This window comes from Abramis brama (assembly GCF_963993115.1).
Source record: "Abramis brama genome assembly, chromosome: 16".
In the NCBI taxonomy this organism is placed as follows: domain Eukaryota; kingdom Metazoa; phylum Chordata; class Actinopteri; order Cypriniformes; family Leuciscidae; genus Abramis; species Abramis brama.
Genome location: NC_139978.1, coordinates 2,780,808 through 2,852,896, shown reverse-complemented (window position 1 = coordinate 2,852,896; position 72,089 = coordinate 2,780,808). Strand labels below are relative to the sequence as shown.

The 72,089-nt window shown below is 41.2% G+C and overlaps 3 protein-coding genes across 4 annotated transcripts in view; 1 reads left to right on the top strand and 2 right to left on the bottom strand.

The window, feature by feature from the left end:
* LOC311066059 (uncharacterized protein) overlaps nt 1-4,039 on the bottom strand; it is a 44,032-nt gene extending 39,993 nt beyond the window's left edge. The window contains exon 1 of one of the 2 annotated variants that reach the window (XM_084087029.1): nt 3,819-4,039. In XM_084087029.1, the coding sequence (XP_083943155.1) occupies nt 3,819-3,923 (105 nt within the window). In that variant the 5' untranslated portion in view covers nt 3,924-4,039. The remainder of the gene's footprint in view (nt 1-3,818) is intronic. The other variant, XM_084087030.1, reaches the window with a different exon arrangement.
* A 22,046-nt stretch (nt 4,040-26,085) lies between these two features.
* brpf1 (bromodomain and PHD finger containing, 1) lies at nt 26,086-67,087 on the bottom strand. Its single transcript, XM_084087066.1, has 16 exons — nt 66,856-67,087; nt 65,391-66,111; nt 61,844-62,033; nt 56,546-56,833; nt 54,071-54,606; nt 52,471-52,639; nt 50,778-50,909; nt 47,672-47,800; nt 46,311-46,674; nt 44,042-44,332; nt 42,627-42,896; nt 37,388-37,535; nt 36,142-36,275; nt 34,014-34,129; nt 32,770-32,924; nt 26,086-26,843 (listed from the first exon to the last, which is right to left on the bottom strand). Exons 2-16 carry the CDS (start codon nt 66,068-66,070, stop codon nt 26,660-26,662), a joined length of 3,786 nt encoding a protein of 1,261 aa, XP_083943192.1. The 5' UTR covers nt 66,071-66,111; nt 66,856-67,087; the 3' UTR covers nt 26,086-26,659.
* A 4,280-nt stretch (nt 67,088-71,367) lies between these two features.
* The window catches only part of fgd (faciogenital dysplasia), a 50,956-nt gene continuing 50,234 nt past the window's right edge, over nt 71,368-72,089 (top strand). Inside the window, exon 1 of the mRNA XM_084087071.1 lies at nt 71,368-71,759. Coding sequence (XP_083943197.1) covers nt 71,738-71,759 — 22 coding nt within the window. The 5' untranslated portion in view covers nt 71,368-71,737. The remainder of the gene's footprint in view (nt 71,760-72,089) is intronic.

Below are 72,089 nucleotides of genomic sequence, written 5' to 3'. Positions count from 1 at the left end.
GCTTCACACAGAGTGTTTGGGCCAGATCCGAGATCCAAGTGTGAAAAGATGAGCATGAGGAACTGAACTCGCGTTAGAAACATGCGATCCAACACTGAGAAACACTCTAGACTGTAGGGCTGGGTAAATATGGGCAGAACTGTGTGTGTGTCTGAGTGAGTTCACGTAGTGTAACAGCGCAGCGCTCCTGGGTTGTACGTCAGAACGGAGGCTCGCTATTGGCCGACGCTGGTCATGTGTGTGATGCGTGTGACGCTGGCCAATAGCGAGCCTCCGTTCTGACGTACAACCCAGAAGCGCTGCGCTCTTACACTATGTGAACTCACTCAGAGACACGCAGAAGAACATGAAGAGTTGAATAAAGTTGTTATCTTTTATGTTTTTTTGCGCACAAAAAGTATTCTCGTCGCTTGATAAACTTAAGGTTGAGTCACTGTAGTCACTCGGACTATTTTAACGATGTCTTTACTCACTTTCTGGGCCGGCAAGTTTCAATAACAGAGAAGCCGATGGAGGAGTGAGACAGCTCTCAGATTTACTCAGAAATATCTTCATTTGTGTTCCGAAGATGAACGAAAGTCTTACGGGGTTGAACATCATGATTACTGACAGAAGTTTCATTATTGGGTGAACTAACCCTTTAATAGAGATGTTGAAGTATCCTAATGTACGATCTAGGTAGTTTTGGTTAAACAAGCATTGAGTAGGGGTGTGACGGTTAGTATACCGAGAGACCGACGGTTATAGTTGAACACCGTCATTACAACTCTATAACCGCCAAAACCGTATTAAAATATTTTTTACAAACATTTTTTATCATAGAGAATGTTTAAAAAATACTAATTAAAAACAATTGTTAACAGTCTGTGTTATTAATGGTCTATGTCGTTTCCAACTGTAGGCTATTTGATTCTTTGCCAAGTACACCCTGACCGACCGCCAATCATTTGAGATAGAAATAAAAGCTATGATATAGTGATGTGCCATCATTATGAGATTTATTAAACAAATGAAAAACATTTGCAATAATAAACATTAGCAATTAACATTTGCAATCGGGAGACATGGTTTTTACCACTTAATGAAGTTTTGTTTTGTAGAAAGCGTTTCTTTAAAACGAATTTCGTTTTGTACAAATTGTATCTTAATTTTAATAAATGTTTAATCAACCAATTGCATGTATTTAATAAAAAGCAAATATAGGAGACAATATAATAACCGTTATGGAGGCTCCGATGCGCCGCGTTCACGCATTGCATTGTGAAGTTGAACTAGAGCGCATCTCATCGTAAATGAATCAAACTCAGCGTAGGCATATGCCTCATACATTAGCATTAAATATCTTTGCTGCATCCTTTCTAGAACAGACAAGGGCTTTCTTGCGGCTCGCATCAGCAGAGCATTGCATCGTCCATAGACCGCAAAACAATCAGCGGATGGCGGGCGGGTGCGGCTTTGAAATCTGGTCAAAAAACGTTGGTGCGGATGAGTTATGTCATGCGGTTGCGGATGAAATAATACCCCATCCGCGTATCTATTGATAACAACATTGAACACTACACAAATATTAATTTTATTTAAACTAAGTTGTCCTTTAACAGACGAAGTTGCCCCCCCCCCCCCCCCCCCCCCCCCCGACGGTTATGTTACGAACCGTCACATTTGACTCTCGTCATAACCGTCATCACCAATTCTGAAACCGGCACACCCCTAGCATTGAGGAGAAGATGTTAATGTTCTTCTCCCCCTCTGGATCTCCACACATCTGCCTCATCTTCTGGTTTGGTGTCGGTATTCCACTCATGTTCAACACTTCTTTGCTCAGGGAATAAGAAGGAAAGATCTGGGAGAAAGGCTTTAACCCCGTCACTCCCGCACACCGTTGCGTAACCTCGAACTACGAGAAAGGCTTTAACCCCGTCACTCCCGCACACCGTTGCGTAACCTCGAACTAGGAGAAAGGCTTGAACGGCCTCGCCTGCACAAGTTCTCTATACAGCATGTTGTTCCATTCCACTGTAATAATAAATAACTTCGCCTGCTTTAAACGCTTTGAGATGATGATGTTTAAAGATAAAGTGATTATAACTTTCGTTATCTAAACGTTCAGGTTAAATCCTTTTCCTGTCAGTTCTAAGAAAGACCTTTACCTTTAAAGAATAAGAGGTTAAAGAATAACAACAACTTTAATGGGGTCAGATTAAATATATTGGAGTCAGATGAATATTTGAATTATACACGTCATCCTTCAACGGCCTTTTGTTCCGATTTTTGGTGTAAATAGCATCTCAAGTTTCCAGACTTACAAAACACACGAATTAAACCTTAAAAAAAAGCATTAAAATCTCCAGAGCCGTTCAACATGATAAAACACTGAGACATCGCGTGTGTATTTACATACTTATATGTTGTTTTTGTATCAAGTGCTGTTTATGCATTGTGTTTTATTACTTGATGTGGATGTGTGTGTGTGTGTGTGTGTGTGTGTAAGACAGTAAATGCTTTTGGAAGAGATTCAGTGAAATTGAATTGAATACACTGGGCTAATCTAAAAACAACTAATAATCAATAACTAATTCATTATGGATTATTAGTTTGTACACCATGTTTCTGTTGTTTAACGCACTTGAGAGGTATTTTTACGGTAATATTATCATCTTTAAATGTTGTAAATTTAAGTTTGTGTTGTTCTTTAGTAAAAAGGCTGAGGCGAGGCGCTCTGAAACTGTGAAGACGAGCAGACGCAGCGCATGAAAATGTCCAACAATGTTTTAATCTTGACTTATTGAGTTGAATTCATGTAAATGAGAACAGTAGCTGTAACAGCTTTTTAACACGTAATACATGCAAGAGGTTTCTAACACTTACAGTGAACATAAATGACAGAAATGCGTTTATACTTTCAGACTGACTGTTCATTTATTTCGCTTCTTACAAAGTTCATATGGAGTACTGTGTGCGATTTCATTTCCCCATGTATGATATAGTGATTTACATGATCTCTCCGCTTTCAAACTATGGAAATTTTTGTTTGTTTTATGTAACATTCATATTTTAATGCATTTTGGACGTATTTTATAGCTCTATCCTCTACTAATTCAGCAATAATTAAAGGGGGAATTTGAAGAAAACCAAAACCTCCCCTTCATTTTCCTCTCTGAGTGACTGGAAACAGACACATGTCTGATAATATGAGATTATATCGTTGGTAAAATGCATTAATATGTGGAAAACACATTCAACAGCTTCAACAGGACTGACTCGAGTGCCTTAACGTATAGTTAAGCCCAGTATGGGATATTTGGGTCGGCGATGTGTAAAAAAAAAAGATATATTTCACAGTTTGGAATCTCAGCTGTCGAAATAATGCAAACATGGGATTTATCATTTTTCGTGACCAAAAATGTTTAATTAATCATAATTCTCAAGTAGCTTCCATGTTCGCTGATTTGCTAACACTGTGATTTAAGAAAAGCAGCCTAATTACATTTGCAAAAAGGAGTGTCAAATTTAGACTGAAAGTGTAAATAAATAGATAGATAGATAGATAGATAGATAGATAGATAGATAGATAGATAGATAGATAAGAATCGTTTCTATAGAAACAGGTTTGTGTAGGTACATAGGCGTTAGTTGTTCTTCTGATATTTTCTCATGACAAGTTATGAAGTTTAAGTAAATTAACAGTTTGATATGGAAGCAACAGTTTGATTTCCATGGATTCCCATTAAAACACACGGGAGAGAGTGACTATAATAACACTTTCAGAGTAAAATCAGTGTAAAACATTGGCAGTGAGTCAGAAGGAATCAGCTCACCTCTCTGAGTCTGAGAACATCTCGGCGGAGGATCTTTACACACATCGAGCAGTTCAACGACACAAGCAGCAGAACTACTCGAGTTATGAACGACGGTCCGCACATGCTGTCAGGTCAAAACATTAACCGGGTATTATGAATACATTGTCGAATAAAGAGAGTCCAGGCGCAGGAGAAGCCGGAGCACGTGAGATTAGAGTTGAGTGTGTGTGTGTGAGATCGCGTTGGGCGGACAGGATTTTAGTGACGCAAATCTCCGGAATTCCGGCGCCTCGTTCAAAAGGTCAAAGACTTCCGCATGAATTAACATTCATTAATTTACATGTTTATCTGATGACTTTACTACACGCACATCGCTGAACACCACTGCCTTCAACAGCCTGAAAACACTGACACACTGTAAAACACAATAACCATGGGGATATTTTAATTCTGCACCAGAGATGGAGTGAACTATTACACTGTCCTGAATGGGAATAATCTTATATCTTTAAAGGTGCTCTTGAATAACGCGCAATAAAATCACCATGAAATCAAATTAAACAGTAAAAAGTAACATTAGTATATGTCTAAAATAAATGAGGTGAAAAGTGTATTTGTGTTTGTAGTTGTGTTCTGTTTAATTGGTAACACTTTACAATAATGTTCATTAACATTAGTTAGTTAACATGAACTAAGAATGAACAATAATTCTACAGCATTTATTAATCTTAGTTAATATTAATTTCAACATTTAGCCTACTAATACATTATTAAAATCAAAGGTTGTATTTGTTAACATTAGTTAATGCACTGTGAACTAATGAACAAACAATGAACAGCTGTATATTTATTAACTAACATTAACAAAGATTAACCAATACAGTAACAAATGTATTGCTCATTGTTAGTTCATGTTAGTTAATACATTAACTAATGTTAACTAATGAACCTTACTGTAAAGTGTTACCGTTTAAATCATCTCAGGTATGAAGTGTAATCTGTAAAACACAATTATAATCATGGGGATTTCTGTCATGATGTTTTAATTCTGCTCCAGAGATGGAGTGAACTACACTGTCCTGAATGGGAATAATCTTATATCTTTAATGTTAAATGTGCTCTTGAATAACATGCAATAAAATCACCATGAAATCAAATTAAAAGAGTATATACACAGAGTAACACAGAGTATATGTCTAAAATCAAAGAGGGTTGTGGGTAATTCTGTTGAATTAATCTCAGGTATGAAGTGTGCAAGATGTGATTGTTACACTGACACATGCATACAGAAGGAGGCTTTCCTTACGGACACCACATCCCAGACAGCAACATAGTGTCGGCCCAGATCTGGCCCACATCTGGAACATGTGGATTCAACGCGTACCGAACCTGTGCCGGATCTGGGCCGACACTATGTTGCTGTCTGGGAGTTACACAGCAGTCGGACGCTTCCCAACAGTTTTGTGTTTCAAGCTCCACACAACAACGCCTCGATTCACACGTTCACAACATCGTGAGTTCAGTAAACGATCTTCTCATGGATTCTCCCATTCTGGGACGGGTTTTCCTAGTTGCTGCAGTTCATTTACATGCATGCATTTGGCAGAAGCTTTTATCCAGACTAAAGTGTCTTTCATTGCACTAATATGAGCAGTTCTTGATTTCCCTGCGGATCGAGCCCACGACCCCCTGATCTACTGACTGAGCTTCAGGACCAGGCACGTGCACACATAGGGCTCAACCTGTGCAGAGCACATGCCCTTTTTGCCCTTACACTCCGAAGTGGCCTTTTTTTTTTGGTGGTGGTGTTTTTTTTCTTCTTTTCTTCAATAAATCAATGCTATTGGTCACCCTTTACGTCTGTCTGTCAGTTTGTTTTACAAATATTTAGCCAATGAAAGTTCTTAAAAAGCGCTTGTGTAAATCTTGTTCGATCCTCAAACTGTCAGTAAACCTGATAACTCCACCCCCTCTATCTGATAACTCCGCCCCACCATCTGATAAATCCGCCCCCTCTAGCTGATAAATCCGCCCCCTCTAGCTGATAACTCCGCCCCCTCTATCTGATAACTCTGCCCCCTCTATCTGATAACTCCGCCCCTCTATCTGATAACTCCGCCCCCTCTATCTTGACTGAATGAACTAAAATGAGATTTTGGCCAAATGTATTTTACAACAGGAAAAACTGAGCGCCCATATAGCTACAACACACTACAGTAGTTTGTAACCAAATGTAATGTGATGCCGATTTAGCCCTGAAACCCTGTATATCTATATTATTATTATTATGGTTGTTATTAATAATGAATAAATCTGAAGCTTTTTAGACTATTATTTTGTGTTATTGAATTCGTCAAGAAGATGTGACCATTTTTTCCTTTTATGTAGGCTTACTAAATCATTTTAATATAAAAAGAAAAAGGAAAGAAAAGGAGAGGGGTGTTTCAACACATGCCCCTCGTGGCCCTGTTCAGGACGTCCTGCAACTAACAGAAGCACATCTGCAGAATTATCCAGATCCCTCATAATATCCCAGTCTTCCTCAATCTCCTCCTGCAGGTCTGAAGCCCTCAGTCTCTGTTCACTCCAGCAGAAACACACAGCAGTATTCGGTGGATGCCAAATTATTTGTTTGATTAATGTCTTTTATGAATTATTCCTCATTAATCTCTTCTTTATGATTTCTAGTCTATGTATTCATTATTATGTATTTATGATTTAATGCCACATCAGCAGCAATGGCTTATTCATGGCAATCAACAATATTTCAATTAAAAAAATAATTATGATTACAATCAATTCAATAAATTGTTTACAATAATTTAACAATTTTTCTTAAAAAACAATCAATATATCAATAATATATCTTCCCAATAGTGCAATCAACAGTAATAATAACATTTACATAGAATCTTTCAATTTAATATTTGTCAGAAATTCTAAAATGATTCCAGGAGAAACCCTTTTTAAAATGTCCATTAATATATTTTCTGAATAAAAACGGTCTAATATCATTTTAAAAAGGACATTCTATTAAAATATGTTTTACACTCATGAAATTCTATTCTATGTATTCATTTAATTCATTAATTGTTATGTTGCATTATTCTTCTTTTATATGTTGTTGAATTCTTTAATCATTTATATATTATATTCTCTGATATGTTTCCTCATCTTTGGTGTCTCTTCTGTGCTGTAAGATCGAGTGTGTGTGTGTGTGTGTGTGTGTGTGTGTGTGTGTGTGTGTGTGTGTGTGTGTGTGTGTGTGTGTGTGTGTGTGTGTGTGTGTGTGTGTTTTCCATCTCTGCAGACATGAGATGATGTAAGATCTGTGATATTCAAAACAACACCTCATATATCTATATTTCCTCTCCATCTGACGGCTCACGCTGACCGGCCGTTACACTGTGACATGGATAATTCTGTCTGACCTTTTCTTATCAGACCAAACACACGTTTAGGAGGATGAAAGTTCTGCATTTACTGTATATTCATGACTCTTCTTTTGCTCTTCACTTCTGCTTCTTCTCTTCTACCTCTCCTTTCATTCTGCGCATATCTTACTTTATTTTGACTCCTTATACTCTGATCTTCACAATCTTAGATACTGGATTTTATCATAACCTATAGAATAAGAAAGATCTTAAACTTATTTGCTATTATAATGTTCACGTTTACTTAATTCATTTGCTATCTTTATAATTGAATTTTTTTTCTTAATAAATGTGTTATTCTCTGATTGAATCATTTCTCGTCTGCCTGGATCAGTGTCTTCTTCTAGATAACATTTAAAAAAGAAAAAAGAAAAAACACACATCATTTTCATTTCTTTACTGGAGATCCGCATGTACTTCTCGTCCATTTCATAGATCAAACCATTTCAAAAATTGCAACTCCATTTCAAATTACTACATCGTTACACAATTTTATTACATGGCTTGGTTGAATTCTAATGTAGAATGCGGTGTTATGTAAGGAATAATGTAGAGCGAGGCGGTTGTTATAGCGAATACACCTCCGACAGGCTGATCGGGACCGCCTCGCTCTACATTATCCCTTACTTAACATAAAGTATTCAAATCATATAAAACAACAGTTAAATAGAATTTCCTCTCTGAGACAACACTAAATCCAAAATCCTACACTAATTCCTGAATGAATGTGTGACACCTGGAGACGACAAGCGGACACTGACCGCCGATAGGTGAGAACATGTAAACCAGATCATTAAAAGACAAGATCTGATTCTGATAACGTAATCATCTGGATTAATCATCAGACCAGTGTTCGTAATGGTTTTCATGGACTCTTATTTTGCTTTCCCTTGTTTCCAATGTTTTTGTTCCTGTTTCCTCACAACCATCAGCTTTAATTCGCTTTAATTCACGAATATCTCCATGTCATCCAGCTACTGTAAAGAGGACCCTGCAATTGTTTTTCCCTGATTTTTGTTCATTTAACCCAGAAAAAATAAGTTTGCTGGTATAAATGAATGTATTTAGGTTGATTCAGCAACATTAAGTAATATTTTTGACCAGGTAATTTAGGATACCATTTCCCAGTGTATGCAGCAGCAAACTCTCCACGGTCAATCAAAACAGAGAAATGCACTATATTCAAGCCTTAAATCTAGTGTGTTTCTCAGTCATCCTGCCAGGATTAGATCCCCATATATACAGTGGTGTGAAAAAGTGTTTGCCACCTTGGTAAATATGATCGAATATGGCTGTAAAAAATAAATCAGCATTTTTAATCCTTTTGATATTTTATTTAAAAAATGTGCAAAAATCTAACCTTTCATTGAAGTAAAATAATTGAAAGTGGGGGAAAATTACATTATGAAATAAATGTTTTTCTCCAAAACACGTTGGGAACAATTGTTTGCCCCCTTTTATTAAATACTTTTTGCAACCTCTTTTTTCCAAGATAACAGCTCTGAGTGTTCTCCTATAATGCCTGATGAGTTTGGAGAACACCTGACAAGAGATCAGAGACCATTCCTCCATACAGAACCTCTCCATCCTGTTCTCCGTTATAAGATTTCTAGCACAGGCTGTCAGGTTTAGATTTTTTATCTGTTGGTATTTGATCGAATCCGTGATGCCATGTATCTGAACAAGATGTCCAGGACCTCTGGCAGAAAATTAGGCCCACAGCATTAAAGATACAGCAGAGTATTTCATTTTACACATGGGGTACTTTTTATCCCTGTGTGCACCAAACCCATCTTAAGTGTTTGCTGCCAAAAAAGCTAATGTTTTTGTTTCATCTGACCATAGAACCCATCCCGTTTGAAGTTCCAGTCGTGTCAGCTACTTTTCAGATGTTCTATGGTCAGATGAAACAAAAACATTAGCTTTGACATCTTGTTCAGAGACATGGCATCACGGATTCACACCTTTTCCACCAAGGCAGTGCTGGTGCCGGTTCGGAGCCGGTGCCTACTCGCGAACCAGTTCTTTGTGTTTCGACAGCCAAAGAACCGGTTCTCTGCCAGGAAAATTGGTTCCAGAGCGGCACCAACTCTTTACTGGACTAGAACCGTTCTTTAACCACGTCATGCTGGGGGCGGGGTTATTGTCGAACTTCTTCTCGAACGTAACCTCCGTCCGAGCAGCACAAATGTGTTCTAAACGTCTTCTTCTGACCCCAATATAGGATCGCAAAGCAAGGAGAAACATTTGCAGAAAGACGGTGTAGTCCGCCATTGTAATTGTTATGTTTAAATTTGGCGCAAGCGTTTCTAGGGAAGCTAAAGGGGGTCGCACACCGGACGCGCAGCTCAGCTCAGCGCCGCGCCACGTCTTTTAAATTCAAACACATTATTCTCTAAAAGTGTACACACACCGGCGGCGCCGTTCGGCGTCTGTCCGCGGCGCCCAGCAACGGCTCAGGACCGTGTTCAAAATCCTGCCGCGCAACAGAGCGCCATTTAACCGACGTTACATAGTTTTATATTAAATTTGCATGTATGTGTCTCATATCGTAGTTAATGTATACTGACTTCACCCTGTGCTGCAATATACATTTAGTTTAATATTCATTTACAGAAATCAAAATTGCTGATGTTATCGGATTTTCAGGTGAGAGATGTAACGTTACTAGACGCGGCGCTGCGCGTCCAGTTTACGACCCCCTTTGTAGTAGCCTATGGCAACGTACACAGTGATGACGTCGTTCGCTGGGCTCTCTAGTCAGTGGAAAAACAAACAGGTTCTGAGAAGGTTCGCAAGTTGAACCAACTTTGAACCAGCACCAGTTCCGAACCAGTTCTTTTTTGGTGGAAAAGGGGTATAAATATATCATATCAGACATAGACTCAGTCAGACCCAAATGTATTCAGACATTCAACATTTCTCACATTATCACAGTTTATTCGTTATAGTTTATAAAATGGTGATAAAATATGAGCAGAACTCAATTGATATTTGACTGGTTTTGTCCGTCCTTCTGTTAGACTGTCTCACACATGAATTATGTTGAATATCTGTCAGCTGTTAAATTTAACTACACAATTAGATAATACCAGTTTAGCTCAACCAGTGACCAAGCAATGCTTCATTTTGTTCAGTCTGTGTGTCAAAGGTCGCATTAGCGATCGCTATAGTTATAGTAGTTGTGGTGAGATAATCACGACTGATGCCTGTTGGCTGCTCTGTTATCTGTGTTTGTGGAAAAAACACTTCAGCAAAACATCTGAATAATTTTTTATCCCAAATTTGTATTAATGTCACTGGTAGTCACTGTATGAAGAATTGTTGGGGTATAATATGTCACAGTTTACTTAATTCTGCTCTCCTCACGTGTGTCCTAGCCTATACACTAGTAAAACAATATCAAAAATGATATCTGGAGTCTGAATAATGTTTGGTTTGACTGTTTATACTTAGGACGTATCAATGATTGGCAAGACTCCCATGCATTTTCATGCATATTTCTACAGTATGTTTGTGCAGTTCGGAGTCTGTTCATCGGAAAGACTTTGAAGACGAGGCAGTCAGCAGATTTGCAGGTAAAGCGTAAAGCGTTGAGCTTCAAAGCGAGCGACAGGAAAGAGCCGCTCTGCAAACACAAGGTTTCCTGCAGGTTATCTCCAGATCTCTCTGAGGTGAACACGTGCACTTATTCACTCATATATATATACATATACATATAGATGAGAACCGGAAAACACAGATAACAGACCAGCCAACAAGGCATCAGTCGTGATTATCTCACCGCAACTACAGTGTGAAATATTCACTGTATGTTACAATCTTGGTTAGACCATTAGATTTTATCATCACTGACTTATAAAAATATCCTTCCTATTGTATTTGTACTATAGAAATAATTGGTTGTGCTTGAGGGAACGAGGCAACGAGCTGGTGTAGCAACACTATACCGGTCAAAAGTTTGTGGCAAGACCTTTTTTTATTTTTATTTTTTTTAAGGAAATGCATATTTTATTCAGCAAAGACGCATTCCTTTAATCAAACATGACATGCAAAATCACGCTAGATATGTGCTGGACACATGCTAAAAATGCAAACCTGTTTTTACTGTATTTTTGATTAAATATAATTATAAATATACACACACACACACACATAGACACACACAGACACACACACACATCATAGAAGACATGTACTTGTCATTATGTGTATGAATTACATTTATAAAAAGCATTTATGAATAAATTAATAGTTAACCACAATTATAGCGCACTACTTATCTATTCATTGTACGCTTAGTAGTGTAGAAAGTATAATGCATTAAAACACATGACAAAAAAACTATTTCAGAAGGAAGGTGTATGAAAATATTAGAATGCATTTTACCTTTGGTTACAATTATTTATGCAAAAAATACAATGTACATATGAATATGTTAATAATGCATTATATACAAAGGCTTTAAGTGAAGTGTTAGCAAAAAGGGTTACATCAGTGACCCAAAATCCATAATGAACATGTCTGCATATTCTCGCATGCATGCCTTTAAAGGAGAAGTTCACTTTAAAATGAAAATTCTGTCATCATTTACTCACCCTCATGTTGTTTCAAACCTGTATGAATTTCTTTCTTCTGCTGAACAGAAAGGAAGATATTTAGAAGAATATCAGTAACCAGTAGGGGTGTAACGGTACGCAAAAATCACGGTTCGGTACGTACCTCGGTTTTAAAGTCACGGTTCGGTTTATTTTCGGTACAGTAAGGGAAAGAAATGCAAACATTAAACTGCAGGTTGTTTATTACTATAAACTTTTTTTTAACAATTTGTTTACACTTTTTTAAACACTTTTTAATAAAATATAATAAAATATATATAAAATAAAAAAAAGAATAAGAAATAAAATACTGCTGCAAAGTTCTCCACTAAATAAAATACTCTCAGTCTCAAACCAATATCACATAATAAATTTAATGAAAAATATAAATAAATAACTATGATTACAGTGCAGCATTACCAATCCCAGCTTGTAGGCCTGCTCATATTTAAAAATTAAGGCTGGGAATCGATTAGAGATTAGCAGAAAGCGCAGCGCAAACACGGAGTCGAACACTGAACATTGAGCAGAGAGCGCAGCGCGCGCGCACACACACACGGAACGGAGAGTGCGGCGGCGCACACGGAGCGGAAAAGCTTTTTTTCCACCCTGCAGTCGATTTCATTGGTTTAGGCTACAGTGACGACGGGTAAAACCAGAGAATGTCTAATAAGGGGAGAAGTTTCACTCTCAGTAAACTTCCGGCTTCTGAACTGGTTGCAGTTCCACTCTGATTCCATATGAGGGCGCTCACAGGACGAGTGCAGAATGAATGGAGGTCTATGGCGCAATACACATCAAAATCCACTTTTCTCAGGATATAATTTTTTGTCTAGTAATTTGAATGTTGTATTCGAAAGGAGATGCAAAGAAATTACACATTGCTGGGTGTTCGATTTTTTGGAGTCACTTATTTGCTTTAAAAAGTCTTTTAAAATGTCAATGACGTCATACACATCGTACGACCAGAGATGCTGCTTTACGGCAATCCTTCAGTCACTCTGTTGCGTTCGCGCTCTGCACTTTCTTTTCACTCGAGGCATCGACAACACAGCTGACACAGGTAAATACACGTGCTAGAAGAGTTTTTGTTTTGTTTGTTTCTGGTCCCGCTTCGGACCCCACGATGCCATCAAGCGGTATCTCTGGTCGTAATCAGTCCTTCACTGACCAATCAGTGTTCATTAGCAGAATGCTAGCGTGTTATGGGCAACAACAACTCAACCTGTAAGAAATCTCTGTAAGAATTACTCGTTCATTCAACTTTCGACCTATAACCCATGTTGAACTTGCAAAACCTACAATCAAATCTGAGATTTCTCAACGGCAATCGGGTGAAAGAGACACATTTAGCCGTCTAGCCCCACAGACTCCCATTCATTCTGCACTCATGGACGATCGCCCCCAGTGGAGCTCTGGTGGAACTACAACCAAAACTCGGTACAATAGGACTTAATAGGGAGTGGGTAGGCTCTCCGTAGACGGGCTCTGGTAAAACTTTAGAATCAGCTGCAGGGCGGGATTTGCGCTGAACGCGGAGACTTCCGCCACTTAATATGTTCGTGTGGAAACACGAAAATGTACATATGTTCCGCACACAAAATATTGCATTCGGTCGTTCGGTAGGTACACACGTGCACTGAACCGAAAGCCCTGTACCGAAACGGTCCGTTACGAATACACGTACCGTTACACCCCTAGTAACCAGACAGTTTTTGGGTCCCATTGACTTCCATAGTAGGAAAAAATATACTATGGAAGTCAATGGGACCCAGAAACTGTCTGGTTACTGATATTCTTCTAAATATCTTCCTTTCTGTTCAGCAGAAGAAAGAAATTCATACAGGTTTGAAACAACATGAGCGTGAGTAAATGATGACAGAATTTTAATTTTAAAGTGAACTTCTCCTTTAAGAAATGTAACTAACACAAAGATTTGCATTAGATGAAGGAGCCAGCAGTGTTTGTGAAGTACGTCTTCAGGAAGTCCAGGTTTCAGGCTTTATTTGTGCATGAATTAAATGCTGCATCAGTTCATATCTTGTGCCCAGTCTGATACATTCAAGTATGAATGATTGATTTTTTTACAGAAAAATAAATAAAACAATTCTATAAAAAACAAAAACGTTTCAGTTTCCAAGTTGGTAACTGGACACCCTTCACTGAATTATAATGAGGTCAGTCTAGCAAACTACTGTGTGCACAGTGCATACTGTTTAATGTATTTCTGTTAATAGTTAAACATTTGCAGAGCATTCCCAGTTCAGTATGAGTCCGTGTCAGTGTGAAAGTGTTGGAGTCAACATCAGTTTAATACTCAGGGTTTGTGGTTTATAACAAACCCTTACCATAATGCTTGAAGTAAATAAACACACAAACCGATGGGAGACGTGATGGGGATTGTGTTTCACTGAGGTTGCCTGAGGGTTTCTGAGAAGAATATAGGGAAAGACAATCTAAACCTGTTTTACAGGTGTGAGTGTGTGTGTGTGTGTGAGTCAAAAACGAGTTCTGCTGCGTCTCCTATACATTAATGTCACTACTGTTATTCACTGTTATTTCCACTATTCTGAGCTGTGTTTGTGAGCATTGTTATCACTGTTGCTCAAATAAGTGTTTGAACAAACCCCTTATCCGGAAGTATTCGCATGTGACTCGTAGTGGTTATGACCTCAGATCTCGAGGAGAAGCGTGTTACAGCTCTAATCTTGAGGGTGTGTGGGACAGTAACTTTAGAAAAGATTCTGTGCGGCAAAAACATACGCCTATTTTTATGCGATTTTCTCATAAAAAAAAAAAATGCTGAATGGAAACGCCAACGTGCATTAATTTGCCTCAGCGTCAGCTGTGATTGGATAACTGGAGAAACTAATATCATATACAGTTCTGAGCTTAATCATTGATTTCCATCAGTCACGAGCGAGTGGATGTTACGTCAGAAACGAGGACACAATATGCAAGTAAAAGCTCTTTATTTATAGTCAATAATGATGATGATGAATAATCCGGGTGATGCAGGCGGTGGCGCAGGGACTTTGATGGTCAGACACGGAGTGATGGATGAAGTGCTGCGTGCTCTGATGAGTGATGACGTGATCCAGACATGAAACGTAATCCAACAAGACGTGAAACCGGAACACAGGAACTCAAGACGGGACACGAGGCACGGGAACAGGATCAGACAACACAGAGACTTCATGCAACGATCTGACAAAGGAGATGAGAAAGTGGTGAGCATTTATAGGAGATGAGATGAGTGGCAGCTGGTGATGATGAGTGATTGCAGCTGGATACTGATCAACAGTAACGATCCGGACACACCCACTCACACACTCACACACATGTAAACAACAAAGCACAAGACTAGAGAGAGACATTGGATCTATGAACCGTGACAGTACCCCCAGTATTTGGGCAAGGGAATGAAATGGGCCGCCTTCGAGAACCGGTCCACCACGGTCAGAACTACTGTGTGACACTGAGAGGGTGGGAGGCCGGTAACAAAATCTAGAGTGATATGGGACCAGGGTCTCGAAGGGACCGGCAGCGGTTGGAGTAACCCATCTGGGGGTCGATTGGAAGTCTTACCAGTGGCACAAACTGAGCAAGCCAAAACAAAATTGTGAATGTCACGAGCCATGAGAGGCCACCAGAATCGTTGCTTGACTAAAAATCTAGTGCGACTGACTCCTGGATGACAAGCCACACTGGAAGAATGCCCCCACTGAATGACGTTGGACCTCAGACCCTCAGGCACAAATAAACGATTCAGTGGGCAACCGACCGGGGGCGTTACCCCTTCTAAGGCCTTCTTGACCTTCGATTCGACCTCCCATACGAGTGTGGAGATGAATAGAGTCTCCGGTAAAATGCACTCGGGAGTAGACGGGCGTTCGGAACGATCAAAAATGCGCGATAAAGAATCGGGTTTGATGTTTTTAGAACCCGGGCGGTACGAGAGAGTAAAATCAAAACGCCCACCGAGCCTGCCTGGAGTTCAATCTTTTAGCAGTCCGAATGTATTCTAAGTTCTTGTGATCGGTCCAAACGATAAAAGGTACCCCCGACCCTTCTAACCAGTGCCGCCACTCTTCCAATGCTAACTTGACTGCCAACAACTCTCTGTTCCCAATGTCATAATTGCGTTCGGCAGGAGATAGACGATGAGACAAAAACGCGCAAGGATGCATCTTGTCGTCTGAGAGAGAGCGCTGGGATAACACTGCTCCTACCCCCACCTCTGACGCATCGACCTCCACCACGAACTGACGTGATGGATCAGGGGTTGTCAGAATGGGGGCTGAAACGAAGCAACCCTTCAGTTTGGCAAACGCAGCCTCGGCTGCGTCTGACCACCTGAACGTCGTTCTGGGGGAGGTCAAGGCGGTCAGAGGTGCGGCTAGTTGGCTGAAGTTGCGAATAAAACGCCGGTAGAAATTGGCGAACCCCAGAAATCTCAGTAGGGCCTTACGAGACTCTGGACTTGGCCACTCTACCACAGCCTTGATCTTCTCAGAATCCATGCACATTCCCTCAACCGACACGATGTACCCTAGGAATGGAACAGACTGTGCATGAAAATCGCATTTCTCCGCCTTGACAAAAAGCCCATTCTCTAGCAACCTCTGAAGCACTCGTCGGACGTGCTGCACGTGTTCCTGGAGAGAAGAAGAAAAAATCAGTATGTCGTCCAGGTAGACATAAATGAACTGATCTATCATATCTCGCAACACATCATTGACGAGTGCCTGGAAGACCGCTGGACTGTTGGAAAGCCCGAAAGGCATAACCAAGTATTCAAAGTGTCCCCTGGGGGTGTTAAACGCGGTCTTCCACTCATCCCCCTCCCTGATGCGGACCAAATGATAAGCATTACGTAAATCCAATTTTGTGAAGATGGACGCTCCCTGCAACCTCTCGAAGGCTGAAGACATCAACGGCAAAGGATAAGTATTCTTTACCGTGATGTTGTTCAACCCCCGGTAGTCAATACAAGGTCGCAGAGATCCGTCCTTCTTCCCCACAAAAAAGAACCCCGCCCCCGCTGGAGAAGAGGAAGGGCGGATGAACCCCGTTGCTAGAGAATCAGAAATATATTTCTCCATAGCCTCCCTCTCTGGTGTCGAGAGTGAATATAACTTGCCCTTGGGCGGAGCCATACCTGGTAATAAGTCTATGGCACAATCATAGGGACGATGCGGAGGGAGAGAAGCAGCCCGAGACTTACTGAACACCTCCTTCAGGTCCAGGTACTCCGCGGGCACGTTAGACAGATCCACTGCCTCCTCCTGCAACACAGGGACAGAAACAGACGGACAGGCAGACAATAGACAAGACTTATGACAATGATTACTCCACGAAGACACAGACTTGAGCTGCCAGTCCACTTTAGGGTTGTGACGGGTGAGCCAAGGGTGACCAAGGACGATGGGTGCAAGGGGAGTGTCCAGGATATAGAAAGAGATGATCTCGGTGTGGTTGCCTGATGTGATGAGGGTGATGTCTTCTGTGGCAAAAGTGATGGTGGGAAGTTCTTGTCCATTAAGTGCGTGTACAGCAATCTGATGTGTGAGGGGTTTGAGGGGAATCTTGAATTGACGTGCGAATGAGTGATCCATGAAATTACCTTCTGCCCCGGAGTCCAAGAGTGCTTGACAGTCGTGACTGAGTGTTGACCATCTCAGTCTTACCGGAAGGAGGGTAGATGTTGATGAGGTCTTCTCGGCGGAGATCCCACCCGATAGTAGCCTCATACTTACTATCGGGCTTGGCCTTTTACCGGACAGTTGTAAGCATAGTGTCCGGCTCCTCCACAGTATAGGCAAAGGCCCTGGGACCTCCGCCTTTCCCTCTCCTCCCGGGAAAGCCGAGCTCGACCCACCTGCATGGGCTCGTGATCGTCGACGGGGCTGACCGCGTCCCCGCCTCCAAATCGTGGACCCTCGGCTCCTGCCAGAGGGCGTCTACTCGTGGCGTGACCTCCAACTCGGGATAGTCGAGCATCAACTCTGAGGGCTAAAGCGATGAGTTCATTAAGAGATTGAGGCAGGTCCAAAGCATAGATCTCTCTCTGGACGCGGTCAGCCAGCCCATGCAGGAACATGTCCCACTGCGCCTCCTCGTTCCATTTGCTCTCCGCTGCTAGGGTCCGGAACTCGATCGAAAAGTCTGACACTGATCTCTCTCCTTGACGTAAATCAGCCAGCATTCTTGCAGCTTCTCTTCCGCCGACCGCCCGGTCGAAAACTCTTTTCATCTCAGCGGAGAGCTCCTGGAACGAGGCGCAGCACGGATCTTCATTCTCCCACACCGCCGTTCCCCATAACGCCGCTTTCCCAGTCAGGAGGGTGAGTACGAAGGCGACCTTGGATCGCTCGGTCTGGAAAGTCTTGGGTTGGAGAGAAAAATGCATGGAACACCGGGTTAGAAAAGCTCTGCAAAATTTTGGATCACCTGAATAGGGCTCTGGGGCTGGTAGGTGTGGCTCCGACTGGGATGGGCTCTCCGATGGTGTGGGGGGAGCGGCCGGTGTGGGCAGCGCAGTGGGAGCTCGTAGCTGTTGGATCTGCCGGGTGAGCTCGGACACCTGCGCCACTAACGCCTGAACAGCGCGACCAGTATCGTTTAAATTCTTCTCTTGAATGTCCAGACGAGCCATACTGTTACTCAAACAGTCCTCCATGGTCGGCGCTGATGTACTTGCTGTATCCATCTTTGGTCAGATCGTTCTGTTATGTCAGAAACGAGGACACAATATGCAAGTAAAAGCTCTTTATTTATAGTCAATAATGATGATGATGATGATGACGATGATGATGAATAATCCGGGTGATGCAGGCGGTGGCGCAGGGACTTTGATGGTCAGACACGGAGTGATGGATGAAGTGCTGCGTGCTCTGATGAGTGATGACGTGATCCAGACATGAAACGTAATCCAACAAGACGTGAAACCGGAACACAGGAACTCAAGACGGGACACGAGGCACGGGAACAGGATCAGACAACACAGAGACTTCATGCAACGATCTGACAAAGGAGATGAGAAAGTGGTGAGCATTTATAGGAGATGAGATGAGTGGCAGCTGGTGATGATGAGTGATTGCAGCTGGATACTGATCAACTGTAACGATCCGGACACACCCACTCACACACTCACACACATGTAAACAACAAAGCACAAGACTAGAGAGAGACATTGGATCTATGAACCGTGACAGTGGAGGGACTGGAGTGCAGTCACTCAAAACACTCTTTAAAGTAACATTGTAGAATATTAAATCAAATAAAAAGAATAACAAATTAGATCTAACTACACTTTACCTTGTAATAAATCAGACATGTTGAAATTCTGTTCCATCTGCATTAGCTGTTTCCATCCACCTATAGTTACATTTTGGGATATTGCATAAAGTGCTGGATGAAAACGCCAAGATGTGAATAAATGTGTGTAAAAATCTATGCGCTCAGTTGAGGCATATAATCGTTTTATCCGATAAGACATGCGCTTAAAAATAGAAACACATTTGCTGAATAAATCCCTCAGAACCTCACGTGACTTTGCCTCAGCGTCAGCTGTGATTGGATAACTGGAGTAACCAGCGGACCAATGGCGTCGCAGCATCTCTAATGTTGGTTTGGTGTTTCTGAAACGCCGGAGTCGAAGTGTGTGATCAGAATGATTTGGTTTAATTCCCTCCAGAAGCGTCTCACACACACAAGTGTGTTCCCGAACACCAGCATCCGAATGCCAGAGAGCATGACAGCGTTTACTGTGTTTCGTTGGAGTGGAGGAAGAAGAGCCACAGTTTCTTCACTGATTGCAGCAACTTTCATTTTTATTACTGATATTTTGCACCAATTTCCCAAGAAATGACGATTTTGTTCTCTTGAACACTTTTATGGATTGTGGAAGTTAAATTCACACCTTTGGTGGAAACAGGTTACTGTCATAACCCCAGTTCTTTAAAACAGAGTAAAGAGATCCACCTCTGAACTCTTGAATCCAGTTGCACCAAGTCTGGCTTGCAGAGCGAATATGGGGCTAATCGAAAGCTTCAGTTGACCTCAGTATGTATTTGCTCTCCTCTTTTTCACACTGACAAACTTCATTTTTCCACAAGATCAGCAGCGCTTCAGACACACGCGAATTCTTCAGAACATTCAGTTCTGTCCTCTTCAGTTTGCTGATCGGGTAAACAAGTCCATGGATGATGCTGTCAACACGGCTCTGCATTACACCCTCTGGACTTCTGCAAGGATCCTGTCTGAGGACTTCAAGGCCCCCATCCGCAGCTTTAGACGTGTCTGTCGGAAGACGGAGCGCTTATGGAAAACGACTCAGCTTCAAGTCCATCGCCTGCATCTTAAAGAGCTCTTGATTGATCTTAATGAGATGATCAAGGATGATAGAGTCGCTTATTTTTCAAAACTGATATCTGCCAGCAAAAGGAATCCTAAAACTTTGTTTGAGACTATTAACAACATTGTTTCTCCTGCTACATCTTCTGTCCCTGTATTTTCTTAAGATGATTGCAGTCATTTTTTGTCTCACTTTGTGGACAAGGTTACAGCTGTTAGGGCAGGCATTGCACCATCAGTAAACCACCTTATAGTTACTCAACAAAGACCCTCAATACTGGACTCCTTTTGCCCCATTTCCCTGGAGGACGTCATTAGGTTAGTGGGTACAATGAAGCCTTCCCAAAGCTCTGTCGATATTTTGCCTACATCTTTGTTCATGAAATCCATTACATTTATTGGCCCGTGTTTGGTTTCAATTGTAAACCTTTCTCTTAGGCTAGGCCAGGTCCCTAGGTGTTTTAAACATGCTGTTGTTCAGCCTCTTTTGAAAAAGAGTAACCTTGATGCAGCATCTTTTAACAACTATAGGCCTATTTCTAGATTGCCTTTTATCTCTAAAATCCTAGAAAAGGTTGTGGCAATGCAGTTAAATTATGTGTTGGAGGCTCATAGTATCTGTGATAAATTCCAGTCTGGCTTTCGTAAAAACCATTCAACTGAAACTGCCCTCCTTAGGGTTTCAAATGACATCTTGATGGCTGCTGATGCAGGAGAGTGTTCTGTGCTGGTCTTGTTAGATCTCAGTGCAGCGTTTGATACTGTTGATCACTGCACTCTGATTGATAGACTTAACTCTCTAGTGGGCATTTCTGGATCTGCTCTGGATTGGTTTACCTCCTATCTTTCTGACAGGAGTTTTTCTGTGTCCACAGGATCTTTCATGTCAGATTCTGTTCCTTTGTCCTGTGGTGTGCCACAGGGTTCTGTGCTTGGCCCGCTGCTGTTCAGTCTGTACATGCTTCCCCTTGGAAAGATTATAAGTAGTTTTAAAACAGTATCTTATCATTGTTATGCTGATGACATCCAGTTATTTATTTCATTTAGTCCAGACAGACTAGACAAACTGTCCCTTCTGCTGAATTGTTTAGTCTCCATTAATAAATGGATGGCTGAGAACTTTCTGCAACTTAATACGGATAAAACAGAGGTGATGATTTTTGCCCCAGACAACATTACCCCTAAGATTAGGCAGGCCCCCGGGGGTCTATCATCCTCTGACCGCAGTGACATAAGAAATCTTGGTGTCATTTTTGATAGATCAATGTGTTTTAACAGTCATGTTAAGTCTGTGGTTCACACTTGTTTTTCGCACCAAGATTAGATCTATGGTTTCCAAAAAAGAGATGGAGATGCTTGTTCATGCCTTTATTTCTACACGATTGGACTATTGCAATGTGCTGTACACTTGTTTGAATACATTTTCTTTGGATCGACTGCAAGTTGTACAAAATGCAGCTGCTAGGCTTTTGACTAGGACCAGCAGGAGGTCACGCATTACTCCTGTGCTGAAGGCCCTTCATTGGCTTCCTGTTGGGTTTAGAGTACATTTTAAAATTTTGGTCATTACTTTTAGAGCCTTGCATGATCAAGCACCCTCATACGTTCAGGATCTATTACATATGCATACTCCGTGTCGGTCTCTGATGTCTTCAGGCCAAGATCTTTTAACTGTTCCCAGAAAAGGCCTTAAGACAAGAGGTGACCGTGCTTTTTGTGTTGTGGCTCCAAAGCTCTGGAACTCGCTCCCTTTAGCTCTGAGAACTATGAGTTCTGTAGAATCTTTTAAAAAACACTTAAAGACTCATCTTTTTGGACAAGCTTTTAATTAACAATTTGACGTGTTTATTAGTGGATTTTTATGAATCTTATGGTAGTACAGTTGTGGAGTTGTACTAGGTTTGTACTTGTGCTGTTTTTATTTTATTTTATTGTTTATTTTCATTACTGTGCAGCACTTTGTGACCCTTCTGTCTGTGAAAGGTGCTATACAAATACATTTTACTTACTTACTTACCCTGAAATCAAAATGTAAGTTTTTTAGCCTTTAGTATGAATATTTTAGCCTTAAGGTTATGAATAAGCTTCCAAAACAATGACAAAACTCGCATTTAGGAGATATAAGCATTCAAAACTTACAGTCTCACACTTCCACTAAAATGGATCAGGGATTTTTATGACATCACCGCTTCTCATCACATCTTCTGTCCAATCAAATGCTCTCTAGAATCTGAAGCTCCGCCCCCTCTGCTACAAACACCAGAGCGATATGGGTCAGAGATGTGTGTTCAGTTGCTCAAATGCTCGAGTTTTACTCCATTTTCCAACTGTACGTTGATTAAGAATGAAAGACATACAAAATGAGATACTGAATCTGATGAGTAGTCAACTGACCAAAGAAATTGTTGCAAAGATACACACTGCAAAGTACTTTTCTATCATCATCGATTGTACACCAGACATTAGCCACCTGGAAGAGATGTCTATCACTCTACGCATTGTGGAACAACAGCCAGAAATAAAATAATATTTTCTGGGATTCTTGGTTGTGGAAGAGGCAACTGGCAAGAATCTGTCTTCGGTAATCCTGAACAGGCTGAAGGACCTTCGGATTGACTTCATGGATTGTCGAGGTCAGTCACATGACAATGATTCGAATATGAAGGGCAAGAAGTCTATTTTGAAAAAATATGTGGACCTCACTCTTAAATCACAAGTGACACAAGGTGGGAGAGCAGATTGCAAAGTGTTCAGGCTGTCAGGTTCCAGGTTGCCCAAATCAGGGAAGCACTTGCAGAAGTACGGTAGAGTTTGTCTGACCCCGTTTCTAAAGTGGAGGCTTAAGTTCTTTATTAATATTCATAGTCAGTTGTACTATCTTATGGAGTTTTGAATGCATGAGTTAGACTATAGATAGCATGGATCCATGTGTGAGGATCACGTCAGACACAGGGAGGGAGCTGGGAGAGGTATGTGTATGCAAATGTATGTATACACTGAAGGGAAGTTTGACGTTTGGGAAATATGGAAAGTGGATTGTACCATGTGTAAGCATGACATTCCATTCCATTTTTAAACATAAGCCATGTGTTTTTCTTACAAGGAAGTTGTAAAGTCCCTCAGTGGTGTATATAAGCTCAATCTTACTGTACTATGGCAGAGAAACACGGAAACGCAGAGCCCTGGCATGAATACAACATCTTCTCAAGTTTCTCTGGACATATAAGAATAAAGATTTTTCTTGGCTAGATAACTGGTGTCCGGTCCGTGAATTTAAATCAGAAAAGTCTTACCTGGCTGTGATTTCGGCCTGTCATGTGGGCTGTGAGGGCTCAACAGTCAGACAGCACCCTCTGATCCGCAGATTTATGAAGGGTGCCCGTCGCTCTCTGCCAGTCGTCAGGAGAACTGGTCCTGAGTGGGACCTCTCCATGGCGCTGGAGGCTCTGTCCCAATATCCTTTTGAGCCTCTGGGAAGTATTTCCCTAAAGCTGCTGTCTTTCAAGACGGCTTTGATCTTGGCGTCAGCTAAACGTGTCAGTGAACTTCATGCACTCTTGGTTCATTCCTCGTGCGCTAAATTCTCTCTTAGTGGAGATGAGGTTTCCCTTAAACCTAATCCGGCTTTCATGCCGAAATGCGTCCCTGCGTTCACATCGGAGGTGTTGGAGCTGTCCGCTTCTCACCCTCCACCTTTTTCCTCCGCGGAGGATCAGAGGCTGAATGCTCTGTGCATTACAGACATATATGACCAGGACCAGTGCTTTTTCGGAAGAGCGACCAGCTCTTGGTTTCATGGGCGCCCCCTCACAGAGGGAGTCCCATATGTAAGCAACACCTCTCACATTGGCTTGTGGATGCTATAGCTTTGGCATATGAATCACAGGGAGTGCAGCTCTCGGGAAACATCAGAGCTCATTCCACGATTAGCCGCCTCTTGGGCTCTGTTTAGGGGAGTGTCACTGCAGGACATCTCCTCAGACCTGTGCGTTACTACCGGCTGGATGTCACCAGAACCTCGCTAGCACATTCTGTTTTAGGGGTGGGGTCTTCTTAGCCCTTCCCTGCGACCCCCCTTTTTCTTTTCCAATTACTCATTGGAAGTAAAAGAACAGAGGGTGAATGGGCCAGCAGGCCATGCACATTCCTGTCACCCAGCATGCATTTACATTCCTTCCTGGGTGTGTGTGTGTATACATACATAAGGGGGCGGGGCCTTACCTGGCATTGGCCGCGCGCTTCTGTCTGTCTAGCCAGACTGGGTGTAATTGGATGCTTCTGCAGAGGTCAGGTGCGGATGCCCTTCCCATAGGTGGATCTCTCCACTCGATGTGTCAGAGAACCGGGGTTACGACAGTAATCTGTTGTTTCCCCCAGGCTATCTCCACCTCAAACATCTTTGAGGACACACCAATTACTAGCTGTTTTTATAATCCATAATTCAGTGCTCTTACAGGGTTTATGCCACCTGAGAGTTAGGCAATAGATACTATGTAAATACAAATTTTTATTTATACAGTTGTATATACAGTACATAAATAATCTTATTTATATGCTCTTTCTGTTGTGTTGTGTTATGTATGTATACATGTATGTACCCAGAGCTATGGATGCTTTTTATCTCACAATTGCGACTTTATATCATGCAATTCTGACTTGATCTCCCAATTGCGTGTTATAAATTCAGAATTGCGAGATAAAAACATTCAATTCTGATTAAAAAAAAAGTCAGAATTTCGAGTTTATTTCTCGCAATTGCAACTTTATATCACACAATTCTGACTCATAACTCCCAATTGCGACTTTATATCATGCAATTGTGAGAAAAAAGTCAGAATTACCTACCAAATCCTTTTGTGTTTGCGCACACTTCTGATTCTGGATGACTTGATTTATCTGTTACTCAAGTCTCATTTCTACATACATTCTCGATTCTTCAAAAAAACAAAGCAAAGAAACAGATGTACAAAACTCAAACCTTTTTTTTATTAAAGTCTATCGCATGTATTATTTATATATATATATATATAAAAGATCTACAGTGACGGAACTGGCACATGATCAGACAACAGTTAGTCATTGATTCTTTCATTCATTCATTCATTCTCAATGAAAATACAAAGCACAAGAGATTTACACAACAAACACCGACAGATTCACCATTTCACGAGCCGAGGGTGTGTGGGGACTTCATGGGAAGATCAGGGGCATTTGGAAGAACAAATAAATACGTTATTACCACATTTGACTTTTCTGCATCCTCTCCATAAATGTGTAGCATGCTCTTCATGTTCAACCTCATTTACATGGATTCTCCACAGCAGATCACAGTTCAGGTGTGCTAAAGTCACTGCAAAAATCATTTTCTTCCTCAAAATTTGTGTCTTGTTTTCTAGAACAAATATCTAAACATTCTTAAATCAAGACGCATTTACTTGAGAAGCAAAATGACATAAGATATTAGAGGATTAATTCACTTCAGAATTAACGTTTCCTGATAGTTTACTCTCCTCCACGTCATCCAAGATGTTCATGTGTTTCTTTCTTCAGTGGAAAAGAAATGAAGGTTTTTGAGGAAAACACTCCAGGATGTTTCTCCATATAGTGTCTTCAATGGGGTCCAACGGGTCGAAGGTCCAGATGTGAGTTTCAGTGCAGCTTCAAAGTCTCGACACGAGCATTTGTGTTTAAAAAGTATATAAAAGTTAATTTTCTTTATAAAATGTCCGCTGGTTTGTCTAGATGAGACTCTTATTCCTCGGCTGGGATCGTGTCGAGACTTTGAAGCTGCACTGAAACTCACATCTGGACCTTCGACCCGTTGGACCCCATTGAAGTCACTATATGGAGAAACATCCTGGAGTGTTTTCCTCAAAAACCTTCATTTCTTTTCCACTGAAGAAAGAAAGACATGAACATCTTGGATGAGGTGGAGGAGAGTAAACTATCAGGACATTTTAATTATGAAGTGAACTAATCCTTTAATTCTTGTTTCCTGAAAAATGTGCCAAAATTAAAGGAGTTTATACATACATATATATATATATATTTTTTTTTAAAAATCTTGTTGTCCCTTTGAATTAAGTTTATTTTTCTGACCCCACTGTCAGATATATGTTCTTGTTTTAACCATAAACTCAACTTTTATTTTTATTTAATTTTTTTATAAATATTTACTTCTCCAGTAAATTTCTCTTGATTTCAGAATGTTTAGATATTCGTCCTGGAAAGCAGGACAGAAACGCTGAGGAACAACACGTGTTTCTGCAGTGTTTGGGGATTCGGTTTCAGGCGCATGTTTTGTTGAGTCTGAGAACAAGTGTTTTGATCAAATCTTCAATACTGGCTGTAGTGTGAGGTAAACGGACTGTGTCTACAGCCACATCTAACATTAAAACACTCATCCTGATGACACGTGAAGCACTTTAGCACCAGAGTAGAGAATTAGAGTGAGAGTGTGTGTGTGTGTTCAGTCGCTGTCGCTGGTGTCGCTGCTCGGGTCGCCCTGGACTTTGTTCCGGTGTTGCATGGCCCGGTGATACGCCACCTGAACCGACTTCCTGATGTTCGACTTTCGGCCTTCCAGCATCTTCTCTTTGTCCAGATCCTGATTGACGCCCAGAGGAACCAGTTTGGAGCGCGGCAGCCATTGCCTACACACACACACACACACACACACAAACTCATTTAGTGACTTCTCTTTTTTCACATACAGCATTTTCATGTTCATTTCCTCTGGCCTATTTCTCTGTGTGCCCGCAGCGGATGTTCAGAGATGCTGACAGGGTCGAAGCACAAAAACATTGACATCATTATGGAGACTCTTTTCATGACAAAGCGCACGAGTTTTTGCACTGTGGGATTATTTTCTTCAAACCCATTATTAAACCCATTAACCCCTGCCTACATCAAGCATGATGACTTAAGCAAACGCCTGCGCTACAGTAATGAGTGTGTGACCGTCAGGAACAATGACCATTCATTACAAATTACTAAGAGAACATTACAGTAATGAGAACGAGATCGTACAGGGTCGATTCGTGATTCTGAAAATATTTTTATCTGAAGAAAAAGCCACATAAACTGTAATGAAAGGCCAAATATGAAATGCCATGAATGTATATTGACTGAGTCGTCCACTATTTAGTTTATGAGGGTCAAACTGAGATATGGAGGGGTGTGGAGATGACTTTAGAAAGATGGCAGCATCATTGTTTTATTTTTACACAGAGACTGGTGGGTCTAGTAGTGAAATCTGTTGACTATCAATCTTTGTTGCTTCGTAAACCATCAGTGACCATTCAAGAACAGGAAAAAACTCTTCTTTTCTTGCCTGAAGTTTGCATGCCTGTCACTCAATAAGTATTAAAGATAATTTAATAATAAAGGGGACGACCTCACACCTTGCCCTAGAAAAGATGGCCTGCTTTTTGAAAAACCTTTCTATTCTATATATATATATATATATATATATATACACACACACACACACACATACATATATCCAGTTATAATGAAAAATGTAAATGATGTTTATACAATTAAATAATGGACAGATAATGGACAGAATACAGATAAATAATGTTGTTAAAAAAATAGTAATAATTTAATATCCTTTTAGATTCTGGTTCTTATCAAACTTTTCTTTTGGCATATTCATTTTTAAGGCCCAACATGGTTAATTTCCAGAGATCTCAGGGTCTCAATGAGTCTCGATGAGTAAATTGTACACATTATCAGGGGTCAAAAGCCAAATGTGGATCAGTTTGCACACAGCTGATACTTGAAGAATATCTGAAGGACAAAATAATGTTATCTCATTTCCCCCTATCAACACAATTGCATGAATATAGAGTGCCAAATATAGTCTATTTCCAAAGTTTGCATACCTGTAAGTATTATCGCAATATCCTTCTAGATTCTGCTTTTCTCTGGATCGAATGAAAGATGCAATAATAGGTGATTGTTCACAGAAACATTTGTTGTTATGCTGGTTGAAAGTCTCCTCTATCCTGAGAGCAATCACTCTGTTAAACGGTGGAAAAGTAGTTTTATAAATATTAGGGGTGTGACGGTTAGTATATAACCGTGAGAACGACGGTTATAGTTGAACACCGTCATTACAACTCTATAACCGCCAAAACCGTATTAAAATATTTTTTACAAACATTTTTTATCATAGAGAATGTTTAAAAAATACTAATTAAAAACAATTGTTAACAGTCTGTGTTATTAATGGTCTATGTCGTTTCCAACTGTAGGCTATTTGATTCTTTGCCAAGTACACCCTGACCGACCGCCAATCATTTGAGATAGAAATAAAAGCTATGATATAGTGATGTGCCATCATTATGAGATTTATTAAACAAATGAAAAACATTTGCAATAATAAACATTAGCAATTAACATTTGCAATCGGGAGACATGGTTTTTACCACTTAATGAAGTTTTGTTTTGTAGAAAGCGTTTCTTTAAAACGAATTTCGTTTTGTACAAATTGTATCTTAATTTTAATAAATGTTTAATCAACCAATTGCATGTATTTAATAAAAAGCAAATATAGGAGACAATATAATAACCGTTATGGAGGCTCCGATGCGCCGCGTTCACGCATTGCATTGTGAAGTTGAACTAGAGCGCATCTCATCGTAAATGAATCAAACTCAGCGTAGGCATATGCCTCATACATTAGCATTAAATATCTTTGCTGCATCCTTTCTAGAACAGACAAGGGCTTTCTTGCGGCTCGCATCAGCAGAGCATTGCATCGTCCATAGACCGCAAAACAATCAGCGGATGGCGGGCGGGTGCGGCTTTGAAATCTGGTCAAAAAACGTTGGTGCGGATGAGTTATGTCATGCGGTTGCGGATGAAATAATACCCCATCCGCGTATCTATTGATAACAACATTGAACACTACACAAATATTAATTTTATTTAAACTAAGTTGTCCTTTAACAGACGAAGTTGTCCCCCCCCCCCCCGACGGTTATGTTACGAACCGTCACATTTGACTCTCGTCATAACCGTCATCACCAATTCTGAAACCGGCACACCCCTAATAAATATATATATCGTCTGGGGAAGGTGTAGGACCATAACGTTCGTTCACTTAAACTTTTCAGTGTATTTTTGGCAAGATACATTCTTAGTTTTAACGTTATTTGTTCTTCAGACATTCCTCTTTAAGCAAGTATCAGCTGTTCGAAAAGTTACTCATATTTGTTTTTGACCACTGAAAACGGGCCATTTTGAGATCCTCGTATGTCTGGGAATATAAAACATACAGGGCCCTAGAAATTAACATAAAGGAAAGTTTATTAAGAAGGATATCTTTAACACTTCTGGAGTTAGTCACAAACTTTGGAAAAATAATATCTAGGAATGTTCAATGCTAGTTTTTGATAGAAAGGAAACAAGATACATTTGTAGTTTCAACATTATTTGTTGTTCAGATATTACTCTTCGAAATATAAAAGCATCAGCTGCAAAATGACCCATGTTTGGTTTTGACCACTTAAAATGTGTACAATTTACTCATGGAGCCACACTGAAATCCCAATATCTCTGGGATTGAAACATATTGGGCCTTAAAAATTAAGATCCCGAAAGAAAGGTTTGATAAGAACCAGAATCTAAAAGGATATTAAGATATCTTTAAGACTTCTTGAGGTACAGGCATGCAAACTTCAGGCAGAAAACACAAGTAGTGCTTTTCCCCAGTTCTGAACGCTCACTGTTGGCGTATAACACAACAGATATTGCTAAAGTCAACAGATTTCACTACTAGACCCACCAGTGTCTGTGTAAAAATAAAATAATGATGCTGCCATCTTGCTAAAGTCACTTTTACACCCCTGTAATCTGACTCCAAGTCTATGGTGAAAATGGTCATTTTGACCCTCGTAAACTAAATGGTGGTTTACTCAGTAAACACACGTCTGTGACATTACATATTTGGCTTTCATCACTATTTATGTTAGTTTTTCTTCTATTTATGTTCTTTAAAAAATATATATTCATAAAATAAAATATTTTAGCTGCGGAAGTTTCTGAAATTAGTTTGATTCGACACAGAATGAGCCTAATTATGGCAAAATGCACTTAGTTGTAAAATATAGAGAATGAAGTAATACTATGTTTTCAAATGGCAAATGTAAGAATAAACAGTAACACTTTACAATAAAGTCTCACTCGTTAGTGCATTAATAAACATTTACAATGAGCAAAAAATATATTTGTTAACGTAATTTAATAAAACAAAAAGCTGTTTGTTAATTGATGTGAGCTCGGGTCCACTAAACAAAATCAACTTTTTATTTTAATAATGTATTAGTAAATGTTGAAACATGGTTAGTTGTTAACTTAGTTCATTAACTATTGTAGGTAACTAATGTTAATAACTGGAACTTTAACTGTAAAGTGTAACCAAACAAACATGTGACCCTGTAATTGACGTCTAAGACACAAAAACCATCTTCACGACCCACGCGTCAAACCGTGGAAAATAACCAGCAGAGGTTTCTCCACAACTCTCCTATGGAAGATTCCTCACACACACACACACACACACACACACACACACACACACACACACACACACACACACACACACACACACACACACACACACAAAGACCTGAGGACCAAACATCACGGTTTCCACAACTCTCCTGTGGAAGATTCCTCACACACACACACACACACACACACACACACACACGAAGACCTGAGGACCAAACATCACGGTTTCCACAACTCTCCTGTGGAAGATTCCTCACACACACACACACACACGAAGACATCACGCTTTCCACTGTCACAGGAGCAAAGCAGATTTCAGTGAAAACAAAGTAAAATTCTGTTACCTCAACTCAGTCACTTCCGGAACTGAAGTAAACAACAACAGTAACGCTAGCGAATATTAGCAGTGTATTTTATATAGAGTCCCATTTAAAAGTGTGAGGTCAGTAAGAATTTTTAATGTTTAATGACTTTCTTCTGCTCACATTAAAAACTGTAATATTGTGAAATATTATTAAGGCTGGGCAAAAAAATTTATTTTTCGATGAATCGTTTTTTAAAATGTGGTCGATTCAAAATCGATTCTCAAACGGCACGAAACGATTTTTTTATCTATTACCCAAAAGCCAGTATTAGTTTTCCTCCACTGTTCATAGGCTTGCAAACTCCATTTTATGGAGATTTTATGTTTGTTTTATCCCGCTCTTATTCATGCAAATGTTTTTAAACCATTCATGCGTGACAAGACAAAAAAGAGCTGCCTGTGAATGTCCTGACTGTGACACACAGAAAGACTCGCGCTGATATCGCAAAACAGCCCAGAATAGAGTTATCTTTCACGCTTGAACGAACAATAACACACACAATTATGCCAAAATGTCTTTTTGTCGAGTATTTTCATAACATAAGAGCAGTCTTATGATGAACGTGAAGAGTTGTGAGAGAATGAGATCCGCGTCTCTGACAGCAGCGGCTGCTCTTAAAGGGACAGTACACAGTAGCCACTAATTATCTCTGTCGCTAAAGTTAATCAAAGAACAAAGGGAACAGAGAAAAACACTCACTGCTCTTGACTAATTAATCTTTCTAACTTTAATAAGGATTAGTCTATATATAATTTATAATTAATGCAACGCAGACTGTTTGATAACTTTATTCAATTTCTGTATATGTCCTCCTGTTAGACAGGAAGGGCACAGGTAAATATGATATGCAAGTTTTTTTTTATGGGTTTATGTGAGGATTGTTATCAATTTGTTTTAATGTACCCAAGTGTACCTAAAATAAAAAGAGTTTAATATACAGGTTTGTAGCTCTTAATTTATTTTTATTAATTAACACTTGTAAACTTATCTTTTTAAATATAAATATAGGATTTGTATTTAATATATATTCATTGAGTCGAATCGAAATCGAATTTAGAATCGAAATCGAAAATTGAATCGAGAATCGAATTGTAACATCTGAATCGTAACCCAGCCCTAAATATTATCATAATGTAAATCATCTGTTCTCTATGTGAATATACAGTAAAGTGTAATTTATTCCTGTGATCAAAGCTGACTTTCCAGCATCATTACTCCAGTCTTCAGAGTCACATGATCCTTCAGAAATCACTCTAATATGAGGATTTGATGCTCAAGAAACATTTATGATTATTATCAGTGTTGAAAACAGTTTCATTGTCATTGAAACTGTGATAAATTTTTATTTCAGGATTCTTTGATGAATAGAAAGTTCAAAAGAACAGCATTAATTTGAAATATAATCTGTCACTTTTGATCATTTTAATGCATTTCATGCGTTTAACAGGGACCTCAGCAAGGGAATACGATTATTAATATTTTTTAACAAAAGAAACAAACCTTTAATCCCCAAACTTTAAATGGTAGTGTAACTGAGATGCCTGTTAAAACCATGAACGTGTCAGACACACACCTCTCAGCCACACACACACACCTCTCAGCCACACACACACACCTCTCAGCCACACACCTGTAGTCCCTGTCCTATCACAGCACAGAAAGCATGAGGAAGAAGAGGAGCGTGACTAACCAGGTCCTCTTGTTGTCGAAGAAGAGCACGAGGAAGAGGTGTTCGCGGGCCTCCTGGGTCATCTGCTCTCCCAGCTTCAGGACCTCCAGAGGCGGGACGGGGATCGGGACGCCCCGGTGGAACACACCCTCGCGGGGCATCTTCGGGTCGATGATCTGAGGGAAGCAGAACACAGGCTCAAAACGAGAGAAGTGTGAAGAGTATATCGCCCTCTGCTGGACACACACAGCACACACACACACACACACACACACACACACACACACACACACACACACACACACAGCTTCTGCTGACGAGCTCACAGCCACAGTTGTGTGACCCTGGATCACAAAACCAGTCTCGATTTCTCTTTTATGCCAAAAATCATTAGGATATTATGTAAATTATGTAAAGATCATGTTCCATGAAGATATTTTGTACTTTGAACAAAGGCATTGCTCATGGTTAGTTCATGTTAATACATTAACCAATGTTAACTAATGAACCTTATTGTAAAGTGTTTCCGCATTGTTTCCATCCCACGTGTTCAAGAGAACAAAATCATCACTTCCTGGGAAACTGATGAAAAACATTAGTAATAAAAATGTAAGTTGCTGTATTTCCCTCCATCATAAACGAGTGTGTCTCGAGCGTCGTGTTCTCTAGCTTTCGGATGCTGGTGTTCGGGAACACACTCGTGTGTGTGAGACGCTTCTGGAGGGAATTAAACCAAATCATTCTGATCACACACTTCGACTCCGGCATTTCAGAAACACCAAACCAACATTAGAGATGCTGCGACGCCATTGGTCCGCTGGTTACTCCAGTTATCCAATCACAGCTGACGCTGAGGCAAAGTCACGTGAGGTTCTGAGGGATTTATTCAGCAAATGCGTTTCTATTTTTAAGCGCATGTCTTATCAGATAAAACGATTATATGCCTCAACTGAGCGCATAGATTTTTACACACATTTATTCACATCTTGGCGTTTTCATCCAGCACTTTATGCAATATCCCAAAATGTAACTATAGGTGGATGGAAACAGCTAATGTAGATGGAACAGAATTTCAACATGTCTGATTTATTACAAGGTAAAGTGTAGTTAGATCTAATTTGATTTATTTAATATTCTACAATGTTACTTTAAAAGTGTTTTGAGTCACTGCACTCCAGTCCCTCCACTCGCTCGTCACACTGATGGAAATCAATAACAGTGTGTGTGTGTGTGTGTGTTAGGTCAGTGTGAGGTGAGCCACTCACCAGAGCGGGGTATGATGGGTATCCTCTGCACTTGGCCCACACCAGATCGAGAGCGTCCAGAGAGCTGTAGTCGTCTGAGCTCATCCAGCATGCCGAGCGGCCCCTGCTGCGAACCACTGAAACACACGTCAAGTCTTATTCATACAGCACAAGTTTAACACAACCGCAGGTGATCCAAAGTGCTTTACAATACAATACAATAAATAAATAGAGAAAATAAAGAAAAAAGGAGTAGAAAAAAATCTCAGTGACCTAGAGGCACTAAACACACACGTCTGATGTTTGTGTGTGTGTGTGTGTGTGTGTGTGTGTGTGTTGCACTCACAGTGAGACACTCCTCGGGATCCTCCCATGGAGTAGGAGTCGTTCACACTCTCTCTCTCTCACACACACACACACACACACACACACACACTCACACATCTGATGCAGGGTATATGCAGGAATCTTGAAGTTAATTTTAATACCTTTTCAAGACTTTTTCAAGACCTTCTCAATATTTTTTAATACCTCACCGCCACTTCAAGCGTGGCCACGAATTAATAATACCTCAGCAGGTTATACTAATTTGTTCCCTCGTTTTACTATATTGTGGCCACGTTGTAAATTTGTAAAACGTGCTGAGGTATTATTAATTCGTGGCCACGAAACAATTCACCTGAATATTCACCAATTCACAAAAAAAAGGAATAAAAAGCTGTACGAGAATAGTCGGCCTTCACTGAAGAGCTATCTTCACAGGTAAGAAAAACAGTTTAATAATCATTATTAATTCGTGGCCACGAAATAATTCACCAATTCACAAAAATAGGTCTTTAGCATTCACTAATTAATAGTATCAAACTGTTTTTGGCCACGTTGTAATTCGTTAAATCAAAATGATGGAGGGAATTAGTTCAACGTGTCCAGGATTTATTAAAACGAGGGAACAAATAAGTCGTCGTGACAACTAATTATTTAGATCAGTGGACAGGGCGCAAGAACAGAGAGAGAGAGAGAGAGAGAGCGCGCGCACTCTCACCGCCTTCAAACAACACGAGCGCTGTATTGCTCTCTCTCCCTCACGCATATCAACACAATACTAAAAGGTCGGAAGACCGATTGTGTTTTATAGATTAGTAGTTTGTTCATATAAAGTGTTTGATTAGCAAATACATGTTAAGGAAATGCATAATACAAATTGTATGGGTTAATGTAATGGTAAACGGACTCTGCGGGTAAAACTGTTGTGATGAAACTGCGCATGCGTGGGGTAAAACTGTTGTGATGAAACTGCGCATGCGTGGGGTAAAACTGCTGGGGTAAAACTGCTGGGGTAAAACTGCTGGGGTAAAACTGCTGGGGTAAAACTGCTGGGGTAAAACTGCTGGGGTGAAACTGCTGGGGTGAAACTGCTGGGGTAAAACTGCTGGGGTAAAACTGCTGGGGTAAAACTGCTGGGGTAAAACTGCTGGGGTGAAACTGCTGGATCTGCGGCTCTGCAGACAGATATTATTGCATTCTGTTCATGCGTTCACCAACCTTCTCTTAAAACATTTCGGTGCGTTGTAATACGCACTGGGAACGCCAGACCGTACATTGTGCTTTTGAACTTCCGCCCGCTCTGGTGCTCTCAGAGGCAATTTACGAACGCACCCACAATAGCCTAGTTTTTTATGTAGGCCTACCTGTTCGTTTTTTTTATAAAAATGACTAAATTCACACACTTTTACGATGTTTTTGGGACTCAAACTGTTGGACAGCTAATTCAGAAAAAATACTTTATAAATTTAAGACTTTATAAAGCCGTGATAAGACTTTTTAATACTTTTTAAGGGTCTTAATTTTCCCAAAATTGATTTATCACCTTTTAATACTTTTCAAGACCCCACGGATACCCTGTGATGTGTGTGAGCTGCACTCACAGTGAGACACTCCTCGGGATCCTCCCATGGAGTAGGAGTCGTTCACATTCACTCACTCACACTCTCTCACACACACACACACACACGTCTGATGTGTGTGAGCTGCACTTACAGTGAGACACTCCTCGGGATCCTCCCATGGAGTAGGAGTCGTTCACATTCACTCACTCACACTCTCTCACACACACACACACACACGTCTGATGTGTGTGAGCTGCACTTACAGTGAGACACTCCTCGGGATCCTCCCATGGAGTAGGAGTCGTTCTCTGTGCCGGACGTCTCCTCGCTGCTGTCGTCCGGGAACGTGGAGCGCGAGAACGAGGCCTTCCCTCGACCCTGTTTAGAGGGAGTGGTGCTGCCACGAGAAACACACACAGTTTTAAAATAAATTTAAACCTAGAGTAAATTGTAATTGTGTAAATTGTAAAAGTAAGCTTCAAACGCTGGACTCATCAACAGATAAGCAGGTTTGTTAATCACAGGACTGTAAACTGTTCAGGGTTTTGTCAGGAAGTAAAGCAGTTCACAGTATATATATATATTCCTAAGGATTTTGCTGCAGATTTAAAGTGAAACTACAGTGAACAAACAGTATTTACAGCTCCTGACTTCATAAAACAGGATTTGTATTTATGAGTGTCGTAAAGCCATGACAGTGTGTGTGTGTGTGTGTGTGGGTAGGTTTAGGGGTAGGGTTAGTGTAAGGAGACACAATATACAGTTTGTACAGTATAAAAACTATTACGTCTATGGAGAGTCCCCACAAAGATAGTAAACCAGACGCACGCGCGCGTGTGTGTGTGTGTGTGTGTACCTGGTCCGGTCTGACGCTGCGCTGCTGCTGGTGATGTGTGTGTGTGTGTGTGTGTCTATCCCGGTGGGGACTTCAACCTGAATGCACACAGACTCATGGGGACTCGTGTCACAGTGGGGACCTAAACTGAGGTCACCATGGGTAAACAAGCTTATAAATCATACAGAATGAGTTTTTTTGGAAATGTAAAAATGCAGAAAGTTGTGTGTGATGGGTAGGTTTAGGGGTAGGGTCAGTGTGTGTGTGATGGGTAGGTTTAGGGGTAGGGTTAGTGTAAGGAGATAGAATATACAGTTTGTCCAGTATAAAAACCATTAAGTCTATGGAGAGTCCCCACAAATATAGCGAACCAGACATGTGTGTGTGTGTGTGTGTGTGAGTGTGTGTGTGTGTGTGTGTGTGTGTGAGAGTGTGTGTGTGTGTGTGCCTGGTCCGGTCTGACGCTGCGCTGCTGCTGGTGGTGTGTGTGTGTGTGTGTACCTGGTCCGGTCTGACGCTGTGCTGCTGCTGGTGGGGTGTGTGTGTGTGTGTGTGTACCTGGTCCGGTCTGACGCTGCGCCGCTGCTGGTGGTGTGTGTGTGTGTACCTGGTCCGGTCTGACGCTGTGCTGCTGCTGGTGGTGTGTGTGTGTGTGTGTGTGTGTGTGTGTGTACCTGGTCCGGTCTGACGCTGCGCTGCTGCTGCTGCTGCTGGTGGACTCAGAGTCGGAGCTGGAGCGTGGGAGACTCCTCTCGTTCCTGTACACCAGAAAACTCTCCGTCTTCGGCTGACCACTTCCACCGAAGCCGTTACTGTGCAGATCTGAGGAGGAGAAGACGACACTCCGTCACACTGATGTGTGTTTGATACCACTCATTTACACAGGGACAATCAGAGAGTGTGTGAGGGATCTTCCTGTAGCTCTTCATGTCAGTTCACCACTGAGCTTCTGTGGCAGAATTCAGTTCTTTCTCTTTCTTTTGAGCTTAAACGCACACGTGCACGCGAAATGAAGTAAAAATGCCTGCATGTAGCTTAAACAAAAGACTAATTAAAGCTTTAATTAATTAGTTATATTTCACTTATACAGTGAAGACTGCTATCAAATAGTCATATTTATTTATATTGCAGTTTTCACAATACACATCATTTCAAAAGAGCTTAACCATGACATTATGGCTTACAATATCTCAATAACACCACACTTTATAGTTTCATTTATCAGATTAGAGCTGAGTAATAATAGTTACATTTTGTGACGATACAAACAATCAAGCGGTTTGTTCAAGCGAGATTTGCTATAGTAAATATCGCTTAACTTGAGTTAACTGTTTTAATGCTGATAAAGTTGGACAAACAGTAATAGTATAATTTATTATTATTTATTTCATTAATTTAAGTTAATAAATTGTAATGTGGGGATATTGAGATTTATACGATTTATAACAATTTTGACGAGCCTAATTATTATTTGGTGATGCGTGTCACAAGTGATGCATATGAATGACAGGGTTAAACACACACAGTAACTGCCTTATGGAAAAGAGCCGAGTGAAGATCAACGTTTCTTGGTGTTCCACGGAAAAAGAAATCGAGTAAATAGTGATTTTTTGTGTGTGATTTTTCAGGCTTTTTTTCAGGTTTTCTGATCCTTGTCTTTTCCGGTGGTGGGGATTTCCCAGCATTCAAAGCTCTTTACAGAAAACATCTGACTCACAGAGAAGTGTGGGAGTTTCTTCATAGTCGGTCTGTGAATATGAATAATCAGCAATGATAGAAACAGTTAAAACCACAGGATTCAATGAAGAACAGCAGAAGAAAAACAAATGATGAACTCTGCTAAATTGTGAATGTCACTAAATGAACTTCAGCTCATGTGGAGATCTGAGATTCATTGGGGAGCCGAACACTGCTGTGTCTGGCTTAGAGATGTGCTGTTGCGGTTTAGTTTGGAACTATTTTTGTTGGTGAAAAACAGAATATTGTGCCTAAAATGTAACAACAATATTAGCTTCTTGTTAATTGAACTGTTCTATAAAATCAGTTTCACATTGTGCTGATATCCGGGAAGAACAGCACACTTACTCAGGTGATCTTGCTTAACCATATCATGTAAAAAAAAAACACAAAAACTCATAAGGGGCATTTTCCCCCTCATATATTGGATTTCGAGCTCATTCTACTAGGCCACATCACACAGTGAAAGTGTGCACTATTGTAAGAATTGAGAAATTAGGAGATGCCGGACAGTCTGGTTGAAGAGCGACCAGACCCTGAGAGGACAAAGGACCTCTCTGGAAATTAACATTTGAACTCACCCTCGTGCACTATTGAGATGAACGTCTCTCCTCAGGATCATCCTAATCTACATCTCTTTCCCTCATCCCCCTCTCTTTCTCCCCCATGCAAAGATCACCAAAAACTCAAACAACAATATATGGTTTAATGTGAATGATTAACATCGAGTATTATACATATTTAATATCATTTGAAATGTCTCAGTGCGACTGGTACAAAAGTAAAACAAAAGGTTTTTAAGAGTTTAGAAATGACTGGCACACAAAGGAAGGTGGTCCCTAGACAAATGGTCTCCTACCCCCAAAAGGTGTCAACTGCGAATGCAAATTCCCATTGTTAGCAGATGTGAAAGAGGTTCTGTCTATATAATGGAATGTAGCAAAGGGTTCGGCGCCTTTTTGTAACTCAAGTTGGCCCATGATGCTAAGAATTACCAAAATTCTTAGCCTCATGTATTTTAATGTCGGGTTCGCATCTTTTCTCTTTAATCCAGAGCTTTTGATGTTTTGTATTGATTATCTTTGTATTGATTATGTAATTGGCATGACACATTTACCTGACATAATAAATTATTACATTTGATTATTCTAACTGACTTTGACATTATTTTCATTAAAGAGTTAAAAAGAATAGTCAAACATTCGCTCACTTTTAATGATGCAGATATCATTAAAGCCTTTTAATTTATGGAGTCAGAAGAAATAAAGAGAAAATACATTTTCAAATGTATTGCATTTAATCAAAAAATACTTTGCCTCGAGAAAAGACAGTAACACGTAAAGACCTTCCGCGCTGGTCGGATGCCGGACTTTGGACCGATCGAGCACCAGCTTACACTATCAAGAAAGGTTTTTGATAGTTTTTTGGCAAAGCGAGTGGCATAATCGATAATGTAAATTCCACATTTTTAAAACAACAATTACGATATTATCATAGATGATACACATCGCACATCCCTCACCTTTAGGTATGAAATTGTGCAGCTTTCTAGGGCTGCGTTTACATTGATCAAGTGACCCGATTTTTTCCTCAAGCAAGCAGGAAAAAAGCACACTGATTCCGATATTGTCAGATCGGTTTCAGGCCTCATTCATATGTGGAAATAAATCTAACATGAATCGTGTGTGGATAGTGTGGAAAGCAAAAGCTTGTATTATCATTTCGCTTGCATCCATTGCAAATCACGCCGTTTTCCTTCTCAGTCTAAGTTTTTCCGGGTCAGTGCGTCTACCTTGGGTTGTTTGTCCAAGTGTAAATGCATTGGTGACACACACAGCTGCGGGTCCATTAGGCTGCTGTCACTTTAAGACGAATGCACAGACCTAATATAAATGACACGTATCCGTTTTCTTTCTCGGTTTGTAACACACAACCGGCTGTGTGTACGAGGAAACTCACCGAAATGGGCATTTTGACTTCATTTTGCGTTAACGTGTCCATTTAAGCTCAGAAGAAAGAGAAAGAGAAGTGAATATCAATATGTGTGTTCACGTGCTGTCTGCACGGCTCTGTGTGTGTGTGTGCGCAGAGAAAACAGCGCACGAGTCCTCTTATGCTTAATGCCTGGCTCGATTTAAAACGTTGGGTTGCGAGTTACTGACGTAACGCTGGTTCTCTGATGACATGAAGTGAGGAATCTCACCTATGAGAACTATACTCGGGCTCTGTATTCGCATTAATGCAACATAACACAACAGCCTCCACCAACCAATGGGAAAGGCGTTGATGGCAGATAGGTTTTCCCTTGTAAGAGTCAGCCCACGAAACAAGTAGCTGGATGCTCTTGCGCAGCCACAGCGATCTCTCTCCCACGAGCGCTAAGCCCCAATCCGTCCGCGACACTGAACCGCTTCGCGAGACGTGCGCAGGTTTACATCTGCGATGACGCATATCTCCTCCCAGAGCGCTGGACTGGGAGATCCGGAGTCCAGCTGACGGCCCATCTCTTCTAATAACTCAGCTTGATAGGCAGTGAGGAGGGACGTCGCGTTCAAAGCATGAGCGGCCAGTGCAGATGATTTATAGATCTTCTGAAAAACAAAGGCGGCGAAGCGCTCTGTTTTCCCTGGCGGCGGGGCTCCGGTTGAAGAGAGAGCTGCCCTGCGGCCCGGGTGCAGATGATTCGCCACAGATGTTTCTACAGGGGGAGGATCTGCCATCCTCAAATCCTTCATTCCCTGGACATCCCACCTCGAGAAGCCCTTAACTTATCATGCAGGTCTCTTTCAGCCCCTTGTCCTGCCGTTTGGGATGGCAAATCGATGGACAATCTAGCCACGGCCCTGCGACAGACCTCGAGTAGATCAGTGTCCGTCTGCACCGGGGAGGGTGAACTCTTATCCTGTGCACTCGGCGGACGGGACTGGTTCGGGGGAGGAATAACCTCTTCATCATCCTCATCCTCGAGGATGGTCGACATCACCTCGTCATCATCATAATCCTCTCCCGCTAACGGGTTTTCAAACAGCGGAGGAAGGACAGGTGACACCCTCTCCATCATCTCTCCCCGCGAGCTAGCTGCCTACGGACAATCCATGGGTTCCTCTAGTCGAGAACGTTGCACAGTGCGGACAGCACCTCAGGGTTGGATAGCGCTGCCTGAGAGTGTTCAGCGCCCAAACAGGAGATGCAGAGGCCGTGTGAATCCTTTGCCGAAATCCACATTCCACAAGCAGTGGAATCCTCCGGGGCTCTCCGGTTCCTTCGCAGTGGCCATGATGGGGCCTGCACCCTCTTCATACGGTAAGTCCACCACACCGTGAAAACTAGTACGGAGCTGTGCTGCGATCAGAAAGCTCTCCTTTTCCTTCTTTTTGGTGCGTGGTAAGCGGCCCAAAAACTTTGAAAATAACTGCAAACTTAGAGCAGAAAACTCACCTTGATGCGTTAGTTATCTCACTCTAATCGACAGTGTCACTCAACAACTTAAGGAACTATTGCGTTAGGGACGTTACCTTACGGCTCCGTCAGTAAACTGCCAAGGTTTATATTCAGGGAGGCGGGACCATGTTTGGCAGACGTGGGGGCATTAGTGCTTCCGCAATCGGTCACGCCAGAGGCGTTCCCATAGGTGAGATACCAAACGAATGTTAGAAAGAGAACACATGCTAATGATACATTTTCACTCTATGATGGTTACATTTTGCAAATAATCCATGAATCACATGAGTTCTGAACCAGGGAGCAGCTGGCCCGTATGGATCACGGATCAACTACGATCCCTATACTTGACATCACACTTCCTGTGATGCAACTATCGCAGATACGCACATCGTGATATCGATATCAATTCTAAAACAAAATATCGTGCTGCCCTACAACCAATCGGAATTGTGCATTAAGACCTGCAGTGTAAATGTGGCCTAAGAAACTCGGGTTTGTCCGTTTTCTAAGGCAGGATTGCACGTATCCTAACAGAGAAAGCAAACACACAATGCACAACGACTCTAATTGAATTTGGACACTGTTATCCATTATTTGTGGTAGCGGTGCATAAAATGTTGAGTAGAGTATGGTTTGGTAAACATCCGAATCATTTGTAAGGTGACAACGCTTCAATCATTTATGATGTTCCCTGTGAGTCAGGAGCTCCTGTAGAGCGTGTGCATCACGTACCCAGTATGAGGTGGTCGTGTTCGCTGTCGGTCTCTGAGCTGGAGCTGGACTGAGGACTGTGGGGTCTCTTGCGGGACTGGTGGAGCGAGGGTAGCTGCGGGGGGCCGATAGCATTGGAGCTCAACACCGGCCCATGCAGGAGCTCGCGGTTCTTCGGGGGTCGGCCCGGGCGCTTGGGAGGCCCGGAGGCTTTAGGGTTCTTTTTGGAGAAGAGGACAGAGGTGCGCCGGCCGACCTCAGGAGCCAGAGCTGAGGACGACGTGCTCAGATCTACGAAGACAAGGAGAAGATGGGACATTTGTGCATTTAAAAAGAACAATCACATCACTTAAAGGGGTCCTATAATGCGCTTTTCACACGATTTAAAATAAGTCTGATGTCCCCAGAGTGTGTGTGTGAAGTTTTGGCTCAAAATACCCCACAGATATTTATTTATAGCATGTTAAAATTGTCACTTTTTGAGGGTGAGCAAAAACGCAGCGTTTTTGTGTGTGTCCCTTTTTTTGTGTGCGTTTTTTCATATTCATAATTCGGTGGCTCTGAATTGTCAAAACACCTCTAGAAAGGCTTGCTACAGATGCGAAAAATGCAGAAAATCGAACCCGATACGATTTTTTTATGACGGACGAAAGTTTCGGAGGCAGTGTGTAAACGTGATTGACAATCTGAGGTCGTATTTTTTTTTTTTACGTACAAAAATTTCGGACGAGACGAGTCAAATCTAGTCATTTCACTAGATTACTATACACAAGTATTATTTTGGGGGATTTACACTTTACTCAAGTCCAAAATAATACTTGGACTTTTACTTACATTTCTAAAAAAAAAGAAAAAAAAAAGAAAAAAACCCCCAGCACTTTTTACTCCTTTCAATTCTTTTACTTGAAAAGTACTCGTTACATTTTTGCTGTGGTGTTTCAAGGTTTTAGGACTTTTTTTTTACATCAAAATTGCGAATGACTATAAAATTAGCAAGTTCTCTTCAGCGAGAATTGCTATTACTCATATGTTGATGACCACTAATAATGTGTTATTAACCCCTGAAAACATTACCATTTAAATTAATATTTTAACATTTTAATGTAAATATGTTCTCACCAGGGAGTTGATAAGGTATTGTAATTATATTAAAGTAAATGAATATTACATTAAATTACAATTAGTCAATTGACCCTTCGCAAGGAGTTTGATTGACAGGCAATCTGACCTATCATAATCCGCCATCCACCGAATCCAACATTTTTGTCCGACAAAGCAGTCAGGAGAGTTAGTAGATTAACGTTGGAGGATTTGAACTTGAATAACTGTGTGTACTGACGTCTTTCCACAGTTAAAACAACGTTCCTTCTGATGTTCATTTATGTTTATTTGATGCTATAAATTAACATGATTAACAAGCTTTCCTGTTTTCTGACCTTTCCCGCTGATGTCGTGGCTGCTCTCTCCTTCATCGTGCCGGGCTCCTCCTGAGGAGTGATGCGTGAGGACCGACCCGCGCTCCAGAGACAGACCCGACTCGTGCCCACAGATGCCCTCGCGCTGGTGCGCCAGCTTGCGCTTCAGGACCGTCATCTCCTTCTTCAGGGCTTTGGCTCGCCGAGACTGGCCGATGCTGTGCTTCCCCGACATCACCTCATCATAGCGGTCCTGCAGGATCTGCAGCTGCTCCTCCAGAGGCAGACGCCCTCGGCCCTCCAGCAGGAAATCTGTGTGCGGACGGGACATCACCGTTACATGATATATACACGGCCTGTGTGTGTGTGTGTGTGTGAGAACAGGACATTACCGTTACATGATATATACACGGTCAGGTGTGTGTGTGTGTGTGTGTGTGTGTGAGAGAGAGAACAGGACATTACCATTACATGATATATACACGGCCTGTGTGTGTGTGTGTGTGTGTGTGTGTGTGTGTGTGTGTGTGTGTGTGAGAGAACAGGACATTACCTTTAAATTATATATACATGGCCTGTGTGTGTGTGAGTGTGAGTGTGAGTGTGAGTGTGAGTGTGAGTGTGAGTGTGAGTGTGAGTGTGAGTGTGAGTGTGAGTGTGAGAGAGAGAGAGAGAGAGAGAGAGAGAGAGAGAGAGAGAGAGAGAGAGAGAGAGAGAGTGAGTGAGTGAGTAGAGAGAGAGAGAGAGAGAGAGAGAGAGAGAGAGAGAGAGAGAGAGAGAGAGAGTGAGTGAGTGAGTGAGTGAGTGTGAGTGAGTGAGTGAGTGAGTGAGTGAGTGAGTGAACAGGACATTCCCTTTACATGTGAAAAGGTACAAAACAAGACCTGAAACTTTTTTTTAAAAAAGGAGCTGCAACCATCAAGCTCTTCATTAATTTTATGATATCTACATTATACACTAGGCCTGTCGTGATTATTGTTTTATTATCTAAGCCATAGTCAAAGTCTATCTTTGTGAAACCGGCCCCAGACATAGTAGATAGTCAGACTTCAGATAGACATCTAAATCAGACCGTTGCACAAAGCACTGAAGACTCTGACTATCTTAAGTAGGAATACAATGCAATGCATTCTGGGTAAAATAAGACACTTTTCAAAACAAAAAACATGGCGGATCGAGCAAGCGCATTCAACCGCTCAGTGCAGTTTACCCCAGCGGAAAATATGTGTTTGCTGGAGGAGTATAACAGTTACAAAGACATTTTACTTGGGAAATGTAGCGGAGAATGTAGTAACAAGAAGAAATGTTTAAATTATGAGCCATTTTCCCTTTTCTTTTGGCAGTCTGTAATGTAACTGATTGTTACTGCTGGTTGCCAAGGTAAGAGAGTCTTAGACCTAAGTTAGCCCGGGGGTAAGAGGTGTCTAATTTATTTGGTCTAAATTAAGTTAGTCTTTATTTTTGTGAAACAGTCTAACTTGCATTAGACTAGTCTATGAGCAAATTATAGACTCGTCTAAAATAGCTTTGTGAAACTGGCCCTTGATCATGGATATTTGATCTAAACACAATTATTTGAAATGACCACGATAATTGTGCAGTTTTAAATTTCAATCACATTTTACAATTCAAATAATGCAAATTGTTTAGGGATGCACTGATATGAACATTTCGGCCGATACCGATAATTCTTTATATTTGGAGGCCGATAACCGATATATTGCCCGATAAATCTAAATCCAAATTTGTATATATTTTTTGAAAGCGTGATTACAAAAACAAAAGCCTCACCAGTTAAATCCACGTCTCAAACACAATTATGATGTTCTCATGATCAGACTTGCGCTGCACATGTTGCACTGAACTGTATTTTCCTTTTTTGAAGTGATTCCAATCATATTTCAAGATATTCAGAACCATCATGATGAACAGTGAACATCTGAAGTGTCTCCGCTGGAGGAAATAATACATTATTCATCGGCTTTAATGACAAATGATATCGATAACTTTAAAAATGAACCGATATCGGCCGATGCTGAAATGTATGCATTTATGTATGATATATCCAGTGTGAAGAGAGATATATATATATATGTACATGCATGTGTGTGTATTTATATATACAAAATAATTATACACACACGTATATTAAGTAAACACAAACTTTTATTTTGGATGCGATTAATCGTTGCCCAGCACTAAAATGAAATAAACATGGTTTTAAGGTTTAGTGGTATTCAGGTAAGAAATATGAAATGAATGAAATGTAGAAGAGAGGAAGCCAACTCACCGTCATCAATGAGTGACGCTGTTCTCTCTCGCTCCCGCTCCCGCTCTCTCTCCCGATCTCTCTCCCGCTCGTGTGGCGAGTCCGGGCTCGGTTCTCGAGGGAGATGAAGGCCCGTCTCGTAGTCCAGGCCGATCCTCTCTGCATGTCTGCGCGCTTGCCGTAAGACGGACCCGCCGGCCTCTCGCAGTCGCAGCGCGGCGCGGTAGAAGACCGTGTCTTTGGCGTTATACTTCAAACAGTTGTTGACGATCAACAGAAAGTCCGACTCGAAAGCTTCAAAGCTGAGATAGCGGTGCGACTCTACACACTTCCACATGGTCTGGAAATCCATCGGACGCTCGATGTGGTCCAGGTAATCTGGGACCTGGAGAACGCGCACACACACACACACACGGAGAGAGAGAGAGATAAGAGGTTGTGTTTAAAGCATTCAGGGAACTATATAATGGATGCTAATTCTGCTATCAGTGCAAAAACGGCTTCACATTAGGTTACGCTTAAAGGGATAGTTCACTTTTAAATGAAAATTAGCCCATGATTTACTCTCCCTCAACTCATCCTAGGTGTGTATGACAATCTTCTCTCAGACGAATACAATCAGAGTTACATTAAAAATGTGCTTTAAGACAAACCATGTGTAAGTTCATAAGTCGACTCCATTGCTGAGTATTTTCTCCTTAAAACTGCAGTGAACCAAAGAGTCTCAAAAACACGCTTTGAAATCGCTGTTGTTTCTGGCGAGAGTGTGTGTGTGTGTGTGCGTGTGTACTTGTACAACTATCTTTGTGAGGACCAGTTTGAGTTTTACACCATTGGAGTGAGGACAGAGAGAGTAAAGTGAGGACATGTTGGCCGGTCCTCAGTTCCTGAGAGCCTTTAAAGGCCTGTTTGAGGGTCAAGACTTGGTTTTAGGGATAAGGTTATAATGAGGTCAAGGGTCGGTTTAGGGTCAGGGGTCGGGTTAGGCACTTTTGTGATGGGTAAGGTTAGGGTAAGCGGCTAGAGATTGCATTGTGTCAATGAATGTCCTCATAAAGATAGATGTACAAGAATATGTGTGTGTGTGTGTGTTTGTGTGTGTGTGTGTGTGTGTTTACCTCACTCAAAGGCACAGGCTCAGTGAAGAAGTTACTGGAGTCTCTCTCCTGCAGTTGTTCTAGAGTGTGTGTGTGTGTGTGTGTGTGTGTGTGTGTGTGTGTGTGTGTGTGTGTGTGTGAGAGAGTGAGTGTGTGTGTGTGTGTGTGTGTTTACCTCACTCAAAGGCACAGGCTCAGTGAAGAAGTTACTGGAGTCTCTCTCCTGCAGTTGTTCTAGAGTGAGTGTGTGTGTGTGTGTGTGTGTGTGTGTGTGTGTGTGTTTACCTCACTCAAAGGCACAGGCTCAGTGAAGAAGTTACTGGAGTCTCTCTCCTGCAGTTGTTCTAGAGTGCTGCGCAACAACACCAGGAACGGAGTCAACTGCATCTCTAACGCCAACTCCTGCACCTTGAGCTGAACACACAACATTACACACTTCATACTGGTCTGAGGCTAAACACACTTCATACTGGTCTGAGGCTAAACACACTTCATACTGGTCTGAGGCTTAACACACTTCATACTGGTCTGAGGCTAAACACACTTCATACTGGTCTGAGGCTAAACACACTTCATACTGGTCTGAGGCTAAACACACTTCATACTGGTCTGAGGCTAAACACACTTCATACTGGTCTGAGGCTAAACACACTTCATACTGGTCTGAGGCTAAACACACTTCATACTGGTCTGAGGCTAAACACACTTCATACTGGTCTGAGGCTTAACACACTTCATACTGGTCTGAGGCTAAACACACTTCATACTGGTCTGAGGCTAAACACACTTCATACTGGTCTGAGGCTAAACACACTTCATACTGGTCTGAGGCTAAACACACTTCATACTGGTCTGAGGCTAAACACACTTCATACTGGTCTGAGGCTAAACACACTTCATACTGGTCTGAGGCTAAACACACTTCATACTGGTCTGAGGCTAAACACACTTCATACTGGTCTGAGGCTTAACACACTTCATACTGGTCTGAGGCTAAACACACTTCATACTGGTCTGAGGCTAAACACACTTCATACTGGTCTGAGGCTAAACACACTTCATACTGGTCTGAGGCTAAACACACTTCATACTGGTCTGAGGCGAAACATAGTAGCATGCACTTCAAGTTTAAGTAAATCATCAACGTCGTCCCTCACTGGTCAATGGCTAACTTTAAAGTTACCATGAAATCAAAATTGACAATTCTAATTGAAGTCAAGGTTATCATAGTTAACGAAAACCCTAATAATAACTACAACTAAAACTGAAATAAAAATGAATAAAAACTATATAAACACTAATAAAAAAAACAATAAAACAATAACAATAAAAACTAATTCATAATATTCGTAAAACAATAATAGTATCTCAATTATATTAAAATAATCCTACAGTTTATTTTAAATGATTTATCAGTGCACATCATTATTGTTTTAATAATCTTGAATCAGAATAACTCTTGCAGCATCTCTTCTCTGATGACGAGGGCGGAGCAACCTGTCACTCACATGAGATCAGCCAATAGCAAACCACAACCATCCAGTCATCCAATCAATTCCCCACGGACACAATCAAGCCCCGCCCACATTTGTTCTTGTTCCTGAAGTTGTTTAAAAGCAGGGCAGGCCTTAATTTCATCCACTGGGAAATGATTGGATAATGAAAAAACTGGGTGTTCCACACAAGAACGGTTGCAACAAATGTCTTTTAACTTTAAGGGTCAATTTTGATTTCATGCGGACTAAACCAGTGTCTGGTTTACAGATCAAACCCAAGCGGGAACCGTCCTGTCTCTCTCTTGAATCCAGCACTAAAGTGACTTAAACTGCAGTTCATCGACGGGCCACTAGAGACAGGCTAGTGTTAAAACTCCCAACTTTACAGCAGGAAAAACACACGTTTACAGCCTTGTGCAAAAAGTGGTTTTGGTCTATAAAGCTAATTTTGTCCTTCATGACGACTGAGGGGGGGGGTGAATTTTTTTTATAACTCATCCATTTAAATTATATTAAGCCTTAAAGTTCTGCATAATTAAGGGCGTGGCCACTTGAGTGACAGGTGGATTGCCGCTGATGTCACTACTAGCGTTTGTCTGCTGTCTGTTAGCCAGGGTCCCCACACATCGGTTAACTTCAAATTCAAGGACGTTTCAAGGACTTTGCAGGTCCAATACCCTCAAATTCAAGGACTTAATGTGGGGACACATTTCAAGTGAGAGCAAGGTTACATCGTGTTTCCTTGTAAGATACATTGTCACAGTTTTGCGCGAGTGAATGTTATGGCAACGTACAACGTATAAGTACCTGACGTGGGAAACACTTAAAGTCGGCATGAAATGGAAGTTGAGATTGTCATTTTTTCCTTGTTGTGACGTATATCCGAGTGAAACGGCTTCTGAAATTAGAAAAAAATGTAGGGCGGGGCTTGATTTCGTTCTTCGGGAATTGATTGGATCGTTGGAGGTTGGGCGTTGCAAACAAAATGGAGGCAGATTTGAATGCCAGTTTACATTCAGTTGTGGAGGATTTCTCTCCACCGGACTCCCCACCGTTACCCTCCCATGAAGGATTTTGTATTGAGGAGCCCGGCGACGAGGACGAGCAGCTAAATTTTCAGGCAGGAATCAGCTCATATTTATATGAGCCTCCCGCGAACCAAGATGAGTCAAGTTCACCCTCGAGAGCAGAAACGAGACAGACACTGATAGCCGCACCCTCATCGGCTCTGGCCGCACCCTTTCGTGGGCACGTGACCAAAAGAGAAGAGAGGTCGTTTCGAGGGGGGAGGGAAGGGTAATGTTTTTGATTAAAGATTATAAGGGTACATGAATTTAAAAAAAATAATGAAGTGCACAGATAAATCATTTATAATAAACACTACAATATTACATATAAAAAGAAGATTTGTCAAATTTGATTTCATGCCGACTTTAACGTAACGTGTAAATGCGCGTAACTAACGTAAATCAAGCAAGCTAGTGCGCATAGGCCACGAAGTGTTGCCGAAATAACACATTAGCGGACCGGAAGGAATAATATGGAATTTTTTCCAGAAAACTTCTTGCACAAAATAAATTCAAGCACTTTCAAGGACCTGTGTGTGTCTTTATATGTTTATTTTCAAAAACTTTCCAGGGCCTTGAACTTTTTTTTTCCAGATTCACAAACTTTCACGGATTTCAAGGACTCGTGGGAACCCTGGTTAGCGTCACGTCACCTCAGCTAATCCGCCTCGCTGCTCATTTTCTGTCATCACTTTGGGCTTCTGAAACGCTCTTCTGAAACCTACGGGTGACGTCACGGACACTGCGCCCATGTTTCTCTACAGTCTACGCTTAAACCCTACTCTTGCTCTGTTTCTGCCGGTATCAGAGGAGAGGGTTGAGGCTCACAGTCTCTCTCTTGAGCTTCTCTCTCTTGCGGATGAGCTCCACCAGCAGCCGCGCTCGCTCCAGGTCGTGCCGGAGTCTCTGCCACGCTTTCAGCTGCTCCTTCAGGACCGAGTGCTTCTCCTCGCCGTCCCTCTGGGAGAACACACACACACACACACACAATGTCATCCTTGTGTTTCTCCACAACGGACCAGCATGGTCATGTCAGGGTATCTAAGCTTTTTAAGACCTGCACAAATAAAATCTCATAGCATTTGGGTGGAGCAACGTCTATGGCAACATCCAAACCATAATATGTCGATTTAAACAACTTTACAGTTCAAATGCCACAGGTTTTGAGAAAAACGAAAAGAAGCTTGTGTGAAACTGAAATGTGAGGTTTATCATTAGGCAAAACTTTTCGTTTTTTTCAAAACCTGTCATTTGAACTGTAAAATTGTTTGAAATTAACTTTCACTCATCGGCCAATTCGGCTACTAAATTTTCAAGTTACCAGCCATTCAGAACTACTACTAGCCAAAAAAAGAGAAATGAACCAGATTAACTACGTCACAGCTATATACATATATATATATATATATATATATATATATATATATTACACACACATATACATTTTTTTGGATTTCACACATTTATTTCTTATTCAAACTAAATCCTGTCATCCAGCATCTCCATCCTCTTTCATCTTCATCACCCAAAATGTGTTTTAGGTGGACGGATCAATACAGTACGAAGAACATGAAAAACATGTGGGATGTTGAAAAATAACAATGTCTTTTCTATTAACCAAATGCTTTTTAATCTTCGCTATTGCTTCAGTGCAAATAAACAAGCGGGCCATTATTTGTTGTGTAGTGACGAGTGTGTTCAAGTGAGCCAGATATGAGCAGATTCTGCGCAATACACTGTTTTACTGTTTTTTTTTTTACTGTTTTTGAATATAACGTGATGACTTGCAAGTATTTGTGCTAAATCTGCATGAACTTTCCCAGAAAAGTGAGCAAACATAATGATTAACAAGCAAAATTGGCTTGATACAAGTCACTTTTTTTCCCGAAAGTTACTTTTTTTTTTACTTTCTCAAGTTACTTTTTTACTTTCTCAAGTTACTTTTTTTACTTTCTCAAGTTACTTTTTTACTTTTTCAAGTTACTTTTTTTTACTTTCTCAAGTTACTTTTTTTACTTTCTCAAGTTACTTTTTTTACTTTCTCAAGTTACTTTTTTACTTTCTCAAGTTACTTTTTTACTTTTTCAAGTTACTTTTTTTACTTTCTCAAGTTACCTTTTTTACGTCACTTTTTTTTCCGAAAGTTACTTTTTTTTACTTTTTCAAGTTACTTTTTTTACTTTCTCAAGTTACCTTTTTTACGTCACTTTTTTTTTTCCGAAAGTTACTTTTTTTACTTTCTCAAGTTACTTTTTTTACGACACTTTTTCTTCAAAAGTTACTTTTTTTACTTTCTCAAGTTACTTTTTTTACGTCACTTTTTTTCCGAAAGTTACTTTTTTTTACTTTTTCAAGTTACTTTTTTTACTTTCTCAAGTTACCTTTTTTACGACACTTTTTCTTCAAAAGTTACTTTTTTTACTTTCTCAAGTTACTTTTTTTTACTTTCTCAAGTTACTTTTTTTTGTACAATTGAGCTGTTTGAGTGTTTGTGAGGCAGTGTGTCGCTGCATGCACTGACCGTGGGTGTGAGCGGCTCGGCGTTGCGCTGGGACTGCAGGTGTGTCTGCAGACGTCGCAGGAGAGGAACACCGTTACGACTCTGTCTCTTCAGCGTCCAGTAGCTGTGCAGTCTCTGCATGAACTGACTCTTCCTCTGCACCGTCAGGTTACTGGTGATCTTACTCAACCTAAACCAGAAGACACCACACACTCAACTCCACACCAGTGCTCTTGAACGGAGGTCGACCGATAGATCGGCTGTGTCAAAACAAACTCCACGAGGCGTCAGTGATGTTTTATTTGGCCTCTAGAGGGCGCTCTCGTACTTCTCAGCCGCTCCAGCTATGGACGAAACACGGAAAACTATCGGTATGGATTTTTGCAGATTAATCGGCACTGATAACTGATCGTTCCAGCAAGCAGTGCCGATTAATTGCCAAAAATAGTATAGTCCTATACACACATATATATTGTAAACACAAACTTTTATTTTGGATGCGATTAATCGTTGCCCAGCACTAATTTTAATATATTAATATTTTTTATATTTAAAAAGTACAGTAAATTTTCATGGTTCAGTACCATTTTTACATTTTTGTGTTTTAAAGTTCAGCACTATTTTGTGTATCATGTTTGTTTTCAATAAGTATTCATTTAAAAAATATCGGTTAATTAATCAGTTATCGGCCAGTGTGGTTATCGGTAAAATCCACAATCGATCGACCTCCGCTCTCGAATAACTGCGCATTTCATTTCACAATAATATTTCCTAAAGAGCCCGACACGCTGTCAAAATAAAAGTCTGCTTCTGACACTTATCAGCCCGACAGAAAAACTAAACAGTCGATGCCGACGATCACACAATTCAAAATTCCGTTATATCGGTCAACACTCCCAAATGATTTATGAATAAATTATATTTTGATAAAATTACATTTTAAAGTCGTTTCTCTTAGCATTAGTTAATGCACTGAACTAACATAATTTGTCATGTTTGTTTTCATTCAGTATTCTTTTTAAAAACTATCAGTTAACTCATAATTTATTATCGAACCAGCCCAGTTATCGTTAAAATCCCCTCCGCTCTTGAATATGTTCACTTTGCGCATTTCATTTGACAATAATATTTCCTGAAATAATAAGAGCCCGACATGCTGTCAAAATAAAAGTCAGCTTCTGACACTTAACGGCCAAACAGAAAAACGTAACAGTCGATGCCGACGATCACACAATTCCAAATTCCGTTATAACGGTCGACAACAATTTTAATAAATAATTATTTGATAAAAGCAAATATTCTGCGTACTTTTGTACCGTTTTTCAGTTTTTGTAATAAAGTTCAGCACTATTTTATGTGTTATGTTTGTTTTCATTAAGTATTAATTTTAAAAACTATCAGTTAATTAATCAGTTATCGGCCAGTGTGGTTATCGGTAAAATCCAATATCGGTCGACCTCCGCTCTTGAATAACTTGAATCAGAAAATCGGCCAAACAGAAAAACTTAACAGTCGATGCCGATGATTCGATGACACAATTCCAAATTCCGTTATATCGGTCGACAACTCACAAATGATTTATGAATAAATAATTTGTTTAAAAAAAGCAAATATCCTGTACTTGTGTGGAGGAATGCACGGCACTGACACCACCGGTGCGGCCGCTCTCCTCTCCGCCAGGATCTTTCTGGCCCTCTTCATCTTCAGTCGTGATTTAGCTTTAGCTCTCTTCGCCCGCTCCGAGCTCCAGCCCTTCCCATCTTCCTCTCCGCCCGCCTCATCCTCCTCTTCCTCGGCCTCGCCCTCGCTGGGGGAGGAGCCTGCACTGGCCCCGCCCGCACCTGTGCTGGCCCCGCCCACTCCTGCCAGCGGCCGGGCCGACCCGGGCGGCGTGTGAATGTCACAGTACGCCGTTTTGCGCACGCTAAAGGACGTGCCGTTGGCACCGGTCTCGCGCACGGGCTCCATCTTCATGTAGAGGCCGGCCTGTTGGGCGCAGGTCACGTGGAAGGCGGTGTAGCAGTTCGCTTTGTGGCACTGGATGCAGGCGCCAGAGCCACGCTGTTTGCAGATGTAGCATGTTAGCTTCCAGCGCGCGGGAGGGATGTGCTCGATGCTGTCGATGGGCTCCAGGAACACCGTATTAGCAAAACACACCTGGAAGGAAAGCGGGAAATTGTGTAAGGGAAAAAATGCCTGAATGCGTCACGATGCAAAACACAAGTGCAATCACTGAAACTAAACATGCGACGATATGAAATTTTTTTCCAATACCGATAATTCTTTGTATTTGAAAGCCGATAACCGATATATTGGCCGATAAAAACTAAATCCATATTTTTATATAATTTTTGAGAGCCTGATTACAAAAACAAAAATCTCACCATTAAATCCACGTCTCAAACACACAATAATGATGTTCTCATGATAATTTTATGTAGCTGATATGACAGACTTGCGCTGCACATGTTGCACTGAACTGTATTTTCCTTTTTTGAAGTGATTCCAATCATATTTAAGCAATTCATAATCATCATGTTGAACAGTATGAACAGTGCGCATCTGAAGCGTCTCAGCTGAAGGAAATCCATTATTTATCGGCATTAATATAGCGGATTTTTTTTTTTATCAGGCCGATAACGATAACATTAAAAATGAACATATATTAGCCGATACCGATGTTGTGGCCGATATATGCACTGAAAGGCATTTGATTTTCAAATAATTGTATCTCGGCCAAATATTTATTCAGCTTATTTATTCAGCTTCCAGATAATGTATAAATCTCAATAAATAAATAAAAAATTACCCTTGTGACTGGCTTTGTGGTCCAGGGTCACATATAGTATATGGGCCGATACCGATATTGTGGCCGATATAAGCACTGAAACGCTCACCTCCGGGATCCAGAGCGCACACACCACATGAGCCCAGCGCGCGTCGTCGGTCTGCCTTAAGAGTGTGTGTGTGTGTGTGTGTGAGAGTGAGTGTGAGAGTGAGTGTCTCACCTCCGGGATCCAGAGCACACACACCACATGAGCCCAGCACACATCATTGGTCTGCCTTAAGAGTGTGTGTGTGTGTGTGTGTGTGTGTGTGTGTGTGTGTGTGTATGTGAGAGAGTGAGTGTGAGAGTGAGTGTCTCACCTCTGGGATCCAGAGCGCACACACCACATGAGCCCAGCGTGCATCATTGGTCTGCCTTAAGAGTGTGTGTGTGTGTGTGTGTGTGTGAGAGAGAGTGTGAGAGTGAGTGTCTCACCTCCGGGATCCAGAGCGCACACACCACATGAGCCCAGCGCGCGTCGTCGGTCTGCCTTAAGAGTGTGTGTGTGTGTGTGTGAGAGTGAGTGTGAGAGTGAGTGTCTCACCTCCGGGATCCAGAGCGCACACACCACATGAGCCCAGCACACATCATTGGTCTGCCTTAAGAGTGTGTGTGTGTGTGTGTGTGTGTGAGAGAGTGAGTGTGAGAGTGAGTGTCTCACCTCTGGGATCCAGAGCGCACACACCACATGAGCCCAGCGTGCATCATTGGTCTGCCTTAAGAGTGTGTGTGTGTGTGTGTGTGTGTGAGAGAGTGAGTGTGAGAGTGAGTGTCTCACCTCCGGGATCCAGAGCGCACACACCACATGAGCCCAGCACACATCATTGGTCTGCCTTAAGAGTGTGTGTGTGTGTGTGTGTGTGTGTGTGTGTGTGTGTGTGTGTGTGTGTGTGTGTGTGTGTGTGTGTGTGTGTGTGTGTGTGTGTGTGTGTGTGTGTGTGTGTGTGTGTGTGTGTGTGAGAGAGTGAGCGTGAGAGTGAGTATCTCACCTCCGGGATCCAGAGCGCACACACCACATGAGCCCAGCACACATCATTGGTCTGCCTTAAGAGTGTGTGTGTGTGTGTGTGTGTGTGTGTGTGTGTGTGTGTGTGTGTGTGTGTGTGAGAGAGTGAGTGTGAGAGTGAGTGTCTCACCTCCGGGATCCAGAGCGCACACACCACATGAGCCCAGCACACATCATTGGTCTGCCTTAAGAGTGTGTGTGTGTGTGTGTGTGTGTGTGTGTGTGTGTGTGTGAGAGAGTGAGCGTGAGAGTGAGTATCTCACCTCCGGGATCCAGAGCGCACACACCACATGAGCCCAGCGCGCGTCGTCGGTCTGCTTGAAGGCGCCGCCCTTGTTCGGGCAGAGCGCGCAGTCGACGGCTCGCGAGGGCGACTGCAGGCAGCGCCGGCACAGCCACTGGCCCTCGGGGATGTAGGGCACGCCGTAACACTCCTGGTGCACCGCCAGGTTACACATGTCACAGAACAGGATCACGTTACTGTTCTGACACTCGCCGTCGTTGCAGATGCAGCACACAGCGTCCTCATCGATCAGAGAGCTGGGGTCGCCCTGCAGGAGAGAGAGAGCGCATCAGCAATCACAATCACCTGTGTGTGTGTGTGTGTGTGTGTGTGTGTGTGTGTGTGTGTGATGGGTAGGTTTAGGGGTCGGGTTAGTGTGTGTGTGTGTGTGTGTGTGTGTGTGATGGGTAGGTTTAGGGATCGGGTTAGTGTGTGTGTGTGATGGGTAAGTTTAGGGGTCGGGTTAGTGTGTGTGTGTGTGTGATGGGTAGGTTTAGGGATCGGTTTAGAGTGTGTGTGTGTGTGTGATGGGTAGGTTTAGGGATCGGGTCACAAAGACAGCAAACCAGATGTGTGTGTGTGTGTGTGTGTGTGTTTTGGGCTTCAAAATCTCATCATCCATTGACTCCCATTATAAAGTTTGGAAGAACCAGGCCATTTTTTTTATTTTATATAACTCTGTGTGTTTGTCTGAAAGAAGTCATGGCTTGAGGGAGAGTAAATCATGGGATGATTTTAGTTTAGTTTTATCCCTTTGTTTTGCACAAATCAGTTGTTCCACAAGATGGCACCACAGTCTCACCAGAGTAAACAAAACTAAAGAGACGGAACAACAACAACAACCACAGACTCCCACACTGACCAGCGCTTGAGTGAGGAGGTTATGAGACAGTCTAACTTTAGTTTTAGTTTTGTTTATCAGTCATAACTTCTGGGGAAAAACAGCACAGACACTGGACTCGGATGAAACTTGTTAGACCTGCACAAAAATGTTATGATCTGTCCTGAAATAAACTGAATGAGATTTATTACAAACTGTTTCTTTGTATTTATCTTGGATATATTGTCAGCACTGGGCTTGATCACAACCATTTCTGACCCAGAAAAAACCCTGAACTATGTTATGATGTATACATATGATATATGATATGAAATTACATGGTCATATCGCCCAAACCTAACATGACATTTGTCAATAAGCAATTGCGTTAAGAAATCATGATCTCAACATTGCCCAAAACGACTGCGATTGCCACAATGGAAAAGCCCTAATGTCATCCAGATCTGCTGAATTTAGCTTTTCTTGTGTATACCACAAAAAAATACTGTCATTATGAAGTTGATAGTAAGAAATGAAAGTTTAATCTGCCCTTAAATACACATAAAACAAAGCTCTTTTACACAGCTTCCAATTTAAAAATATCCATTTAAACTAGGCTTTTACATTTCTGGCGTGTGCAAAACCTGCCTCCACTCTGCTAGGGTGTTATCGTTGAGATGTTGTTAAAAACACTGATCTTCTGGGCCGTTAGTGAGGCTCAAGTTCCTCTTTCAGTGTGTTTGTGGGTTTGTCAGCTGTTCTGGTACAAACGGTTCATCTGATGAAGAAGCAGAACGCTCTCCTCAACACACATGATGTGAGGAATCACTCAAACGCTGGACAACACACAAGCTCAACCTTAAAGAGCCACATTATGCTATTATAAAGCTTCCTAATTTTGTTTTTGAGTCTCTTACAAGAGGTTTACATGCATCCAAGGTCAAAAAACACTTTTTTTCTTTTCTCACAGTATCTGCGTTTCCATCACAGATTTGCACAAAACTTTTGCAATATTTTTTAAATGTCGATAAAAAACAATTGCGAAATGACGCCGTTTCCATTAACCGATGTTATGCAACTAAAACAAATTTTTTTCCTCTTGCGATAAGTCATTTCAACAATAATGGCAACGGATGTTAGCAGGTTTACAGTAGTTTGTCTTCAGCAAACTGTTTGCGGGCTTTCTTGTGAGCCAGCTTCAGAAGAGGCTTCCTTCTGGGACGACGGCCATGCAAACCGACTTGTTGCAGTGTGTGGTGTATGGACTGAGCACTGACACGCTGACCTTCTGCAACCTCTAAAGCAATGCTGGCACGATCATGCGTCTGTTTTTTGAAGCCAGCTTCTGCACCTGACGCACATCACGAGGACTCTTCGACTGACCCTCGCGAGGCCTGTTACGAGCGGACCCCGTCCTGGAAAGCCTCTGTATGACCCGGCCTGCACTGCGACTCAGTTTCAGGGTGTTACCAATCCTACAAATCCTTAGAGAGGTCTTTGCCATGAGGTGCCATGTTGAACATCCAGTGGTCAGTATGAGAGAATTGAACTCAAAGCACAAATGTTAACTGCTCTAATACAAGATACACACATTTGTATGGTCCTGTCAAGCAGACAAAAACATGAACATGATGAATAGGACATGTGGCTTTGCATGGTTAAACGACGTACAGCTATTATCACTTAGGGTGTACTCTCTTTTGTTGCCAGCTATGTTGACAATAATGGCTGTATATTGAGTTATTTTCAGAGGACAGTAAATATATATACAAGCAGAACATTGACTACTCTAAAATACATCCAAGTTTCATTTCTATAGTATTGTCCCGTGAGTAGATATACTAAAATGTTTGCTGAAATGTGAGGGGTGTACTCACTTTTGTGAGATACTGTACGTATATCTCAGCCGCCACACTAGCCATTATTATTGACCAAAGAGACGTGTTTTCACAGCATTAATGTCAAGGAAAGACTCTTATACTGAGAGCGGCTCGTATGAGTGTTTCTCCCTCCTTCTGCTTCACGATCTTGAGAAACTGTGGCATTTCTTTGTTGTTTAGAATCCAGTATTCCTGTGATACTTGTATTTTATGAGTTTAATAAAGAACTCTGAACGTCTTCTGTCCAAACACACCGCGTCATCTTTAAAGACTGATTGACTGTTACGTACGTCATGTGACTGTAAATGCGGAAAAACTGTTTCCGTTGCAGTTTTGCAAAATATTCCTTTTTCGAATAGCCTGAAAAACCACCTCATGCGAGCGTACAAACTTTTTTGCGATATATGGGAGTTTTTGTGAAATTGGCGCGTTTCCATTGGGCGTATTTTCAATTCTGAATTTCAATTTGCACAATTTGAAGGATAATAGAAACGCGGCTACTGTCTGAAACATTTCGATCAAGGATTGAGTCTCTCTAAACCCCGCCTCTCTGAGAGCTGCTCTGCTCTGATTGGTCAGAAAGCAAACGCTCATTATCATATCTGAATCTCAGCTCTTGATCACAGTGACACGAACAGTAACGATGGCGTGGGTTTCACCGTATCAATCTCAGAAAACAGCGTCTTCTCCACATGAACAACACGAACCAAACTCTTCCAGTCTCAGATACACTACAGTGTTTGAGGGCGGGGCTAAGAGACAGCCAATCAACACCAGAGGCTGGGATTATGCAAATTAGTTACAAACCTACACAGGTTCAGCAGGAAGTGAGACTGAATTACTGACGACTCGTTTCATTTCAGAATCGATCATTTATTTTAGGAGACAAAAAGTCCATTTAGCTGTGCTTTGAGCTTTAAAACTTTGCAGAGCTTTAACATTCATAAACAGCTGGATTACACACTGCCTGAAAGGGTATATCCGAAAAAGCACAAGTTAGTTAGTGACATCACTAACCCTAAATTGTACATAAACCCCGCCCCCGGGAACACGATTTATAGATTATCATGACAGAATATGAAGAGTTTGGTTCCAAAACGCGATAAATCCATTTTGATTAATTTGAGTAAAAATGTGTTTTCTTTACCAAGAATTTGGCAAGATGAAAAACGCTATTTTCTGTTTCAAACTTTCACATAGCATATTTAGGTTATAATAACAAAACAAATTCAAATCCAGATTTTGATTTTCAAAGATTTATTATAAAAACTGATCATTTTTTCCCCAAAATGCAATAAATTCATAACACTTTTTTCCCCAAATGCAATTAATCCATTGAATCAATATAAAAGTTATTTTTCATATTGAAACTGTTGAAAATACACAACAAAATAAGTTGATCCATCCACATATGACACCCTGAACTCGATCAATATCTTATTAACGTTACAGGCACTGGACTAAAAATACATTCAATCAGCTATCGCTAGGAAATACCTCCTGAACTTTTTTGACGGCGATCATCTGTAAAACGGCTTAGTCCTGCTCGGTTTTCGTTGACTTTGAGTAAAACAATTGAAAGTTTTTCAAAAGATCCCCTGGGTTCAACGTGTCAGCGTGACAGAAGTTTGATGCTGTCGTGTGAGAACAAGCAATAGCCGGCATTTTTCCTCCTCCCGCGCCTCGTCTTCTTAATCTCCTCACGTAAATGATTAGATTTCGATGGCTTACGTTTCTTCCCTACCGCAGAAACCACCACAGGTTCATCAATGCCGTCAAAATTATAAAAGATTTTGTTTGATTGTTGATCAAAAAGTACAAAGTAGATAGGAAAAACTAGGATGCCGGGTGTATTCAAAGCGCTGCCGTTACTGTTTACAGTGCGTGGAATGGTGCGCTGTGATTGGTTGAGAGCGGATTTATCTCATTCTGCAGAGAAAGGAGACTGGCGTTTGTCGCGGTTTGGAAAGAAAGGGAGAAAACATGACAGAATAACACGGCGGATATCGCATTTTACATAAAATTTAAAATTGACTTTTCAATACTGACCCTATACAATACTGATGTTTGCAGGAACTAAATTTTTTTTTAAATGGCGTTTATCGCGTTTTGGAACCAAACTCTTCATATGCTAATCAATGACTAGAAGATAATTAACTCCACATCAGAAACATAAATTCATCAACTAGCCATTCAGAAATGTTGCTCTACATGTCGTCACTTCTTCTAGAGTCTCTCCATCTTTGTCCGACTTTGAACAAAAGGCTAAACGATTTTGAAATTTTCACACGCACACAAGCTCTTAAAGCTCCGCCCCTTGTGCCGGGAGCAGCAGCTCATTTGCATTTAAAGGGAAAGACACAAAAACAGTGCATTTTTGCTCACCCTCAAAAAGTGACAATTTTAACATGCTATAAAAAAATATCTGTGGGGTATTTTGAGCTAAAACTTCACACACACACTCTGGGGACATCAGAGACTCATTTTACACCTTGTGAGAAGGGCATTATACCACCCCTTTAAGAGTTATGGAGTGTTTGCCAGTAAAGCTTCATTAAAGCGCTGCTGTAAATCTCACCTTGTTGTGGCTCTCGAAGTAAGACTCCTTCTCCAGTCGGTCCATCAGATACTCGAACACCTCCTGAAGGATGGGCGCCACCCCATCAGTGCGACGCCGGTCGTTCATGATGTCCAGCCAGATGTAGTCCTCCTCGTCTATATCATACTCCACCTCTTCATCCAGCTCCTCGGCAGACTTATCAATGTACCTGGAGGAGGAGAAGGACGTGGCGTCAGGGTTTTACATGCAAACCTCACTGCGGTTACAGGCTACAATAAACTATAAAACACTCTTTAGGAGTGAAATATGTCTTCATTTGAATGTGAATGAGCGAGACTTCCAATTCGTTGGACGGTATGAATTGGAATATATCATTAGACTCTATACTAACTTTAGCTGGACAATAACTTTATTCTAGAGCTGCTGTAAAGCCAAAACAATCTGTTACTGTAATTTCCTATTATTACTGTAAAGCTGCTTTGAAGTGATCTATATTGTTAAAAGCGCTGTATAAATGAAGGTGACTTGACTATAGGTGAATGATTTAGAAGAATAACAAAGTGCAGTAAATGCTAAAACTATTTACAAACCAGTGTGTTTATAATTATGACAATACAATAAAATAATGCAAATATCAAGCAGCATAAAAGCTCTGACGTGATTGACAGGCTCTTTGCTCACTTTGCTCACTTTGAATAAAAGTTTAATTCCTCATGCTACTAGCCACACGCTGCAAAGCTTCTGGACTGACAACCATAATTAAATGCGGGATTAAATCGGAAAATGCGATGATTGACAGTGATGTAACCATAGCAACGGTTGGGACAAACAAATCTGATGTCAGAACAGATCTGCGCATTAAGACCTGCCGCTTGTTCTAATGTGTGTTTGTTCTTCAAAGAACTTGCTTTGTTGTTGCAACTTTTTGTAGGAAGACTGTGCTTTTTGTATCATTTTCATATTTTTATTATTCATATTTATATAGTGGTACCGTCATGTAAATATGATTTTAAAAAGACTGTCGATGGCAATAGTTTGTTATAATTAGTTCTCTCCCAGCTAATGCTGTAGACTAGGCCTATACAGGGAACACAGGTTAAAATTAACACTATTAAACTATATATTCAGATGCTATTTATTTTCACTAGGGTTCAACATGAGGGTTATGAATTCACCCGATCATTTTTTAGTCGCTTCTCATGAAATTTGGTCGGATATGCGAATGTTTAACTCACTGAAATATGATTGGAATCACTTCAAAAAGGGAAATTACAGTTCAGTGCAACACAAGTGTCATATCGGCTGCATAACATTATCATGAGAGCATCATAATCGTGTGTTTGGGATGTGGTTTTAATGGTGAGACTTTTGTTTTTGTAATCAGGCTTTTTTTTTTTAATATATAAAAATTTGGATTTAGATTTATAGGCCAATATATCAGTTATGATCATCAGTATCAGCCAAAATGTTCATATCAGTGCATCCCTGATTTTCAGATCTAATAATTACACGCAAATAAAAACTGTATACAACTCAGTTTGCACATAAGGTAAAATAAAGTAAGATAAGATGGAAGAAAAAAAAGGTAAGATAAAATGGACAGAATCTGAAAGCTGAGACTTAGTTTCAGCTGAATCATAAAGTCAAACACAGTCTTAATTAAACAGACCTTTAACTTCTACAGCCCTGAACTCGACAAGACCTTCTTCACACACAGTATGAGTTTGACACGTTTGTCCCGCCTCCTTTTGATTGACAGGATATAACTGGCCCTGATCATTGGCTGTGTTTAAACAATCGACTGTTAGTGAAAATAATTGCGGTAATTATCGTCCGATAACGACTACTGACCGATACATTGTGCATCCCTGATCATTTATTAAAAAGCAGAAAGTGGTCACTATGTCTAAATGGTTAGTTTTTGTAGTAAACAATTTGTAATTACTTTGTAACTCCATCCAGGTCATAGGGGCAAAAAAAAAAAAAAAAAAAAAAAAAAACCCCTTAACAAAAATATAGAGATATATAAAATCTGGAAAATATTGCGATATGAATTTTTAGCTCCCATGATCCCATTATATCCAGTGAAGCGTCGCTCACTGACAGATCTCTACACTCACAAACACAATCAAGCTGTTCACACTGCACAATAAATCTGACACTGTGTGTGTGTGTGTGTGTGTGTGTGTGTGTGTGTGTGTGTGTGTGTGTGTGTGTGTGTGTGTGTGTGTGGATCATGGCAGTGGTCTAGTTTTGTCATGTTGGCTGATCACCGACCGACTACATTACAAACGAGAGCTGCAATAACCCAAACCTGCTGATCTTTCTCTTCACACTGAGAAACAGTTTTAAATAAAGTTAAAGCTAATAAATTAATCATCAACACAAAAAAAGACCAGAAATAAATGCAAAATAATAAAAAACGTCTCTGTGAAGTCAAAATGAACAATTATTGTTTCTGGGAAATGAACTGAAATGTTGCACATAATGTAGTTTTCATGAACACTCGTCTTCGAGACATCATTAACAGTAATTAAGCTCCTCTCTGGCGGTTTATAGCGAACTAATGAACTGTGAACTGTGACGTTACGTGACTTTGTTCACAAGCGGTTTTATTGGCGTGTTAGCGTGTGTCTGAAACACTGATTGAGCGATTAAAGGGAACATGATACAGAGTTAGATGAACGATTATACGAGAATAACGAGCACTGCTGGACTGATCAACACCTGTTAAAGACCGTAAGTTGGGTTATTTTTCTTATTTCTTAAACACTGCTAAGATCAACTTCTGAAGATCTCACACCTGAAGATATTACGGTATACACACTGATATTCAAAGTAATATTGTGAAATATTATTCCAGTGTAAATCAGCTGTTTTCTATGTGAATATACAGTAAAGTGTAATTTATTCAAAGCTGAATTTCCAGCATCATTACTCCAGTCTTCAGTGTCACATGATCCTTCAGAAATCACTCTAATATGAGGATTTGATGCTCAAGAAACATTTATGATTATTATCAGTGTTAAAAACAGTTTTTTACATTTTTATTTCAGGATTCTTTGATGAATAGAAAGTAACATTAAACACTACCGGTCAAAAGTTTGGGGTCAGTACGAAATTTTTTTTTTGGAAAGAAATAAAATAAATCAATGTTTTTATTCATCAAGGATGCATTAAATTGATCAAAAGTTACAGTAAAGACATTTATAATGTTAGAAAAGATTATATTTTTGATAAATGCTGTTCTTTTGAACTTTCTATTCATCAAAGAATCAAAATGTACACAACTGTTTTCAACATTAATAATCATAAATGTTTCTCGTGCATCAAATCATCATATTAGAATGTGTGTGTGTGTGTGTGTGTGTGTGTGTGATCTCAGAATAAACCTCCTTCAGGCTGATCAAGACCCCTCCTCATCACCCTGTCGGGGGTTATTCTGAGATCTCACACACACACACACACACACCTGAAGGGGGTTATTTTGAGAGAACCACCAGCTGTATGTACATTATCCTTTACATACACATACATACACATTTGGGAGGTGTGTGAGCCGTACCTGTAGTAAGACATGGGTCGGGGGGGCGCGTCGGGCCGGTCCTGGTCCAGCTCTCGAAACACCACCTCCGGCAGCTTGACGGGCGGGTTCACGTGATGATGATGAGACGAGTCCTTCTTCTTCTCTTTACTCTTGTGCTTCCCCGTTTTCTGAGTGCCTTTCTCCCCGTTGGCCCCGTCTAACCGGTCCTTCCCGATTCCCGGGGCCTCGCCTCCGTTACACGGGCCCGATCCCGACACCGGAGTCTCCTCGGCACCGCTGTCCTCCTCCGAAACCACATCCAGGTTATCGAAGATGCTGATCCGGTGGACCCGGCCGCGGATCTCGAGCTCCACCATGCGCTGGGCCTCGGCGTAGGTCATGGTTTCTCTGACGGGCGAGTCCGAGCGATCAGTCGGGCTTCCCGGCGTCGGCACCGGCCCGGTGACCCCTGAGCCGGTGCTGGAGTCGGGTCCGTCGGCGCAGCCGGGCAAGGCGGAGCGCGGGGGACGACCCTTGCGCTTCTTCTGAGGGCTGGCCTGAGGCGGAGGCGGGTTCTCGTGGTCATAGTGGTACAGGTGGTACTCGATGCCGCTGTAGCTCTTGTAGACCTTGCGGCAGGTTTCCACCGGACACTCGTACGGGGGCTTGGTCGCGCGCAGGTTGTGGCAGAACGTCTTGACGTCGAAGTCCAGTCCCATGCCGTCGATGCACACACACACCGCAGCGTCACGACTTACATCTGTCAGGACCACAAACACAAAGCAAAAAACTTCATTAACTTTATCCTTCCCTCGCACTTTATAACACATCTTTCCCTCGCGGGTCAAAATGACCCGAGGCCCTAAAAATATACTTAATTTTTTCTTTTCTTTTTTGTCCAGAAAGCTTATTTTATTTCATTTTGATCATTTTCTTTCTATTTTTTGGGGTGAGATTTTACTTTTACATTACTAGATTTAATGAAAAAATAGTAATTTAAGCACATTCCTCATTCCTTTCAACTTAAATTCAAAATAATTTCACAATTTACAAGTAATTTCTGAGTGCAAATCGTGTCTACATCAGAAGCCGAGAACTGACTGAAGTGTAACACTGTAACATGCCTTTCCCTCCATTATGCAGATCTGTTGATTTCTGCAGCGTTACACATGAACACAGATGATGTTACAGAGACTCATTTAATCTGTTTACTACAAAACATGCACTGAAATTCAAACATTAAGCTTTATGGGGGGGGGGGGGGGGGGGGACTAGTATCATACTGTGGTACTAAATGATTACCATAGTCATTTACACTGTATTTACATGATACTCTAAAAAAAACTTCAAAGAATTTACCATGGTACAGGTTCAAACACATGGTATCTCCATGGTAGTTTTTCTTAGTGGCTGACTGAATGCAACCCCGCCTTTTCTTTGCAAATGTGTCAAGTATAAAAACATTAGCACGTGAAATATGAGTTAATATGATAATTTTACTCACAATCAGATCTCTAACAGGTGAAAGTGTTTTGTCGTAAACACTTAACGTTAATACTCCAGAGTCCACGGCGGATTTCACGCTCCCTCCGAGAATGAGGATTGACACTGAGATGAGTTTAATTCACAACAGAAGAGTTTGAACAGAATTACTAGATCCTTTATGAATTCTGATCATCACACACACTGAATAACACCAGGAACTGAAGCTAACGAACAAAGGGGCTACCGCGCGATCCGCATCCGCACATTCACCAATCCTCCACACGGGAACCGGAGTTTTTAAAAGTATTTTGGCGACAGTATTTCTAATTCGTAACATACAGTCAGTCAACGCAGATATTTGATAAAATCCAACCAGAACTCTCCATATGTCCTTGATTATTTTTATGCTTCTCTCTATACTGACGAATCAGCCGTCGGCCGTCACGCGGTTACTCTGCTGCGTCTGTACATTTAGTATGCGAGTAGAAAAACAAATAACGCTGCAAGTAATGTTGGATTAGTGTTATTTTAGCTGTAATATTTAGATTGTTTACATAGAATAAGGCATATTGGCTCCAATTTATGGGCATTACAGCGGTGCGAATATGAGTGGATTGGGTGTGTGTACGCTTTGCATCAGATATTTGAATGTGTCGCATGAGCGCAGTGGCCGGTTCTGGCCTGCAGAGGGCGCTAGTTTACCTTCATCGATCACTTCGTATAAAAAAATAAACATGTTTACCCATGTTTACTTAAAGGGATAGTTCCCCCCAAAAATGAAAATGCTGCCCATATTCTACAGGTTTGGAATAAACTTGAGGGCAAGGGTTAATTTTTGGGTGAACTTTCCAGACGCAAGAACAAATGTAGGGCGGGGCTTGGCAATTGATTAGATGGTTGTGGTTTGCTATTGGTTGATCTCATGTGAGTGACAGGTGGCCCCGCCTCGCACCAGTAAACACATCGTCAGAGAAGAGGGAGGGGAAGTTATTTTCATTCAAGATTTCATTTAAAGGCTTTCACAATGCACTTTTCTTTTCACATGTTCTCATTTATTTTGAATGCATTTGACAATCAAAGATCTAAGTGATCTTGTATTTCAGTAAAAACACAAATGACTTTGGCTCCATATGTGAGACAAGTATGAATGCCTATATGGCACATAAGTAAAAAATATCATAATTATGACATTAGTCGAAATTATGATATAAAAATGTGAAATTATTAGTCAAGTTAAGTCACCGTCATTTATATAGCGCTTTTTACAAATACAAATTGTTTCAAAGCAGCTTCACGGTGATAATAGGAAAATAATGCAACAAAGATTGTTTTGGCTTTGCAGCAGCTCTAGAAGAAAATCATTACCTAGCTTAAGTAAGATTATGACTGATTAATTTCCGTTGTAAAAAATCATAAGTTATTAACTTAGGGGCCACTCACACAACACTGTTTTCAACTGAAAACAGAAAACTTTTAATACGTTCTGGCTGTTCATTTACACGACAACTGTGTTTTGGTGGCCTGAGAACACAAACTTTAAAGAAGGTTTCAAAGTGCAAGTTTTTGAAAATGAGATTTGATACCGCTATCATCTCCGTGTAAACTTCAAAAACGTGCATCTGTGAAAATGGTGACGGCATGCACATGTGTATTACGTGTTTAGTTTATAGGCATGCGCGTTTGAATGCGTGTGTGCGTGGGCGCATAGTCTTTCTTTTACAAGTTGACATCTCCAAATTACTTGTCTGGCATGAATTATACAGTGTTTTTAGTCGTTTCCGCGGATCCGTGTGAACGGGAATCATTTTGATAACGTTTTCATCGGTACAGGGGAAAAACGTTTGTCTTTAAAACAACTTTGGTTGTGTTAATGAGGCCTTTGCAGGGGAGAGTCTAGTTGAAACGGTCTCTGCTGACACTTCAGGGATGCATTGTGGTCGTGTCTAGGCACTGGTCCACCATCTAAACTGGATACGGCCCGGATCCGGCTGACTAGATCATGCGTTGTGGTCGTGTCTAGGCACAGGTCCACCATCTAAACTGGATACGGCCCGGATCCGGCTGACTAGATTATGCGTTGTGGTCGTGTCTAGGCACAGGTGCGTTGTGTTGTGGTCGTGTCTAGGCACAGGTCCACCATCTAAACTGGATACGGCCCGGATCCGGCTGACTAGATCATGCGTTGTGGTCGTGTCTAGGCACAGGTCCACCATCTAAACTGGATACGGCCCGGATCCGGCTGACTAGATCATGCATTGTGGTCGTGTCTAGGCACAGGTCCACCATCTAAACTGGATACGGCCCGGATCCGGCTGACTACATCATGTGTTGTGGTCGTGTACGGTAAACCTCGGGATTTTACATGATTTGAATTATTGAAATTGATAATGTGCTATGTGTAGGCCAGGTTAAAGAGATGTGTTTTTAGTCTAGCTTTGAACTGACTGGATACGGCCCGGATCCGGCTGACTCCGCCCCGGATCCGGCTGACTACATCATGCGTTGTGGTCGTGTCTAGGCACAGGTCCACCATCTAAACTGGATACGGCCCGGATCCGGCTGACTACATCATGCGTTGTGGTCGTGTCTAGGCACAGGTCCACCATCTAAACTGGATACGGCCCGGATCCGGCTGACTACATCATGCGTTGTGGTCGTGTCTAGGCACTGGTCCACCATCTAAACTGGATACGGCCCGGATCCGGCTGACTAGATTATGCGTTGTGGTCGTGTCTAGGCACAGGTCCACCATCTAAACTGGATACGGCCCGGATCCGGCTGACTAGATCATGCGTTGTGGTCGTGTCTAGGCGCAGGTCCTCCATCTGATCTGGATATGGCCCGGATCCGGCTGACTCCGCCCCGGATCCGGCTGACTACATCATGCGTTGTGGTCGTGTCTAGGCACAGGTCCACCATCTAAACTGGATACGGCCCGGATCCGGCTGACTACATCATGCGTTGTGGTCGTGTCTAGGCACTGGTCCACCATCTAAACTGGATACGGCCTGGATCCGGCTGACTACATCATGCGTTGTGGTCGTGTCTAGGCACAGGTCCACCATCTAAACTGGATACGGCCTGGATCCGGCTGACTACATCATGCGTTGTGGTCGTGTCTAGGCACAGGTCCACCATCTAAACTGGATACGGCCCGGATCTGGCTGACTACATCATGTGTTGTGGTCGTGTCTAGGCACAGGTCCTCCATCTGATCTGGATACGGCCTGGATCCGGCTGACTACATCATGCGTTGTGGTCGTGTCTAGGCACAGGTCCACCATCTAAACTGGATACGGCCCGGATCCGGCTGACTACATCATGTGTTGTGGTCGTGTACGGTAAACCTCGGGATTTTACATGATTTGAATTATTGAAATTGATAATGTGCTATGTGTAGGCCAGGTTAAAGAGATGTGTTTTTAGTCTAGCTTTGAACTGACAGAGTGTGTCTGCTTCTCAAACAACATTAGGAAGACTAATTCCAGTGTTTAGGTGCTATATGAGAAGGATCCAGCAGTCGATTTTGATATTCTAGGTATTATCTACTGGCCAGATTTTTGAGATTACAATAGACGTGAAGGACTATAATTCGTTAAGAGCTCGCTCACATACAGTACTTTCAGAATTAAGTGGTAGGAAATTACTAGTCATCCAATTATTTTGTGAACTGGTAAGTTTCGTCGAGGCACGAAGAAGTATAGAGCTGAGTATCATTAGCGTAACAGTGAAAGCAAAATTTCTGACACTGCTAGAAAATTATCGCAGGTTATCTTTGGTCACAAGACCGTGATAACGGCCGTCTTTAAACCTCTCTCACTGTATGACGTAGCGTAGGATCACCGTTTAGGGGCCACAACCACAGAAAACACCACGACTGGGCCACCAATAACAGCAGTATTGGATCTGACAGCTGCTAGTAAACAATCTCATAATGCTTTGTCTGTTTGCTTTGGGCATTGATACTGTTTCCTTTGCAATGACATTAGCCAATCATAACAGTGGCTGTTCACTGACAAACCAAGCAGCCGCAGCTTGAAAACATATCATTTCAGACAGTAAATAATTGTCTGAGTTGTTGAAAATAATAGTTTTTCCACATATATTGGCCTATATAGTATATTTGTTTTTTAGTGAAATTTTGTAAAAAAAAAAATAAAATAAAAAACCTTATTAACATTATAAGAGAACCTCAGGGAACACTTTTTTAAATACTTAAAAAAAATCTATTTCATGACCCCTTTAAGTTAAACAACTATTTTCAAAACCAGGCAATGCTGAAATATAGCTTCAAATCTGATCTTCTCAGGGAAGAGATTATAGGCCTATAAGTTATAACAATGACTTTTATGTCAGAATTAAGATTTACAAGCATGTTTTTTTTTTCTTATGTGGCAAAAATGGGCTTCCATAGAGAAGAGAAGAAACACAAAGACTATTTTTCCGTCCAGTTTGTCATATGATGCTGGTACATGACATGAGGCTCTTGTCCTGAGGGAGAATATATACACAAACAAACCCATGATGACTCGGTCATTGTTTTGACTGAGCTACTTCTGGTCGTCTCGATAATGTTTTTTTTTTAAATATTCATATTTTTATTTTTTTAATATATAAATAATTTTCCCAATAATGTTCCACCCTCAAAATTTACACAGTTCCACTGAATCGTCGAAAAGAATCGACTCAAAAGAACGATTCGTTTGCTGATCGGACAGCAGTAATAGAGTAGCCTACTGAGTCAGTTCAGTCAGTTGTCGGTGGCGATTGAGAAATGCAGCTGGTTCCAGAAAACAATTCCAGAGACGGAGAACGGAAAGATGGATCGACACATCAGGACAAATGAAGGGGAAAACGGCTCATATCACTTAAACATATAAAGTCGGAGAAAGTTGCAGACGATGCGAGGAATCAGCGCGAGCGGTCAGTGTCTCTCTTTCTCTCATTCACACTGTCGAGTGAAGATAATGGTGTCAGTGCGAGTTGAATCTGGTTTATTGCTCTCGCTCTTCAAATTTGTGAGTTTTCTGATAAATGTCCTTAGGATAAACAAACACAAACACAAATGTTTGTATGCAGTGAGCTGAAGTTAATGTGGACAGAAGCTCAGTTGGTTCAGAGTTACTGAGATCTGATTCTGAATGAATGCATAGAGACATTGCTGAGTGAAGAGACATGATGAGTAGCTTATTTTAGGAGATGTCTGAGAAGAAGCCTTTCTTTGCTCTCAGTTTAATATCATTGTTGTCCATG

What these genes read in the sequence shown, in the direction of transcription:
- brpf1 (XM_084087066.1), bottom strand. Translation starts at nt 66,070, where the DNA reads ATGGGACTGGACTTCGACGTCAAGACGTTCTGCCACAACCTGCGCGCG. An exon ending in ACTTCGAGAGCCACAACAAG is followed by an intron (nt 56,834 to 61,843) that starts GTGAGATTTACA and finishes TCTCTCCTGCAG; the next exon opens with GGCGACCCCAGCTCTCTGAT. An exon ending in CCGTGCATTCCTCCACACAA is followed by an intron (nt 52,640 to 54,070) that starts GTACAGGATATT and finishes CTTCTGGTTTAG; the next exon opens with GTTGAGTAAGATCACCAGTA.